This window comes from Tamandua tetradactyla, chromosome 15, assembly GCF_023851605.1.
Source record: "Tamandua tetradactyla isolate mTamTet1 chromosome 15, mTamTet1.pri, whole genome shotgun sequence".
NCBI classification, from domain to species: domain Eukaryota; kingdom Metazoa; phylum Chordata; class Mammalia; order Pilosa; family Myrmecophagidae; genus Tamandua; species Tamandua tetradactyla.
Window position 1 is genome coordinate 65,486,400 of NC_135341.1, and position 72,089 is coordinate 65,558,488.

Sequence of the window (72,089 nt, forward strand, 5' to 3'; positions counted from 1 at the left end):
GCAATTGGAAATAATGCTGCTATGAACATTGTTGTGTAAATATCTGTTTGAGTTGCTTTCAATTCTTTTGGGTATGTAGCTCGTAGTGGGATTGCTGGGTCATATGGTAGTTATATACTTAGCTTTCTGAGGAACCACCAAACTGTCTTCCACAGAAGCTGTACCATTTTACATTGCCATCAGCAATGAATGAGTGTTCCATTTTCTTCAGGTCCTCTCCAATACTTTTTTTCAATAGCAGCCATTCTGACAGGTATGAAATGGTATTTCATTGTAGTTTTGATTTGAATTTCCCTGATGGCTAATGATGTTGAGCATCTTTTCATGTACTTTTTTGGCCATTTGTATACCTTATTTGGAGAGATGTCTGTTCAAGTCTTTTGCCCATTTTTTAATTGGGTTGTTTGCTTTTTGTTAAGTTGAAGAATTTCTTCATATATTCTGGATATTAGACCTTCATCAGATATGTGGTTTCCAAATATTTTTTCCCATTATGTATGTTATTGTTTTACTTTCATGATGAAATCATTTAAGGTAGAAAAGTTTTTTATTTTGATGCAGTCCCATTTATCTATTTTTTCTTTTGTTGCTTGTGCTTGGGTATGAGGTCTGAGAAACCATTTTCTAACACAAGGTCTTGAAAGTGCTTCCCTATGTTTTCTTCTTGGAGTTTGATAGTTTCAGCTCTTTTTCTAAGGTCTTTGATCCATTTTGAGTTGATTCTTGTATATGGTGTGTGGCCTAGTCTGCTAAGCTGCTCAAAGCATATACCATAAAATGCGTTGGCATTAACTATAGAATTTATTAGCTTACAAGCTTACAGTTTTGAAGCTGTGAGAATGTCAAAAATCAAATCATCATCAGGACAATGCTTTCTTCCTGAAGACAGGTAATAGGAGATCCTTGACTTTTCTGTCACATGGCAAGGCGCATGGCAGCATTTGCTATTTTCTCCTTTCTCTTCCAGTTTTTTTGCTTTCAGCTTCTTGTTCCATGGCCTTCCTTCTATTCATCAGAATTTCATTTTCTTATAAAGGATTCCAGTAAGAGAGTTAAAACCCACCCTGAATGCAGTGGGTCACATCTTAACAAAAGATCCTACTCACAGAAGATCCTGCTTACAATGGGTACACATCCATAGGAATGAACTAACTTTAAGAACATGCTTTCTGGGATACATACAGCTTCAAACCATCACTATGTGATGTAAGGGTCCTCTTCCTCCTTTTCTCTATTTTTTTCAAGTAGAGATCCAGTTTTCCAAGGATGATTTGTTGAAGAGTCTGTGCTTTCCAGATTGCATAGTTTTCGCCACCTTGTCAAAAATCAATGGTCCATAATTGTGAAGGTTGATTTCTGAGCTCTCAGTTCTATTCCATTGGTCTATATGGTGTGTCCTTATGCCAGGTCCATGCTGTTTTACTTTCAGTGGCTTTGCAGTGAGTTTTAAGATTAGGAAGTATAAATTTTCCAAATATCATTCTTTTTCAAGATGGCTTTGGCAAGTTAGAGTCCCTTACCCTTCCATATAAATTTGATGATTGGCTTTTTTTGCAAAGAAGGTTGTTTGGATTTTGATTGGGATTACAGTGAATCTATAAATTGCTTTGGGTAGTATTGACATATTAATGATATTTAGTCTTCCAATCCATGAAGACAGAATATCCTTCCATTTATTTAGGTCTTCTTTTATTTCTTTCAGCAATGGTTTCTAACTTCCATGTATAAGTTCTTTACATACTTGGTTAGATTTATTCTGAGATATTTGATTCTTTTAGTTTATATTGTGAATGGAATTTTTCTTGATTTCTTCTTCTGATTGTTCATTGCTTGTAAATAGAAACACAATTGATTTTTGGGTATTAATTTTGTACCCTGGTGTTCTAGTTTGCTAGCTGCCGGAATGCATCACACCAGAAACGGATTGGCTTTTAATAAAAGGGGATTTATTTTGTTAGTTCTTCAGAGGAAAGGCAGCTAACTTTCCACTGAGGTTCTTTCTTATGTGGAAGGCACAAGATGGTCTCTGCTGGTCTTCTCTCCAGGCCCCTGGGTTCCAACAACTTTCCCCGGGGTGACTTCTTTCTGCATTTCCAAAGGCCTGGGCTGAGCTGCAAGTGCTGAGATGAGAAATGCCGAGCTGCTTGACTGTGTTACGTTGCGCTCTCTCATTTAAGCACCAGCCAATTAAGTCAACATCACTTATTGCAGCAGACACGCCTCCTAGCCAACTGCAGATGTAATTAGCAGCAGATGAGGTTCATGTACCATTGGCTTATGGCCACAGCAACAAAACTAGGTATGCTCACCTGGCCAAGTTGACAACTGAATCTAACTAACACACCTGGCATTTTGCTGGATTCATTTATTAGCTCTTTGAGCTTTGCTGTGAATTTTTCAGGATTTTCTATATAGAGGATTATATCATCCACAAATAGCTCAAGTTTTACTTCTTCCTTTCCAGTTTGGATGCATTTTCTTTTTTTGTGTCTAACTGCTCTGGCAAGAACTTCCTGCACAATATTGAATAACAGTGATAACAGTGGGCATCCTTGTCTTGTTGCTGATCTTAGAGGGAAAGTCTCAGTATTTCACCATTGAGTAAGATGTTAGCTGTGGCCTTTTCATATATGCCTTTTATGTTGTTGAGGCATTTCCGTCTATTCCTAATGTTCTACCTGCTTTTTTTTTTTCAGCAAGTCAAAAAAGTTACCTTTAATATGTCTACTACTGCTCATTTGGAAAGCCAAGAATTGTGCAGAAAACATAAGGCTCTATAATTAATTAAGTGACAAATCTTTATCACATACCAAATACTCAAGATTTTGAATGAGCTAGTCATGTAAATTGCCCCTTCTTTAAAATCCTGAAATAGTTGTTTGTTTCAGGCATCACAAAATGCTTCATAAAATAAAGTTGTAAACTAAAATTTAAAGTAATCCTTTCAAAATAACTCAGGCTTTCTTACCACCATTTTCACCTTACCAGCTCATTTTTTCTCTCCAAACCTTGGGAATACTAATTATGTTATGTTTAATTCACATCTTTAGCCAAAGATATTTTTTAATCCAGCTTAATATTGTCCTACTCAAGCAAACATTTTATGACTTTGCCCATAAAAGAAGAAATGGAGATAGCAATGTGGTATATTATACCATAAGGATCTGAGTCATAAAAATTACAAAGGAAATTGCCTTTATCTGTCTGCTCTACTTACAATGAAGGAGCTAAAATCTTAGCAAATACGGTATAGCATACTCTTGTTTAAAAAAAGTGTTGCACAGAAAATATGAGGCATAAGGTCCCAATAAGACATTGGTTATTCTGTCTATTCTGATTATTTAAAAAAATTACAGAAAAAAATGGTAACTTTAAATTTGTAATTGTTATGTAATTTACGAATAGGAAGGGATCATCACAATTCAGATGACAGCAAATGGGTGCATATAATTATTTTAAGCCCTCTGCAAGCTACAAATGCCTCAGGCTTTCAAGAAATTATGTCTAAGCTGAATCTGATTCTATTATGGCTGAAAACAACGGAGGAATTAAAGAGGATAGGGTTGTTCAGGTATGTTCCACAGAATATACAGCAGCACTGAGCTGTCAGAATTCAAACTGAAATTATGTTAATTACAAACTGTATACTGTCTCATTTAAGTAATGCACAAATAAAGGAATTTATAATGATTGATCAAAAAGAAGACAGAGGGACATTTTAAAAGGGAAACTGAAACTACAGAAGCATTTTCTGCTTACAATGTTATGGACTGAACAGTGAATTCTGTAGTTTTTTTCCAGCAACTGTTGCACTGCACTTGACTTAAACGCAGCAGATAGTGTCTTGTTTTTCCTAACAAAAGTGATCCTTATTAGGCCATCCCATTCCTGAAAATTGATAGGTGGTGGTGGATTCTTAGGTTCTATCCTTACAACACTGGACTCCACCTTTGGTGGTGGTCTGAAGTTATTCTTTCCAACTTTCATTAGAGGGTCCACACGTGCTAACAACTGTGTATTAATAGAAAGTCTACAATATAACTTATCTCCAGGTTTTGCAATTAGTCGGAGAGCAAATTCTCTTTGAAACATGAGTATAGCACATCTAAAAAAAGGTCGATGCAGCAACAACTTGAACACAAAAGGAGAAGAGATCTGATAAGGCAAATTTGCCACACAAGCATCAAAAAATGGCAAATCTGATTTCAACACATCTCCCACCATTACTTGAAGTTTGCTGGCCAGAGGCGTGCCCTGAACTCTTTTGTGAAGTTCTGCTACTAGCCTTGGGTCAAGCTCACAAGCAACTACCTTTTTTGCCTTTTCTAACAACTTTACAGTCATGTTGCCAGTTCCAGGTCCGACTTCCAGGACCACATCAGTTGGTCTTAAAGCAGCCTTATCGATAATGCTGTTAACAATGAGAGGATTTTTCAAAATGTGCTGCCCAATCCCTGTGTTGAACATGAGTCCTCCGGCGCTTTTCAGCTCACGGTGCTGTTCCTGCGGCGCGCCGCGACCGTGCGCGGGCCCCCGACTTGACTTTCGGCATCTCTTCAGAGAGCCGGGACCGCAGGTCGGGGTGGGGGGTCCGGGAGAACCAGAGCCCGCTACAGAATCACCGCAGCACGTGGGACTCGCGGCCCGGGGACCCGCCGCGCCACTCTCGGCCACCTACCTGCTTTTTTAATAAAGCGTGCTGTATTTTGTCAAATGCCTTTTCTGCATCGAGATGATCATGTATTTTTTTCCTTCATTCTGTTAATGTGGTGTATTATATTAATTGATTTTCTTATGTTGTGCCAACCTTGCATACCAGGATTAAATCCCCATTGATCATGATATATAATTCTTTTAATATACTATTGGATTTGGTTTGCTAGCATTTTTGTGGAGGAATTTTGCATCTGTATTAATTAGAGAAATTGATCTGTAATTTTCTTTTTTCTGTGGTAACGTTATTTAGCTTTAGTATGAGGGTCATGTTGGCCTTATAGAGTGAATTAGAGGGTATTCCCTCCCCTCTTCAATTAATTGGAAAGTTTGAGCAGAATTGGAGTTAAATCTTCTTGGAATGTTTGTAGAATTCCCATGTGAAGCCATCTAGCACTGGGCTTTTCTTTGTTGGGAGGTTTTTGATTTACTGATTCCATCTGTTTGTAAGTAATTGGTTTGTTGAGATATTCTGTTCCTTTATTAGTCAATGTAGATAGGGTGTGTGTTTCTAAGAATTTGACCATTTCATCTAGGTTATCTAATTTATTGACATACATTTGTTCTTAGTATCCTTTTTATTTCAGCAGAGTTGATAGTAATACTCCCTTTATTCATTTCTGATTTTTGTTTTTCGTACCCTGTCTTTTTTTCTTTTTAGTCTAGCTAGTTTGTCAATTTTATTGATCTTTTCAAAGAACTAGCTTTTGATTTTGTTGGTTCTCTCTATTGCTTTTTGTTTTCTATTTCACTGATCGCCACTCTAATCTTTATTTCCTTTCTTGTGCTTGCTTTGGATATAATTTTTTCTTCTTTTTCTAGGTTTAAGATTAGGTGTCTGATTTTAAGTTTTTCTTTCTTTTTAATGTAAGCACTTAGAGCTATAAATTTCCCTCTCAATACTGCCTTCTCTTTAACACGTGGTTGTTTAAGAGTATGTTGTTTAATTTCCACATATTTTGTTTTAAAAATTTTGCAACCTGTTCTTTGGTCTAACATATGATCTATCCTGGAAGATGATGTATGTGCACTTGAGGAGAATGTGCATTCTGTTTTTGTTTGGGACGGTGTTCTACATATGTCTGTTAGGTCTAATTGGTTTATCAAATCCTGTGATTCTGTATTGATCTTCTGACTAGATATTGTATCCATTATCGACAACGGTGTGTTAAAGACTCTTACTATTAATGTAGAACCATCAATTTTTCCCTTCAAAATATATTTTGGGGCTCTGTTGTTAGGTGCATATATAGTCATAATTGTTACATATTCCTATTGAATTGTCCCCTTTATGAGTATATAATGACTGTTTTTGTCCCTCATAACAGTTTTTGACTTAGTGTCTGTTTTATCCTGTATTACCATGGCCACTCCAGTTCTCTTTTTGGTTCCCACTGGCATGGTATATGTTTTTCTCCATCTTTTTACCCTCAACCTGATTGTGTCTTGCAGACAGCAATCATACTTATATACATATAGCAGTCATACATTTTATAATCCATTTTGCCACTCTCTGCCTTTTGAAAGTTTAATCCATTTACATTTAAAGTCATTACTGATAGTATAGGACTTTTCTCAGCCATTTTGCTATTTACACTTTGTAAAACTTATACGTTTTTTGTCCCTCACTTCTGTTAATGCCTACTTTTATATATATATATATATATATATATATATAAATTCCCTTCAAAATATATTTTGGGGCTCTGCTGTTAGGCGCATATATAGTCATAATTGTTACATATTCCTATTGAATTGTCCCCTTTATGAGTATATAATGACTGTTTTTGTCCCTCATAACAGTTTTTGACTTAGTGTCTGTTTTATCCTGTATTACCATGGCCACTCCAGTTCTCGTATATATATATATATATATATTTTGTGTATGTGTATTGTACCATATTTAGTACCTTTTCATTTCTATCTGCATGTATTTTCATCTGTTTTCCAGTGGTTACTGTGCTGGTTTGAATTTGTTATGTACCCCAGAAAAACCATGTTTTCTTTCCTAATCCAGTCTTGTGGGGCCAGACCCATTTTTGGAGTTCAAATCTTGATTGAATTGTTTCCATGGAGATGTGATACACCCAATTGTGGGTATGGTATTTTGATTGGATTACTTCTGTGGAAATGTGACATGTCCAGTTATGGGTGTGGTCTTTTGATGTATCTCCACTCATTCAAGGTGGGTCTTGATTAGTTTACCAGAGTCCTTTAAAAGGGGAAATGTTTTGGAGAAACTTCAGATGCAGGTGCTTGGAGAGCAGTTGCCTCAGAGCTGACAGAGACACAATGTTTGGAGATGCTTGGAGTGCTGACACAGAGAGCAGATGCCTAGAAATGGGGCAGAGCCCAGCAGATGTCACCATGTGTCTTCCCATCAGATGCTAAGCAAGCCAGAAGCCAGAGTTGTGTCCTGGAGGAAATAAGTAAAGGTCTACATATGCTTAGAGAGGAAACCACTGGCAGCAGAAGCTGGAAGCAAGGAACTGGGCACAAGGATTACCAGATGCCAGCCACATGCCTTCCCAGATAAGCATTCCTTGAGCTAATGTATCTTTCTCTGGATGCCCTAATTTGGACGTATTTATGGTCTTAGAACTATAAACTTGTAATTTATTAAGTTCTCTTTTTAAAAGTCATTCCATTTCTGGTATATTGCATTCTGGCAGCATTAGAAAACCAATACAATTACCATGGAATTAAAATTTAATATCCTAAACATATAACAATTATAGTTGGTTTGCTACCAACTTAATTTCAAAGTATATACATATAATTTTCCTATATACTGCTGTCTCTACCATTTTTTGTATTTTTAACCATTTATATCTTTGTACACTGTATGTCCAGAACCATAGATTTTTTCATTACCTTTTAGGCAATTTTATTTTAGCATTTACTTACTTTAGGAATTAAGAAGTGGATTATATACCAAAAGTACAATAAAATGTGACTGGTATTTATAATTACCCAAACAGTTACCTTTACTGCACTCTTTGTTTATGCTGCTTTGAACAACTGTCTAGTGTCCTTTCATTTCAGTCTGAAGAACTCCCTTTAGCGTTGCTTGTAGGGCAGATCTACCAGCAATGTATTCCCTCAGTCTTTGTTTAGCTGAGAAAGTCTTATTCTCTCCCTCATTTTTGGAAGAGTCTTGCCATATATAAAGTTTTTAGCTGGCAATTGTTTTCTTCAGCACTTTAAGTATTTCAGCCCACTGCCTTTTTGCATCCATGGTGTGTTAGTTAGATTCAGTTGTCAACTTGGCCAGGTGAGCATACCTAATCTTGTTGCTGCGGACATAAGCCAACGGTATGTGAACCTCATCTGTTGCTAATTACATCTGCAGTTGGCTAGGAGGCGTGTCTGCTGCAATGAGTGACGTTTAACTTAATTGGCTTGTGCTTAAATGAGAGAACGCAATGTAGCACAGCCTAGCAGCTCAGCATTCCTCATCTCAGCACTTGCAGCTCAGCCCAGGCCTTTGGAGAAGTCACCCCGGGGAAAGTTGTTGGAACCCAGGGGCCTGGAGAGAAGACCAGCAGAGACCATCCTGTGCCTTCCACGTAAGAAAAGAGCCTCAGTGGAAAGTTAGCTGCCTTTCCTCTGAAGAACCAACAAAATAAATCCCCCTTTATTAAAAGCCAATCCGTCTCTGGTGTGTTGCATTCCGGCAGCTAGCAAACTAGAACACATGGTTTCTGATGAAAAATCAGAACTAAATCTTACTGGAATTCCCTTGTAAGTAACACATCGCTTTCCCCTTGCAACTTTGAGAATTCTTGCCTTGCCCTTTGAATTCAATACTGGGATTAGTATTGGATGGGGCACATTTTTCTTCATGTTTATCCAGTTTAGTGTTCTTTAGGTGTTTTGGTTTGCTAAAGCTACTAGAATGCAATATACTAGAAATATACCAGAAATATACCAGACACATAATGGGGATTTATTAGCTTACAAATTTACAATTCTGAGGCTTTGAAAATATCCAATTAAGGCACCAAGAGGATGATACTTTCTCAGAAGAAAGGCTGCCAGCATCCAGGACACCTCTGTCACACTGGAAATCACGTGGCTGACATCTGCAGGTCCTTCTTTCGCATGTTTTGTTGCTTTCAGCTTCTGGCTTCAGTGGTTTCCTCTCTGAATTTCTGTGGGTCCTTTTTAGCTTCTTCCAGACTTTTCTCTGAGCTTTCTGGGCTTTTTCTTTATGTTCTTTATCCTCCTATAAAGGACTCCAGCAAGGAGATTAAGACCCATTGTGAACAGGGTGGTCCACATTTCAATTGGAATAACCTAATCAAAAGGTCCCATCTACAATAGGTCTGTACCCACAGGAATGGTCTTTTCTGAGACCTCCACACTGGGCTTCTTGGATGTGCATATTTATGTATTTTGCTAAGTTTGGGAAGTTCTCTGTCACATTTTCTTTGTTCCTTCTGCCCCTTTCTTTCTTCTCTTTCTAGGACTCCTATAGTGCAGATATTGGGGACACTTGTTGATGTTCCAAAGCTGTCTTAGGCTAATTTGTTCTTAATATTTTGTTTTTTCTTTCTGTTCCTCAGCCTGACTCATTTCAAGTATTTTGTCTTCAATTTTATTGATTCTTTGTTCTGCCAGCTTCAGTCTTTTAAAACCTTCTTGGGCATTTTTTCATTTCAGTTAATGTGGTCTTTAACTCTAGAACTCTATTTAGTTTCTTTTTAAAATTTCTGCCTTTTTAGTTAGACTCTCCTTTTGCTCATTCATTGTTCTTTTCTGTTATCCCTTAGTTCTTTCTGTGTGTATTAGTCAGGGTTCTCTAGAGAAACAGAACCAACAGGAGATACCTATAAATATGAGATTTATAAAAAATCTCATGCAACCATGAGGATGCAAGACTCCAAAATCTGTGGGGCAGGCCATGAGCTGTCATCTCCAGTGATGTTTCTTAATGGACTCCCCAAGAGAGGCTGGCTGGCTAAAGCAGAGAGAGTGATTCTCTCTTTTGAATTCTCCTTAAAAGCCTTCATGTGATTAGATGAAGTTTCACTCATTGCAGAAGGCACTGCCCTTAGTCTACTGTAGATGTAGTCAGCCAATATGCTCATGATTTAGGTCTGTGAACTGTGCTCACAGTAACAGATAGGCCAGTGCTTGCTTAACCAGACAATTGGGTACCATCATCTGGCCAAACTGAAACATAAACCTAATCATCACACTCCATATTTTCCTTTTACTCCTTGAGCATTATTAAGGTCATTTTTTAAAGGCTTTGTTTGGTATATCAACATTTTCATCTTCTTTACTGGTGATTTTATTTTCCTCCTTTGGATGGACCATCATTTCCTGTTTCTTTGTGTTGTACTCTTTTTTTGCACACTGTTCATTTTAGTATTTAAAAATGTTAACTCTGGGATTGTTTCCCTGAGATGTCTCTTTCTTGGTTTTGTAAAAATCTCATGATAAAACAGAGATTTTCTTGACCTTCAGCCCTCCTGTCAGAAATGTCTGCCCAAGGCGAGCGTAGTGTGCAACGTTTTCCCTGTCTTTCTGGGATTTTGCTTAATTGTTTTGGAGTTCCCCTGTTTACAGAAGATTGGTTATCCCCTATTTCCCAAGTGATGAACCTCCCTCTCCTGGGTGTTTGAATCTTGCAGGCTTTTGTCCTAGACTTCCCACTTTTCTGTTTGTTTGTTTTTTTTTTAACCCTCCTTTCATTGTTTCAATCTCTTCTTTCCTGGAGGACAGATTCTGGGAGGAGGGGCATCCCAGGGAGGGCTTTCTGAAGTCAGTTTTCCCTAGCCAAAACAGGGCCAGGGAACCATGATAGGTATGCTAACTGGCTCCAAAGTGCCCTGAGCAGCGGTTCAGAGAAACTAGTAGTTTCTCTGATGACTTCCCAGAGCTGACCTTCCCTGGCCTGGCCAACAAATGCACCCCTTCTGCTAACTATCCCTCACAGCCCTGTGAATGGGTGTGTCTTTAATTCTCCACTGCCTCTGCCTCTTTCTGGGGAGCTTTAAAACAATGCCTGCTACTGCCTTTGTCCAGATCAAGGCTGAAACAATAACTGCCACTGCCTTTGTCTGGGTGGGTTGAAATAATAGCCGCCCTCTCACCTGGGCCCCCAGCAGTCCGAATTCACTAATCAAAACCCATGATCATTGATCAGCTGCACCCTTCTTTGTTCTTGGGGAAGAAGACTTTTATGTCTTTTTGTCTCACCAGTGAGCTAGCCAGGGACTGAACCCCATGGTGGCCTGCCATGAGATTGGGGGATGAGTGTCAGTAGCCACCATGCAGAGAGAGCAATTTAGTGTTCTTTTGCTGTAATTTATTAGCCTCTTTTGCCTCTCTTCCTTGGATGGTGTACAGCATTTTTCTGGCCTCCAGAGTTTCAAAGTAGTTGCTTCAGAGAGTTCCTCCCTGTTTAATAGTTGTTTTGGTGGGAGGAATGAGTCCTGTAGCTCTCTACTCTGCAAAATTCTCTGTAAGATAGAAATCTTTTTTCCATTTTCCCTGGAAATCCCAACTTTTGTTGTTATGATTAAAATGCAAAAGCCTAATTCTGTTAAGAAAACAAAACAAACATTTAAAAATAAGTGAAGGGTGGTGCAATGGTGGCTCAGCGGCAGAATTCTGGCCTGCCATGCCAGAGACCTGGGCTTGATTCCCGGAGCTTGCCCATGCCCCCACCCCCCCAAAAAATTAAAAATAAATAAATAAAATAAAAACAAGTGAAAACCCAAAGAAGCAAAGGTAGTAATCTAGGCTGCAAAAGCTGGGTTAGTGTAAGGGAGGGTAAGGTCCTTGGAAAATGGGATTGGGGTACGAATTTGAAGATGTAGAGTTTTTTTAAAGCAGTTTTATTGAGATATACTCACATACCATACAAACCATCCAAAGTGTACAATCAGTGGCTTTTAGTATAATCACCTCAATTTTAGAACTTTCATTACTCCAAAAAGAAAAACTCCATACCTCTTAGCAGTCGCCTCTCAATTCCTTTATCCTTCCCCAGTCTTATATAACCACTAATCTAATTCTCTCTAGATTTATTTATATTTACATTTTATATAAGTATAATCATACAATATGTAGCACTTTGTGTCTGGTTTCTCTCACTTAGCATAATGTTCTTTTGATTTATTTATATATATTTATTTAGAAAAGTTTTAGGTTTACATGAAAGTCATGTAAAAAATACAGCATTCACATATACTCCCCCCCACAGTCGTTGACACTTTGCATTGGTATGATATGTTTGTTAAAATTGATAAAAGAATATTAAGTTATTACTGCTAACTATAGCCCATAATTTGCATTAGGTGTATATTTTTCCATATACCACCCTATTATTAATACCTTGTTATAATGACATACATTTGTTTTAGTTCATGAAATAACATTCTTATATATATACTATTAACCACAGTCATTGTCCATGACAGGGTTCGCTCTGTTACACAGTCCCATGTTTTATCCTTTAACTTTCAACTTTCCTTCAAGTAGCATACATGACCCAAAAGTTGCCCTTTGAACCACATTCACACTCATAATACAGTTGTTAATTACACTCACAATGTGTTACCATTATGACCTCCATTTCCAAATATTTACCATCAACCTAGTTAGAAATTCTGCTCAAATTAAGCATCAGTTCCCCATTCTCTACCTCCATTCTATTTCCTAGTAATTTATATTTAAGATTATAACTCTATGAGGTTGCTTATTACAATTAGTTCATATTAGTGAGATCATACAATATCTGTGCTTTTGTATCTGGCTTATTTCACTGAACATAATGTCCTCAAGGCACATCTATGTTGTAGCATGTATTAGGACTTCATTCTTTTTTACAGCTGTATAATATTACATTGTGTGTGTGTGTGTGTGTATAACATACTTTGTTTATTCATTCTTCAGTTGATGGATCACTTGGGTTGTTTGCATCTTTTGGCAATTGTGAATAAAGCCGCTATGAACATCAGTGTCCAAATGTTTGCTCACATCCCTGCTTTCAGTTCTGGGTGTTTATCTAGTAGTAGGATTGCCAAATCATATGAGAATTCTAAACTTAGCTTCCTGAGGAACCACCAAACTGTTTTCCATAGCAGCTGTACCATTTTACATTGCCACCAACAATGAATGAATGTTCCTATTTCATCACATCCTCTTCAGCAGTTGTAGTTTTCTTTTTTAAATAGTGGCCATTCTAGTAGGTGTGAAATGATATATGATTGTGGTTTTGATTTGCCTTTCTCTAATAGCTAGTGATGTTGAACATCTTTTCATATGCTTTTTAGCCCATTGTATTTCCTCTTTTGAAAAATGTCTATGTCTTATGCTCATTTTTAAATTGGGTTGTGTGTCTTTTATTCTATGATTTATTTATATATTCTGAATGTTAAACCCTTATTGGGTATTTAGTTTCCAAATATTTTTTCCTATTAACTAGACTACCTTTCATTTTCTTGAAAAAGTCCTTCGATGCACAAGTTTGTAGTTACAGGAGGTCACGTTTATCAATTTTTTCTTTCATTCTTGTGCTTTTTGTATAAAATCTAAGAAACTGTTGGTTACCACAAGAGCTTGAAGATGTTTCGCTATATTTTTTCCTCTAGTAGTTTTATGGTCCTGCCTCTTATGTTTAGGTCTTTGATCCATTTTGAGTTAATTTTTGTATAAGGTCTGAGATAGGGGTCTTCTCCATTCTTTTGAATGTGGATAGTCCATTCTCCTGGTACCATTTGATGAAGAGATTATTCTGCCCCAGCTGAGTGGACTTGGCAGCCTTGTCAAAATCAACTAACTTTAGGTGTTAGGGTCTATTTCTGAACTCTTAACTTTATGCAGTTGGTCAATATGTATCTATTTTTATGCCATTGCCATGCTGTTTAACCACTGTAGCTTTGTTAATATGCTCTAGAGTCAGGAAGTATGAACTCTACAACTTTGTTCTTCTTTTTCAAGATGCTTTTGACTATTCAGAGCACTTTACCCTTCCAAATACATTTGATGTATTTTGATGGCTTTTCCATTTCTGCAAATTAGGCTATTGGAATTTTGATCACATTGAAACTACATTAATTTGGGTGGTTGATCTTCTATCCTGCCACTTTTTTGAACTTGTTTATTAGGTCTAGCAGGTTTGTTGTAGATCTTCAGGTCTTACTATATATAGGATCATGTTGTCAGCAAATAGTGAAAGTTTTATTTCTTCTTTTCAAATGTGATTGCCTTTTATTTCTTTTTCTTTTTTCCTTTTTTAAAATTAATTTATTAATTTTTAAAAATATAACAACAAACAAACACAAACATTCTTAACATGTGATCATTTATTTCTTCTTCTTGCCTAACTTCTCTAGCTAGGATTTCTAGCACAATGTTGAATAAAAGTGGTAACCATGGGCATCCTTGTTTTATTTCAGGTCTTAAAAGGAAAGCTTTCGGTCTTTCAGTATTGAGTATGATGTTAGCTGTGAACTTTTTGTATTGTGGAAGTTTCCTTCTATTCTTACCTTTTGAAATGTGTTTATCAAGAAAGGATGGTGGATTTAGTCAAATACCTTTTCTGCATTAATGGAGATGATCATGTGGTTTTACCCTTTGATTTGTTAATGTGGTGGATTACATTAATTGATTTTTTTGTGTTGCTTCACCCTTGTATAGGATAAGACACATTTGATAATGATATATAATTCTTGGAATGATGGTAGAATTCCCCTGTGAAGCCATCTGGTACTGGACTTTTCATTGTTCAGAGGTTTTTGACAATTGATTCGATCTCTTTACTTGTTATTGGTCTGATAAGGTCTTGTATTTCTTCTTGAGTCAGTATGGGTTATTTATGTGAATGTAGGAAGTTTTCCATTTTATTGACATTGTTTAACTTGTTGGCATACTGTTGCTTATAGTCTCCTCTTATAATTCTTTTTATTTCTGTGGAGTCAGTAGTGATGACCCCCTCTCATTTCTGACTTCATTTATTTATATCCTCTCTCTCTTTTCCCTTCTCAGTCTAGGTAAGGGTTTATCATTTTTATTGATATTGTCAAAGAACCAACTTTTGGTTTTGTTAATTGTTCTTTAATGTCTTTTTTCATTTATTTCTGCTCTAATATTTATTATTTCTTTTCTTCTGCTTTCTTTGGGATTAGTTTGCTGTTCTTTTTGTAGTTCTGACAGGTGTGCAGTTAGGTATTTTGATTTTAGCTCTTTCTTTTTCTTTTTTTTTTTTTTTTTTTTGCAGGTACCAGAACCCAGGTGTCTGGCATGGCAAGTGAGAATTCTGCCACTGAGCCACTGTTGAACATACTATCTTTCTTGTTTTTTAATGTCAATATTTAGGGCTATAAATTTCTCTCTCAGCACTGGCTTCACTGCATCCCATAACTTTGTTTTTATTTTGCCTCAATAGGGTTTTTTTTTTTTTTTAATGCTCCTTTCATTGCCTCTAACTGCTTTTGCCTGGAGGACAAATTCTAGGAGGAGGGTCACCCCAGAGAGTACTTCCCAAGTCAGTATTTTCCAATCAAAACTAGGCCAAGGGGGCACATACTAGTTCCAATGAGCCATGGGGAGAGGGCCAGGAAAGATGCACCAAGCCTTTTTTGATGGCTCCCCAAAGCTGCACTTTCCTGGCCTATCCAGCAGATAGTACTTTTCATCAAATTGTTCCCTGCAGTCTGTGGGAGGTCCTGCATCTTTAAGTGTCCACCACTTTTGCCCCTACTGGGAGCAAGGGAGGAAGGAGTGATTGAAATAATGGCCATGACAGTGCCTGTCTGGGGTGTGCTGCAATAGCAGTTCAGAGGTGGGACCTAGAGATCTAAATTCACTTTCAAAAATAGTGATCAGTACTCATCCATGTAACCTAGCTGCCCCACCCCCACCCCTTTGCTTGGAGAGGAGGGATTCTGCATCCCTTTCTGTCCACAGCAGTCAGAGACTTGATCAGAGGTGACAATGGAGGATGGGCACCAGCAGCTGCCATGGAGTGAGTTTCTCACAATTTTTTTACTGCAGTTTCTCAGCCTCTTCATTCTGCTCCTTCCTGGATGCTGTTTAGTGCTCTGTTAGTGTCCAGAGTCCCAGAACAGTTGTTCCAGATATTTTCTGCCTGTCCACTAGCTGGTTTTGGAATAGCAAGTCCTGAAGCTCCCTACTTCACCCTCTTCCCTAGAAGTTCCAGCTCGAAGGTAAGATTCTGATAAGCATAAAGAAGGGGAAGATGTTCCTTATAGGGTGCAAGTGTTTGAGCAATGGAGGCAGGGTGAGCAAAGCCTTTAAAAGGAAGAATAGTCTTATGGTATACTTTTCAAAAAAATTAAGAACTTTTTAAAAAATTTTGTCTCCCTACATATATATATATATATATATATTTCTATATTTATACATTCACAGAGGCAGATATGTGATACGGATGTCAAAGGGAATTTTGTTACACCTTTTTTTGGGTTGAAGATGCATGGACTGGTAATCAAACCTGGGTCTCATGTATGACAGGCAAGAATTTCACCACTGAACTACCCATGTACCCCTGACTGACTCTCAGAAAATAAAATGAGACCATTGAAGTTTTTACTCATCTAATTGATTGATGAGAAAATCACTATGTGGTTGGTTCCAAGAGCATTTGAGGACTTAGATATGTTCAGTAATTTAATAAAGGAATATTAAGCTTGGCTTTCTAGGTTGTACACGAAACTAGACAATGTCCTATAATACAATAAACCGTAATGTTTGGGTTATCTTTTCTACTGAACAAATATCTTTATGTCAACATTAACTTCACTCCACTGTGACTTTATTTTAGTGAATGGCTCAGATTCATTTTTCCTAAAATTGCTTTCCATTCTCTTTCCTCCTCATGAAAATTCTTTGTTCCCTGGACTCCATATTACTGGTATCTTCTCAGTTTTCCTCTCATGCCATATTTCTCTGCCTTACTGGATGTCTTCCAGTGGCAACTAGTCTTTAAACTGGTGTGATATCTCAAGTTCTTTTGATTTCCTAGTGTTCCTATTTCTTTCTTTACCTTTAGGAAATAGCAGCTGTTCTTCTACTGCTAAAAGTTATTTTACACAGACTCAAAAAAACGTGGTGAATTTTCTTCCAGGAGATTGTAGGTCTGCTGGTCTCAGGGTCAAATCGTTTTCATATTTATGTATACATCCACATGTGCACACTTGCATGCTTGTATCTTCACATGCTTTTCTGTGCATTCTGTAGTTATGTTTGTATTGCAAATAGTCATAGGCCTGACAGTCTTCTTGATGGCACAGCCCAGTGGGATTCTGCATTATATTTATAGCACTGTCATCATAATTTCCAGGTTTGCACTGGAAGGTATGTGTAAGCCCATATACCTTCATTTTTGCACTCAACTTACAGATACTCATTATGTACTTTCTTTTAGGATGTGCCATGTCACTTGATTTCAACTCAGAATGTAGTATTCATAATCCGAAATTAATGTCCCATTATTGGAGCTCCCTGAGGACTATGATTCATCATTTTATTAAAATATCTGGCTGTCATTCAATGTATAGAAACTTTTTGGCTCTTCTGTTTTGCAGGTATAACAGAAATCTTTGGAATTTCCATGAAATGGGTGAGGTAGGCAAAGGAATTATACCCTTAATATTGTCCCAGTGGATGGTTGTGGCACTATATGGCTATTTAAAATGTACTAGTAATTGCATTAGGGAAATATATATACACCTGTAGAATATCAGATAACATCATGTTTTCATTGTCCTCTAGCTCTGAGGTTGAGCAGGGAATGGTCCACATTCTTCTCCATGAAAGTAGTTATTCTTGCATTATCCATTGACACTAATTCCTCATCATGCACTTCCTTCCACCCACAGTTTGGGTCACCATATTTTCTGGATCAAAATTGGGACACTTGATTTAATGGATGATTCAACACCTGTTGTGGGAATAGGAGAGAGTATTTAAAATGGAAATAACAAGAAAATTTGGGACATGTGGTTGCTAGACCCTGCTGGACACATCAAGTTACAAGAATCGCCCTGTGCTGTATTATTATTTGGAATATGTATTGAAACTACATCCTAATTCTGGTCATGAAAATACGAAAGCACAGTTCTTTAAAATATATGTTCTAATTCAGACTTTTTAATAATTCAGACTGGTCTCCTATCCATTAATGTTTAGTAATATGCTTTTTTTTCTTTATCTTTTCTTATTTTGCATGATGAACTGGCTTTGAATTAAACTAATTTCTGGAGTACTTTCTGAATACTTTCTGGTTTTCTCTAGGTTAATTCAAAGTATTAACTGGGTATTACTTGACATTCAAAGTCTATCATTGTGCCACATGTTTCTAAATTCCAGTTACTGAATCACATTGTTTAAAGACTTTTCAGCAAAACTTTTATTAAATAGGCCCATCACTTCCAAGATTATTCAATATGATAAGTAGAGAAATTATGGGATTTTTATCTGAATGACTCAAACTGATTTTCTGTTAAGTAAAATGATTTAAAAATGTTCCCTAAGTGTTAACTGGTTTCAGCTCAGACTGGGAGAACTGGGTTTCTTTGAGGATTTGTTTTCTCACAAAGCTCAGGTACCATTCAGCCTCCTGGTGATTCTCAGATCTAAATAGATTCTGTAATACCAGTACTATCGAGAATATCCATTGGAGGACACTAGAACACAACAAATAGTTGAGAATGTAGGAATGTGTAAGTGAATCGAAATAAAAAGACATTTTACTCTCCAAAATGAAATCTAATTGCTTTCCAACTCTAATAATATTATCAATATTTCTGTTTAAAAACAAATTCTGTCATGGGTGCTTCTAGTCTTCCAAAGTTGTGATTTTAGAAATATGATAGTTGGCTTTCCCAGCTGGTAAATGGGCAAGTTACTTTAGTAACCTGGACATTTCATTTAGGAATTTGCTTGAAAGTTCTGCTCAATAGCCATTGTTAACCAAACCTTTTGGACAGACAAGTGGTGACTTTGCAAGTTGTTGAACAGGGTTTGTCTGTCAATCCCTTTTAAAATGGAGAACTCAAAAAAAAAAATTGGAGAACTCTATAAGACTTATGGAAAAAAGGAAAACCCTTGGGATTTCTCTTTGTGGCAAAAAGGAATTATCTGGGGTAAATTAAAATTGGGTAAGAACCCTCAAGAGAGAAAGCCTTTGAAACACACAGTGATGTTTTGTAAACTTCATTATAATGTTTTCATGTGTTTGAACATTCAATTATAAACCTTTAATCTCAAACTGTAATTATTTATAATACCATCTAGATATTTGGAGTTCTTAATTTTCAGTTTATAATAAAATGAGACTAGTGCGTGGACTTGTCCCCGATCTAGAGTCCCCCAACTGCAACTCTAAACCGTGCGTATGCTTAGATAGAAAACAGTGATACCAACAGTTTAACAATGTGTTAAACATTTTAGTTTTTAAAAACTGCCACCCAGGTTGTATTTTTATCAGTAAAATAAGTACTCATACATAAACTTCTTGGTTGTAATGGTAGCAGTGGCGACTTACTTCTACTTTATACACAGGGGGGCACTCTGGGCTCTGTTTAGTAAGAGAGAAGATAAAAAATTCAGGCACTAAATTCCTTCTGGAATTCTCCCTTTGACCCAGAGTAGGTAATTGGAAGCAGGAATGAGAGGGCAGTCAAGTTTTTCAGTGCCAGATATTAATTTTAGGTTATAGGCAATGAAAAGTATCATTTAGCTTAGGGAGTGGTTAAATCAGGCATATTTAAGCTTGTAAATAGTAGTTCTACTAAAATAGAAATGCTGTTTAAACCATTTAGAATTCGTACAGTGAGTCTGAATCTCAAAGATATGGGCTCTCGCCTCTCATTGACCAATGCTCTACTAAATCATTGAATCATTTTAGGCCAGGGCTCACTTTCGTCAATTCTTCAAGGAGTTAGTAATACCTGTCTCAACAAGGAGTTAGTAATATCTGTCTTAAGCTGCTCATGTGTTTTGGGAGTGAGGGTGTAAGTGACTAAATGATTTAAAGGCTAGGTAAGAAAGAGCATTCTGCAAAATATAAACTTGTTTTAGAAGCATGGAATAATTAAAATTGCGGTGTTCATAGTAATTTAGTATATTTAACTGCATAATATTTACCAAGTGTATGTATATTTTTCCCACTAAAACAGACGTTAATTAATGGTGGACGGCAATTACCCATGAGGTCCTTAACATTTGTGCAGCTCTTCTCCCTCGTTTGGATAGTGTACTTTTCTTCCTCCCTTCCTCTCAGGACTTCTCTTCATCAGCCAAGCCCCACCGGCACTCCGTTGGGACCTTTGAACTGGGTGATTTTAGAATAGCCTAATAAAGGTGTAGGGAGGGTTTAGGGAAGCCAAACAGTGTAGTGTCCTGGACCTAGCAATTGTGGAGAGTCCTTTTCCATCTCTGAATGGGGGAAAGGCTACCAGGACCTGCAGCCGCAGGTAGAGAAGCCAGCACAAAGTGGGAGGGGGGAGCCAGGGGCAAACAAACCCGGCCTCTCTTTTCTCCCTCATTCCAGACTCCTGCTCCTGCTGTTTGCAAAACCAACCAGGGGTCAGAGGGAGGGGAGCCTCTTGGTGTACTGTGTGCAGAGCCCTGGAGAAGCGGGGTGGGGCTCAGAGGGACCAATAGAAGACCTCCTGCACACTCTCAGCTTCTACCCCAAAATAAAACGGGTGGAAAGTTGTTTTGCCCATGGGATTGTGGCTGATGAAACCACCCCTCTAAAATCCGGCAGTCATTTTGGCTTATTGCCAGACATATTGGTGGTAATATTAAATAAGATTTATGACATTCTTCTCATTCACATTTACTAAAGAATAGTGAGTTTCAAAAGACAGAAGATGGCAGTTAATTCATTTATTAAGTCTTGCTCTTTATTCTAATAAAGCAGCCTTAGTTATTCTCTCACAAGTCTTGACACTGATGAAACCTCATAAGCCTTTAGATGACAATTAATATTGCAATTTCAAAAAATATTAAAAAATTAGCAAGTGGAAAACTGTTTAGGGAAATTGTGAATTTTTTTTCATGCTAGAATTATAAGGAAACGTTAAAAAATAAGCAAATATACAGCTAAATACATTTTTCTTAATTTTTAATTTCCTTTCAAAATTTATCATAAGGCTTGAAGACTTGCGAGTTCTAAGTACAAGGTAAAGATTTTTTTTAAACATTTTTTATTGTATAATATAGCATATATACAAAGCAAAGAAAGAAAAAAAGCAGTTGTTTTCAAAGCACTCTTCAAGAAGTGTTACAGGACAGATCCCAGAGTTTGTCATGGGCGATCATACCATCATCTCAGATTTTTCATTCTAGCTGCTCCAGAACATTGGCGATTAGAAGGAATAAATATTTTTTTATCATCACAATCGACTTTTTTTTTTTTTTTTGGTGAAAACTAGCATATATACAACAAAGCAATACATTTCAAAGCATATCACAACAATTAGTTGTAGAACAGATTTTAGAGTTTGGTATAGGTTACAATTCCACAGCTTTAAGTTTTTACTTCTAGCTGCCCTAAGATACTGGAGACTAAAAGAAATAACAATATAATGATTCAGCAATCATACTCATTTTTTAAACCCTACCTTCTCTGTATAACTCCACTATCACCTTTGATCTTTCTGTCCCATTCTTTAGTGGTATTTGGGCTATGCCCATTCTAACGTTTTCATTTTGGAAGGGATTGTCAATAATGTAGGGTAAGGAGATGAATCTAGTTGATGTTCCGGAAAGGCTGGGCCTTCTAGGGTTCAGGACTTACCTTGTCCAGGGACCCATCTGAAGGTTGCAGGTGTCTGGAAAGTTACCCTAGTGCATGCAACCGTGGTAGAATCTTCTGTATTGCCCTAGATGTTTTTTTTAGGATTGATTGGAATGGTTTTGGTTGGGGTTTGGCAAGTTTTGATAGGTAGCAACGTTTAACTGAATTTTGTTTAAGAGTGACCTCCAGAGTTGCCACTCCACTCCGTTTGAACTCTCTCTGCCACTGATACCATATTTATTACATTTCTTTTCCCCCTTTTGGTCAGCATGGCATTGTTGATCCTACAGCACCAGGGCCAGACTCATCCCTTTGGTTCATCTCCCATGCTGCCAGGAAGACTTTCACCCTTGGATGTCATGTCCCACGTAGTGGGAAGGGCAATGATTTCACTTGCAGAGTTGGGCTTAGAGAGAGTGAGGCCACATCTGAGCAACAAAATAGGTACTCCAGAAGTTAACTCTCAGGCATACCTATAGGTAGGCTAAGTTTCTCTGCTACATACTTAAGCTTCACAAGATCAAACCTCAAGATCAAGGGCTTGGCCTATTGATATGGGTGTCCCTAATGTTAGACACAGTATCAGGTGTTTCCCTGGGGGTAAAATTTAATAGTTCCATGTTTTTTCTCCAATCCCTCAAGGGACTTTGCCAATACTTTTTGATTTTCTGCGTAATATATTCTAGGATGTATCCAGGCATTACATTAAGCTATATAGGATTAAAGGTCCTCATTCTTATTCTGGGCTCCCTCTGTTTCGATTGTTTAAATGATATTCAGACAGGTTGAGTTAGATTATGTGCTACAGAAAATCTAGGTTCCAGACAAAATAAACCTTTCTTCCTTTGGTCTCAAAGAGTAGGTGAGTGATGCAGGTGTTTTAAAAAATGATCATGGTGATGAATATACAACTATGTATGTTGTACTGTGTGGTGATATTGTGAACCATTGATTGTACACTACTTATGGAATGTTTGTATGTTAAGAATGTATGTGCTTGTACATTGTTTTATCAATAAAAATCTTTAAAAAATTAAAAAGAGAAAAAAAGAGTAGGTGAGATTCTAAAATATGGGCAATGTCTTTGTTACTCCTGTGTTCTGAATTACCTTAATCTCGACCTGTTCAGCTTCATTCTAAATTCCAGGTTATACATTTATAAAAGAGCCTTTCAAAATCCAGAAATAATTACTACCACTCTGGGCTAAATGTGACTACTGTATGAGCTTACAATCTAGTCCTCTGTTTTCTTATAAGCATTTTCTAAAGGAGACCAAACAATAATTGCTCTTTTGTTTCTGGCTTATTTTGCCTCATGTCCCGCAGGTTCATTCACAATGTTGCATGCCTCAAAACTTCGTTCCTTTTTGTAGGCAGTACAGTATTTGTTCATGTGTATATACCATGGTTCACCAAGCTACTTTTCAATCAGTACATCCTTCAGCCACCTGCATTCATTAAGCTTCTTTTATAATGTCCAAAGTCCACAATCCATTAACAGTCTCAACTTTATGTAATTTCGTTGTTTCCAAGAGAAAGATAACCAATAAACACACCCTCACTGAACAGAAAATCTAAACCTCTCCTTAACTCTTGTCTCTCCCCCCATTATTTACCCCTGGTGTTGCTGTGTGTAGTACTGCTGACGTTTTCTATTGAACATAGCCCATTGCATTCAATAGCAGTTTCCCCCTTATACCCTGAACTTAAAACTCTTGTACAAGAATCATACCTTTGTATAGTTTATGTAAGAACTTATTTATATTTGTACTGTTAATCAGTGGGACACATAGGTCTATACAATCCCTTTCAATTATGTTTATCTTCAATATGGTAATTTCATTTCAATTATGTTCACCTTCAATATGGTAATATTACTAATAGACCCACTAGAGAACTGCCTTCACGTCTATCTATTCCCTTGTATTCGAGTTCAACCTCGTTAGCTAACCGTTCATCCATTACTAGCTTCTCTGTATCTCTAAGTCTCCTATATTCTGTATTATAAGCCCCAAATTTTACCTTTACCATGGTCATGAAAGTGGAGTCATGCAGTGTTCTAGTTTGCTAGCTCCCAGAATGTGATATACCAGAACTGGAACGGCTTTTTAAAAGGGGAAATTTATTAAGTAGCAAGTCCACAGTTCTAAGGCCATGAAGATGTCCCAACTAAAGCAAGGCTATAAAAATGTCCAATCTAAGGCATCCAGGGAAAGATACCTTCATTCAAGAAGGCCAATGACTTTCAGGGTTTCTCTGTGTAAACCATGCTGTAATGAAATTCTGAACATAGCTTATTGGACACCTGTGCTAGAGTTTCTTCAGGTATACAATTATGAGGGCAATTGCTTGGCATAGTATCTGTGCATATTTAACATTTACAATGTGATGTCACTGTAATCCACAAATTATTTTAATCCTAATTTTACAGTTAGATACATTTAATGCATACTACCAGGCATTTTGATGTGGTTTTCCCAGTCATATTTCAGTTGGCTGCAATCTGTTGCTTAGATGTTTCTTCAAGATAGGCTCATGAGAAAAGTATTCCCTGGGTTTTTATATGTTTAACATTGCTTTTCTGTAACCTCTATCTGAAAAGATAGCTTGGTTGGCTCTAAAATCCCCTACTTGCACTTTTCCCCTTGCAGATATCATAGATATTGCTCTACTGTTTTTTCACATTGAATGATGCTGTGGAAAATTTTGAGGCTAGTTGTTCCCCTTATAAGTATCTTGACCCATTTTCCTGATGACCCAATGATTTTTTTTAAATCCTTAATATTAAATTACTTTATTAGGATTCATCTCAGTACTGACTGTTCTGGTTCAGTTTTCTCAGGTATATGGTATGCCACTTCAGTATTTAAATTCAAATGTTCTTTTATTCCAAGGAAATTTTCTTGAATTATAATTTCAAATATTTGTTCTGATCTATTAAGACAGCAGTTATGCTTATGGTGGATCTTATTTGCCTGTTGTTATAATATTTCAATTTCTCTCTCTTCTTTTTTAAACTCTTTTTTTAATCTGTCTCATTTTGATTGCTTTTATAATTCCTATAATGTATGTTAATCACTGTTTATTCCTATGATGTTTTTTCTCTCTTTTTCACTTTAATTTTGTCCACACTTATATACTGCTTTTTTTTCCTTCAATTTTTTTTTCCTGAGTTCTTCTAATACTTATTTTATCTCATTCCTTTTTCATCACTGTTTCCTTTTGTTTCCTTCTCTGAGTTTTAGGATTTATGCTTTGTGGTCTTTCTTTTTAGAGAATTTATTTTTAACTCATGGCAACATATTTGGTCACTATTTTCATCTGTTTTGCCTCAATCTTCCTTTTGTCAGATAAGTTTTGCTACACTTTCCTACCGTTTTCTTGTAGGTTTTAACAATAATTTTTTTATAACTCATTAGAGAATGAGTTGGGTTTTCCTGGCCTAGGTGTTTGCAGGAATTTCTTTCAGGGAGATGATTTGTCCTGATGTGTTTTAAGATCTCCTGGTTCTAGAATGTTTCACTATTATTTTAAAAGTCTTCCTCAAGTCTTGTTTGTACTTGTCTCTCCTAGGAATTCTTCCTCTCTCCATCTCTTCCCTATTTTTTCCCTCTCCTTTCACTTCTTATAGAGGATATATAGACCTTACTTCAGGGAAAATCCTTCAGAAAGCTTTTTTTTTTTTTTTTTTTTTTTTTACATTTTCTGAGATCCCCTGTCATCAGCCTGACTCTACTTACTACTTTTCTTCATGGCCATTACCACACTGTCTGGCATATCTTTAGAAGTTTCCTTTATTTGTCTTTTGCCTGAATTTTCTTCATTCACCTTGTTAAAGAGAATAGAAAGGTCTGTCACTCTTTCCTCTAATGGTTTAGCAATGTCTCTTTTAAAAATTATTTGTTCAAAAGTTTCTGCTTGTTATTGATGATATGTATATTCTTTATTTCGTTTGTCAGTTTGTCAAAACTTCTCAAGTTTCTTTCATATATGTGATATAAAATTTGGAATAATTTTCCACTGTCTTGCTTCTGGTTCTTTACATATCATACTTGTTTTTCCGTGAGGGCACGTGTGTATCTTATGCTGCATACTGTAGGTCATGTTCATATCATGATGCAACCCTCAGCCCTGCCACTTCGTGTCATGGTGTCAGGTGCTTCATAGAGTGGGTAGGAAAGTTGCCAGAAGCCATTCTTCCACTGGAAGACTAACTTCGCCATTTCAGAATTGACTATGAATCACAGAAATAGGTCCCCCTAGATCCAAATCAAATTCAACTCTCCCTTAGATTCCAGAATTGCCTGAGGCCACTCCCAGGCTACCGTGTAAAAGGGGAAATATAATAAAGGTGAAGTCAGAATAGAAACATACAGTAGTCTTAACTGATTGCAGTTAAAATACCTTGCCTTTGCAAATTTTAGAAACATATGACCTGGTAAACACCTTGTGAGGACCCTAAAAGTAGGCCTCTAAACTTGTATTTCTGCCTTTAGAGGTGAGTGATTGGAAGAATATTTTCTTCTTGCTGTGGTTGGTAGCACCAGGGAGGAAATCTTGAGGCATAAGCTAGATGGATCCAGAAGGAAATGACTCTACTGCTCAGAATAAGCAGGCATGGGGAAAGGGGTTACACATTTCTTGGCATATGACTGAAACCCAGTCCTAGTTTTTAATGCCAATATAAGTTTTACCTCTATTTGTACTACTTACTTCATGGGAATTCATTTGGTGGTGGTGGTGGAGGTGAATCTGGGAGGTAGAGGTGGGGTGGGAAATCATGGTTGTACCTGTAGTCATGTTGTACATAGTTCAGAACCTTATATTTTTAAGCTCCACTAGATTTTAAACTGGTCTTATATAGTTTTGTATTAATCATAGTACCTTGCAAATACAGTAAACCCTCAATAATGATTTCTTACTTTAGTATTGATTGTATTTATTTTTGAGTTTTTATCAAGAGAATAGATCACTGATTCATGGGTGTTCTCAAACGTACAATACATAATTTGATTATTATCATATCTCACCAGCAGAAAGTATTTATCATTTGTTGTTTAATATTTATTTGATAGAATTCCTTTTAAAATGCAGCGAGGTGAAATGAAATATTGAAGTGGCTTCTTTTTCCTTTCCCAATATATATGTATCATCTAATGAGAAACACATAAGCTACCTTATGATTATAAGCGACCTTGACTTAAATACATTAATTTGGAGTGGGGGAGGGTATTATAGTTTGTAAGCTCCTGGAATGCAATATGCCAGAAACAGAATGGCTTTTTTTCTTTTTATTAATTAACGGAAAAAAAAAAAAAGAAATTAACCCAACATTTAGAAATCATACCATTCTATATATGCAATCAGTAATTCTTAACATCATCACATAGATGCATGATCATCGTTTCTTAGTACATTTGCATTGGTTTAGAAGAACTAGCAACACAACAGAAAAAGATATAGAATGTTAATATAGAGAAAAGAAATAAAAGTAATAATAATACTAAAAAAACCAAAAACCAAAAAACAAACAAAAAACAAAAACAAACAAACAAACAAAAACAAACATACAAACAAACAAAACCTAAGCTCAGATGCAGCTTCATTCAGTGTTTTAACATGATTACTTTACAATTAGGTATTATTGTGCTGTCCATTTTTGAGTTTTTGTATCTAGTCCTGTTGCACAGTCTGTATCCCATCAACTCCAGTTACCCATTATCTTACCCTGCTTCTACCTCCTGCTGGATTCTGTTACCAATGACATATTCCAAGTTTATTCTCGAATGTCTGTTCACATCAGTGGGACCATACAGTATTTGTCCTTTAGTTTTTGGCTAGTCTCACTCAGCATAATGTTCTCTAGGTTCATCCATGTTATTACATGCTTCATAAGTTTATCCTGTCTTAAAGCTGCATAATATTACATCATATGTATATACCACAGTTTGTTTAGCCATTCTTCTGTTGATGGACATTTTGGCTGTTTCCATCTCTTTGCAATTGTAAATAACGCTGCTATAAACATTGGTGTGCAAATGTCCGTTTGTGTCTTTGCCCTTAAGTCCTTTGAGTAGATACCCAGCAATGGTATTTCTGGGTTGTATGGCAATTCTATATTCAGCTTTTTGAGGAACCGCCAAACTGCCTTCCACAGTGGTTGTACCATTTGACATTCCCACCAACAGTGGATAAGTGTGCCTCTTTCTCCGCATCCTCTCCAGCACTTGTCATTTTCTGTTTTGTTGATAATGGCCATTCTGGTGGGTGTGAGATGATATCTCATTGTGGTTTTAATTTGCATTTCTCTAATGGCCAGGGACATTGAGCATCTCTTCATGTGCCTTTTGGCCATTTGTATTTCCTCTTCTGGTAGGTGTCTGTTCAAGTCTTTTTCCCATTTTGTAATTGGGTTGGCTGTTTTTTTGTTGTTGAGTTGAACAATCTCTTTATAAATTCTGGATACTAGACCTTTATCTGATATGTCATTTCCAAATATTATCTCCCATTGTGTAGGCTGTCTTTCTACTTTCTTGATGAAGTTCTTTGATGCACAAAAGTGTTTAATTTTGAGGAGCTCCCATTTATTTATTTCTTTCTTCAATGCTCTTGCTTTAGGTTTAAGGTCCATAAAACCGCCTCCAATTGTAAGTTCCATAAGATATCTCCCAACATTTTCCTCTAACTGTTTTATGGTCTTAGACCTAATGTTTAGATCTTTGATCCATTTTGAATTAACTTTTGTATAGGGTGTGAAATATGGGTCTTCTTTCATTCTTTTGCATATGGATATCCAGTTCTCTAGGCACCATTTATTGAAGAGACTGTTCTGTCCCAGGTGAGTTGTCTTGACTGCCTTATCAAAGATCAAATGTCCGTAGATGAGAGGGTCTATATCTGAGCACTCTATTCGATTCCATTGGTCGATATATCTGTCTTTATGCCAATACCATGCTGTTTTGACCACTGTGGCTTCATAATATGCCTTAAAGTCCGGCAGCGCGAGACCTCCAGCTTCGTTTTTTTCCTCAAGATGTTTTTAGCAATTTGGGGCAACCTGCCCTTCCAGATAAATTTGCTTATTGGTTTTTCTATTTCTGAAAAATAAGTTGTTGGGATTTTGATTGGTGTTGCATTGAATCTGTAAATCAATTTAGGTAGGATTGACATCTTAACTATATTTAGTGTTCCAATCCATGAACACGGTATGCCCTTCCATCTAGTTAGGTCTTCTGTGATTTCTTTAAGCAGTTTTTTGTAGTTTTCTTTATATAGGTTTTTTGTCTCTTTAGTTAAATTTATTCCTAGGTATTTTATTCTTTGGTTGCAATTGTAAATGGGATTCGTTTCTTGATTTCCCCCTCCGCTTATTCATTACTAGTGTATAGAAATGCTACAGATTTTTGAATGTTGATCTTGTAACCTGCTACTTTGCTGTACTCATTTATTAGCTCTAGTAGTTTTGTTGTGAATTTTTCTTGGTTTTCGACATATAGTATCATATCGTCTGCAAACAGTGATAGTTTTCCTTCTTCCTTTCCAATTTTGATGCCTTGTATTTCTTTTTCTTGTCTAATTGCTCTGGCTAGAACCTCCAACACAGTGTTGAATAATAGTGGTGATAGTGGACATCCTTGTCTTGTTCCTGATCTTAGGGGGAAAGTTTTCAATTTTTCCCCATTGAGAATGATATTAGGTGTGGGTTTTTCATATATTCCCTCTATCATTTTAAGGAAGTTCCCTTGTATTCCTATCTTTTGAAGTGTTTTCAACAGGAAAGGATGTTGAATCTTGTCAAATACCTCCTCTGCATCAATTGAGATGATCATGTGATTTTTCTGCTTTGATTTGTTGATGTGATGTATTACATTAATTGATTTTCTTATGTTGAACCATCCTTGCATATCTGGGATGAATCCTACTTGGTCATGATGTATAATTCTTTTAATGTGTTGTTGGATATGATTTGCTAGAATTTTATTGAGGATTTTTGCATCTATATTCATTAGAGAGATTGGTCTGTAGTTTTCTTTTTTTGTAATATCTTTGCCTGGTTTTGGTATGAGGGTGATGTTGGCTTCATAGAATGAATTAGGTAGTTGTCCCTCCACTTTGATTTTTTTGAAGAGTTTGAGGAGAGTTGGTACTAATTGTTTCTGGAATGTTTGATAGAATTCACATGTGAAGCCGTCTGGTCCTGGACTTTTCCTTTTAGGAAGCTTTTGAATGACTAATTCAATTTCTTTACTTGTGATTGGTTTGTTGAGGTCATCTATTTCTTCTTGAGTCAAAGTTGGTTGTTCATGTCTTTCCAGGAACCCGTCCATTTCATCTAAATTGTTGTATTTATTAGTGTAAAGTTGTTCATAGTATCCTGTTATTACCTCCTTTATTTCTGTGAGGTCAGTAGTTACGTCTCCTCTTTCATTTCTGATCTTATTTATTTGCATCCTCTCTCTTCTTCTTTTTGTCAATCTTGCTAAGGGCCCATCAATCTTATTGATTTTCTCATAGAACCAACTTCTGGTCTTATTGATTTTTTCTATTGTTTTCATGTTTTCAATTTCATTTATTTCTGCTCTAATCTTTGTTATTTCTTTCCTTTTGCTTGCTTTGGGATTAGTTTGCTGTTCTTTCTCCAGTTCTTCCAGAATGGCTTTTAAAAGGGGGAATTTATTAAGTTGCAAGCTTACAATTCTAAGGCCATGAAAATGTCCAAACTAAGACATCCAGGGAATGATACCTTGATTCAAGAAGGCGAATGGGTTCGGAACACCTCTGTCAGCTGAAAAGGCACATGACAACATCTGCCAGCTTTCTCTTCTCATTTCATAGGGCTTCAACAGGAGTGTTTTCCTTCTGCATCTCCAGAGTTCTCTGGCTGTGTGGGCTCTGTTGGTTCTAGTGGCTCTGTAGCTTTACGCAAAATGGTTCCCTCTTAAAGGACTCCAGTAAGCAACCCCACCTTGAGTGGGGGGGGGAAGACACCTCTCCATGGAAACCAGCTAATCAAAAGTTACCATCCACAATTGGGTGGTCACATCTCCATGGAAACAAAAAGAGCCCACCCAGCAATAGTAAATGAGGATTCAAGGACGTGGCTTTTCTGGGGTTACATAATAACCTCAAACTGGCACAGGGTTATAAGCAGCATGTGGAATCTCAACACCCTTGGAGAGAGCTAATGCCTTCCAGGGTAAAACTAATCTCTGTATCAAAGAAGCATCCACATATATTTTTATAATAATATAATTTGTGCTAAAAACATCTGCCAGTCATTGGCATATACTTTCCCGGTAGTTATTTTTAAATTCCCAGGCATTGAATATTTGGTAAATATTTAATAACACAAGTCCAAATTAGTGGCATAAAAAGGCATCAAATATTTCTTGACCTTAAAAGTCAAGCATGGGGGATGCAAGGGTCATACAGTAGTAGAATTCTCACCTGCCATGCAGGAGATCTGGGTTCGATTCCCAGCCTGTGCACTTCTTTTCCCCCACCCCCCAACCCCAATTCAACAAATGGAGCTGTAGTAATGGGATGGACACATGGAAAAAGAATGGAATGTGACACCCACCAAAGAGCATAGAAAAAAAATTCAATCAAATGTTTATTTGGCAAATACATGTCCAGCATTGTGTTTGGTGGTATAGAAAGAGATATGTCCTTGATCTCAAGGAGTTTGTAATCCAGCCTAGTGTTTTTCAGTGGGGTCACTACCTATTGGGGATTTTGAAGTCAATTTAGTGGGTTGCCACCAGGTTAAAAAGAACAGAATAGAAAATATCAGAGTGCATTTTGGGTAGTAATGGCCAGTATTATTTTGTATATAGTGTACTTTGTGACTACATAAAATATTCTTATTACTGAGGCTTGCTGTCAGAAAAGTTTGAAAAACATTGACTGCAAGGTGGAAAACCAATACAGATACACCAGGAACAATTTAGACTTGCAATAATCATACTGGCCACCTTTTAAAAATACCTGCCCATGTCCCCCCCAAAATATAAATATAAATATATATATATATTTACTGGACTTTGAATTAAGCTCCCTGTTAGTCTTCATAATCATTCTGAGAAGCAAATTTATAATGCCTCTATTACAGAATAATAGAGATTCAGAGAAGTTCACTGTTCAGTTTGGCTCTTCAAAGAGTGTGTTCTTTTTACTCTGTTTACTGATTCCTTGGAGGCTAGAGCTGCAGGGATCTTAGAGGTGATCTGGGCCAAAAGATAAAAATGCTACTGTTTGTAAAACCTGATGTGTTTTCTACATTTGAGGGAAGCAGTGAAATTCATTTTGGGGATGATCATCTTTTTTACTTTAGGAAATTGGAATGGTCCACAAATGTTCTCTCCTTCCTTCTCGCTCTCCATACCTTTCTGTCCTGCCACCGCCCCCCGCCCCCCAACAAGGAGAGAAAACTTGGTGCACTTGGGTTATACACAGAGGAAGAAACTGACGCACAGATATTAAGTTTCTTGCCCATGGTTCCAGCTTATATTAGATGGCCTTTATAGGATATTATATGAACTACAAGGCAATAGTAATGAGAGAGAGAGAGAGACAGGGAGAATAAATAATCCAGACTGCCTGTTTGTAGGTTTCAGCCAAAAAACAGTTTAGCCCAATGAGCCAAGTATATATTTGTCTATTTTTCAAATAGACAAAATGAAATGTATTTTTATTGTTAAATTTTTAACAATAAATGTATTATATTTTCATTGTTAAATTTTTATTACTTTATAAGTCTCTTCACTTCTTGACTCATGTGAAGAGCAGAGAATTGGTAGTTCTTTGTATAAAGTATAACTGGAATTAGAGGAAATTTTACTAGTATATGACCAAATAAAAATTATTTTGATCATGAATGCTTATGTTTTCATTACTGATTTAAAAGGGTAATGAATTAAGATTTGTGATTTGATAGCAAACAAATGTGGTAGTAGAAGGGGGTTGGGTTTTAAAGTCAGACCCAGCTCTGCCATTTAATAGCAGTTTGAACTTGGCAATTACTTAATGTCCTGGAATTTTTGTTTTTTTGAGTCAAAAATTTGAGATTAGCATAACAACATCTACTTTGGAGAGATGTTTATTAGATTAAACAGGATACTGTATATAGAAGTGACAGGATACTGTATATAGAAGTGACTAACATGGTTAACCAGTACATAGCCAACTTTTACTTATGCATATATTTCTTTTTTTCCCTGTTCAATTTATTTTTTTTAACTTTTTTGATTGTATAATGTGACATATATACAAAGCAAAGAAAGAAAAAAGAAACAGTTTTCAAAGCACTCTTCAATAAGTAGTTACAGGACAGATCCCAGAGTTTGTCATGGTCTTGTCATAATCTCAGATTTTTCCTTCTAACTGCTCCAGAACCTAGGAGGCTAGAAGAAATAAATTTGTTTTTATCACCATAATAGACTTTGTTTTTCTTTTTTGTGAAAAATAACATATTCACAAAAAAGTAATAAATTTCAAAACACAGCACAACAATTAGTTGTAGAACAGATTTCAGAGTTTGGTATGGGTTACCATTCCATAATTTTAGGTTTTTACTTCTAGCTGCTCTAAGATACTGGAGACTAAAAGAAATATTTCTATAATGATTTAGCAATAATACTCATTTGTTAAACTCTACCTTCTCCATATAACTCCACCATCATCTTTGATCTTTCTGTCCCTCTCTTTAGGGGTATTTGAGCTATGGCCATTATAACTCTTTTATGTTGTAAGGGTCTGTCAGTAATATGGGGTAGGGAGATGGAACTTGCTGATGTTCTGGAGAGGCTGGGCCCTCTAGGTTTCAGGACTTGTCTGGTCCAGGGACCCATCTGGAGATTGTAGGTTTCTGGAAAGTTACCCTAGTGCATAGAACCTTTGTGGAATCTTATATATTGCCCTAGGTATTCTTTAGGATTGGCTGGCATGGTTTTGGTTGGAGTTTGGCAAATTATGATAGGTAGCAATATCTAACTGAAGCTTACATAAGAGCAACCTCTAGAGTAGCCTCTCTACCCTATTTGAACTCTCTCAGCTACCGATATTTGTTACACTTCTCTCCCCTCTTTTGGTCAAGATGGCATTGTTGATCCTTCACTGCCAGAGCTGGACTAATCCCTGGGAGTTATTTCCCATGCCACCAGGGAGACTTTCACTCCTGGATGTCAACTTATGCATGTATTTCTTTATCAAATTGGTGTTGCTTTAGACTTAATTCTCCAGTCTTCAGTGACTGCCACTCATTCATTCACTCAACAAATGTTTGTTGAGTATCTATTCTAGGCAGGCCACTAATTTTGGCACTAGATATTCAGTAGGGACAGAGGCAAGCAAGGTCTCTGTTCTCTTATAATGTACTTTCTGGTAGGCAAGATAAGCAATAGGCAAATGCATAAATAAAAAATAAAAACCTATCAGATTGTGATGAGAAATTCGCAGCAAATTAAAATAAGAGGATATGAAAAAAGTTTTTGGTATCTTCTTTGGTTTGGGTGTTCAGGGAAGGTATCTTTGAGGAAGAGACACTAAGGCAAAGATCTGAATGATGAGCAGAAGCTACTGATGCACAGGGCAGAGGTCTGAGCAATCTCATCAGAGGACAGAATTAATGCAAAGGTATGGAGATGGTAATGGTAATGGCGTGTTTGAAGAACAGAAAGAAAGGTGGTGGGGCTGGGGCATCACAGGATAGGATAGTGATATGGAAGCTTAGCCCAGAGTGGTGGTGGTGAAGATGGAAAGTAGCACATGGATTTAGGATTTTGGAGATTAGGTGTAGGAGTAAGAGAAAAAGGGAAATCAGGGATAATTCCTAGATTTTTGGTTTGAGCAACAGAGTGGAAGCTGTTGTTATTTACTGATATGGGAAAATCCAGGAGGAAGAGGAGCAGGTATTGAGAGTGAAAATCAAGCACCATGCAACATATGCTATTTGATATTCAAGTAGAACTTTTACGTAGGAATTCCATATTTCAAGGAGGAGGGCATGGATGTAGAGTTGTGAGTTGTCAACATATTAACTTTAAAGCTATTGTACTGAACTGAGAGTGCATAGATGGAAACCACAGAGGGGGATTTGGGGAGGTGAAGGGAAAACCAGGTCCAGAGAAAATGCCTGTGATTTTTACTTCCTAGGCATCTCTTCTCATATCTGTGGCCAGGTTGCCTCCTTTGAGCCCCTCCGCTGCCTTGTTACATTAGGATTCTTAGGCAGTAATGAGAGTAATTTACAGAGAAAGCAAATTCAGGGTGGTTCAGATTCTACCTCTTTTCCTAACAGAATTTCCTTTTTTTTTCTCCCTTGGATTCATTAAAACATTCAATTAATCACTTCCTAGGTGAACATAAATGCATAAGATATTCCTTATTTTTCATAACTGAATAATAAACAATGCATCCCTTCATTGACAATTATGGTTACTGCTCAGTATCAATAGTGACTTCATATACAACTAAATTTAATTATCTGGGCACATTTACATTTAATTTACATTCACCACTCCAAGTGATGCCAGGAGAAATGCTGTATGTCAATTTAAGACAAATTAGAGCTATAAAATCTAACCTGCTGTTACGGTTTTTATATTTATGATTTAGGCTCCATTTCACATGTTTTTATGTCTAGTTTTATAGCAACTCACTCATCATTAGTACATCTGGGCACAAGTACAAGGCACTACTTATAAAAACAATAGATTGGCGAAAGTCAGTCTTCAGATTTAACCTCCGTCACCCTTTCTCAGGCAGGAACTTAAGTCTGTAGATGAATCTCCTTCTGTGAGCCCTCAAGGCCTACGTACTTGGGCTCTTAATGAATCAAGTCAGAGGGGAAATGTTTGACTCAGGGACTTGGAAAGCCTCGACTTCTCTGGTTTCAAAATTAGGATCCACTGGACACTTGCCTAGTTTTAATGATCAGTTTAAGTTGTATAAAAGAGAAATAAGAGTCAGTTAGTTACTGTGTGGTTATAATAATACTTAATGTAATAATGAGTGAGAGGAAAATGGTACTTACATATACCAAGTGCTGTTCTAAGCACCGTATGTTGAGTTACTAATCCTCATGATATCACTGTAAAGTAGGTCATGTTATTATCCCTATTTTATATATGAGGAAACTGAGGCACAGAAAAGTTAAGTGACTTGTAAGATCTCAGAGTAGGTAATTAATTGCAGGTTGGGTGTTCTGGGAAGCAGACTCTGGCTTGGAGATTTGGATTCAGAAACTTATTAGGGAGTGTTCCCAGGACCAACACATGGGTTGTGAGGTAGAAGCAGGGTTGGGCAGGAAGAGAAGGTGAAGTGCAGTGCAGTCTTACCAAAGACTTTTGCCAACCCCATAGGAAATTCTGAACGAAGGATGGCTATGCATAGTTTTTTAGAATTGGGGCAAGGACAATAGGCTTCCGTATGATGCAAGTTGTTCTAGAAAGGGGCTGTGACATTGCATGAGGCACCTGTCTTCAGTAGAGGACTGTCCTGGAGAGGGTGGAGAGCTGAGAGCCATCTGGTGGCAACGTTGGCAACAGCTGACAGAATAATCTCTGCAGTTCTGAAGAGAGATCTCGACAGCGTGTCAAAGAGCATATTATATCAGAGGAGCTGAGATTCAAACCTGGGATATCTGGCTTCTGAGTGCAACTTCTTAACCACTATACTGGTAGTGTATAAATAATAATAAGTAGTGTTAATTCACTTGCTTGAGTGGTCGAAACTGTTTCTAGGAGGAGATTAAAAATAAGGGCAGACTAAATGATTATTACATAGATAACTGCTGAGACAGCAAGTGCGACTACTATTTAAGTATTAAAGTTCTTTAGGAAGTGTACAAAAGAAACCGACTCTGGCTAGGTTAAACAATGACAGAAAAGGAAATATATTGGTAAGATAATGGTATCCCTCATAGAGTCAAAAAAATAGCTGAGCAGCAAAGTCTTGGGAGGAGTGGAGATGCAGCTTGGGTTGCAGGTATAGTTGGAACCAGGAACGTGAATGCTTCTAGGAGCCTGCCTCTGCTTTTCACCGCTTTTCTCTGCACACAGGTTCATCTCATATAGTGGGGAACTTGAAATATCACAACAATCAGAGAGAGGGAGGGAAATATTTCTCAAGCTTGTTATTGTCCCGCATCCAAAAATCCTGAAGAAGAGACCTATTGGCTCGTACTTACTTTTCTAAGCAGCTACTTGTGGGGCCAGTGCTAGAGTTTACCTTCTATAAGAGGTGGCCTTGGATTTAACTATGCTGGTGGGTGGGAGAGGCAATTCCTAAAAGTAGGGACATGGCTAAGTGGATAACCCCAATTCCATGGGAATGTTCTGCACAATATGTACGAAATACTGCTTTAAGTAACAGCAAAGTAGCATAGAGTCGTGTACTACATCAGCTGTCCAACTGAGATCTTGAATAAGGCAAAAAGATCAAGCCTTTCTATATGTACTTTGTATTTATCTGTGATTTGTTGGCTGGATATCCTGCTGTCTGGTTATTTCTCTAAATTTTAGGGATATTATTATATAGAACAGTGTGACCACAATCTCTTTCTTCTGAGAGACAATAAGAAATGTTTCCTGTGGCCTTTATGATTTAATGGAGTCATTAGATAGCACTATAGATGAGTTATGTTAAATATTGTGATGGGTTATGAAGTTTTTGGAAACTCCATACCAGAGACTGGCATTCTCATTTATATTTAAAATGTTTAGTGAGATGGCAGAGTAAAAGATTGTTCTCCAGGGCAAATGACCCTTTAAAAATATGAAAAAGAAAATAGAACATTATCTGAATCCTTAGTATGTGCTAAAAGTTTTATATACATCTTAAATAATTTTCTTCAGATCTGAATGGTTTGATCTAGCCGAGATGAAAATGGTTAGGCATCGATCCCAAAGCTTAGTACCAACTCTGAATGCCAGTGATCTTTCCCGACTTTTCCATTTCTCTGGGATCTTTGGATCAAACTTTTATGAATAGTTGTGTGTGAGAGATCCTTTATGTGTCTTAAACGAAGTCTTCTGGGTCTCATTTAGTGTTCTGGTTTTTCTTGCTGCTGTGGTAACTCAGCCAGGTAAAATCTGAGTATCTGTCTAACTGATGTTTTTAAATGCTTGGAAAACCTTTCCCGCTCTCTGCTGTGTCCTGCCGCACAAATTCTGTGCCAGGTGCTGAGGTAAGGTGGATGGTATGGCTTGGCCTTTAGCAGAATCCACTCACAGAGAGTTAGTATCTTCAGCTACTTTTGCAGTTTTTTGTTTATTATTTTCATACCCCTGGTTTCAGCCCACTACCCAACCACAGCATGTGTCCTCCTCAGAGCTCCGCTGCCCATCCATACTTCTCATTTGGCTCACCACTTTTCTCCTCTCCTCCCGGTAAGTCTCTGCTCTTCTACAGAGTTCTGTGGGCCAATTCGACAGACTGGAGAACTTCCTGGAACTTTTACTATTCAGTGTTATCCTATTTTACAACAGAGGAGACTGATGTTTGAATGAAGTAAGTAAATTTACAGCTAATAAGTGGAAGAGCAAAGAGTTGATTCCACATATGTATGAGCCCAAAGAATTTTTTCGTTATAACATTAAATATATTCAAAAAATTTTGGAGAACACCTACAATGTTTTGTTTTAATCCTGCATTCTTTTAAATATTTACATTCATTTAAAAATTAATGAAAAAATCACCTATATGCCCTGACAATAGAGACAAAGATAGTTACCATCTTTATTTTCTTTCTCTCTCTTTTCTTGGCATGGATTTTTATTTCTTTCACAGAGTTGCATACTGGATTTTCCTTTTTTTTTTCCAGGTGAGGGAGGAATTAGCGGTGGATTGTTTCCTGATAGCTTTGTTTGGCCAGACTGGCATGCCAATGCTTGGCAGAACTCCTGAGAGTCTTCCTTATCTCCCCAAATCTGGAATTCTTGTGGGAGGTTTCTTGGAGCAACTGCAGAAACATGACGCTTGAGAGAACATTATGAGAACATTTTTGGGGAGCTTATTGCCAATGTGTATCTCAGTGGTTCTTAGATAGATGTTTTGTGCGTCACAATTACCTGGAAGTCTTTAAAAACACATATTCCTTGAATTCATCTAGAACCTCATGAGTCAGAGATCCTAGAGATCAGACTGGGACATTTATATTTCATAAAAGCTTTCTAGGTAGCTCTGAAAAGTATCTCTCGTCCTTGAGAAGAATTGGTATATTTTCTTTAACAACAGATTTTTTTCTCAAGGGGTACTTGGCAAGCCATTGGCAATTTGAGGTTGGTTAATTGTTGCTTTCTAAGCCTGTTGTTAGCAAGGAATGGATGAGAAAGACTCACAGGCATAGGTAGTCCTCTTGTCTTCTCCCTAGTTTCTGTTCTCTGTGGAAAAACTTTCATATTTTAAAAAGATGCCAGATGTTTCCTTTGGTAAAAGCTTCCCATTTGTGGAAGGATCTGTTCTGTAGAACTTGGGCATTGAAACTTGAGCGAAATGGCAAAAGAGAAAATTGCTACTATATGATTATAAACAAGTATTTTTCTGGTCTTCAGCATATGTGCAGAAGTTAACAGCTTGATCATGGTAATGTGGCACAGTTAATGGCATGTAAAGGCACAGAGGCAAAAGGAAACATACTGTGTTAAGGAGGGGGAAAAAAGTTGAGTATGACTGTACTATAGGTTGGGTGTGTGTGCATTTTCACATATGTATTTTTAAAATACATGTTTACACAGGAGATATTGATGCAATAAAAAATAATAACTGTATTTGTGAACGCCCAAGGCAGTCATTTGTATTTGCTGGAGAATAAGACAAAGTAAGGCAATACAAAGCCTTACTACTCATGTCTGAGTTTGGGTTTATCTTAAGAGCACTTTGGAGGGAGATACTGAGGGAATTTAAGGAATGAAATAACAAAAAAGATTATTTTTACTCCTCTGATCAGAGAATCATTGTAGAAATTAGATCTATAAGACTTACTGATTGGTTGGATGTGGGGTTGAAGAAGAGAAGAGAGGTTAGAGTTTGGAATGACTTGATGTTTCTGGCTCAGACAACAGGAATGTCCTTGTCTAAGTTAGTGAATCTAGGAGGCACAGCAAATTTGGGATGAGAGGAAGATGATCATTCAGTTTAATGTTGATTTTGAGAACTTGGTGAGAAATGTTGGCAGAGATGTTAAGTAGGCAGTGGCATGAAGTTCTGGAGAGAGGTCTGTTGCAAGACAGAGATTTGGAGATTATCAGTCTTAGCAACAGTTGACTTTTCCATTGGAGAGTGTGAGAAGGAGAAGAGCATCTATTGTAGAGCCCTGACAGCATTTAAATGGAAGGTAGAAGAAGAGAGTGTTCTAGGGAATGTTATCAAAGATAAAATCAGGGAATTGTTGTATTGAGTGAAGAGAAGAGAATTTTCCAGGCAGAATGGGCAACAGTGTCACTTGGGGAAAAGAGTTCCTGTGATGGGGATGGAACTCAGGTTGGGTTTTGGATTGAGGAGTGATTAGGAGATGGAGAGGAGAAGAAAAGCCAATGAATGAAGGAGACTTAGATGGGCCTTCTGGATCTCAGTTTATTCATCTCATCAAGGAACACAAGTGATGATTATCTAAGATTTCCAACTGTTCTAGCAGTTTGTGGTTAAATATTTTTAAGTCACACTTAAGCAGATGTGAAATTATAGAACTCTTTCAGGTCAGTGTACATATTTTGATTGAAAACAAATTTTTATCACCCCCAACCCAACATGCATAATCTTATGTGAATTGGATCCTGCAGATTTTTTTTTTTTTGGGTAAAGCTAAAGATTTTGCTATTTACATGCAGAATTTTCCATGTTGTTTCTCTGCATGCATCATGTTAGACTTCAATGTATTCTTTTACATTTCTCTCATGAAATCACAAAAAATTAGTTCATGGAAAAATCACATCAGATATGCCTTAAGTTGCCTTTGACTTTTCTGGAAATCAATACAGACTGGTGCTATAAAATCACTTTTGAGTGTGGTATTGATAGAAACCCATGATTTATAGCATTAAGCCATTTGACCTAACTTTTTAGGGGTAACTTTAGGTTTCAGCCTGGAGTTGCTTAACAAGTGAGCCAATGCTTTTCTGAAATGACATTTCCCTCCTCTCCTCCAAATGAATAATTATTTGTTTGCATAGTCATAAATCATCTCAATAAAAAATATTTTTGGAACATCTCATTTTAACATTGTACTTTTTTCTTCATAAGATGGTGGGATGAACACTTTCAGGCCTGTTTTTTTTGTGGCCTATGTACCTTAGTTTCTTAGTTAATCTGAGAAATGACTGGCATAAATTTGGATATATGCAGTGGTTTTGGGGGGAGCAAAGAAATGCTGAAATATCATTCTCTTCATTATTGACCTTGTCCAGTGAGAACAAAGAGGGCCACTGTATACAAATCAGGAATCCCTTGGTGGTCAAATAAACCTTAATTGAACAGTTAGTAAAGGGCAATCCTTGCTGGGTTTAGAAGACTTGTATATTGGACATCCAGCAATTATTTAACTGATGAAAGTTCTAAAACTTGTTAACATTAAAATCTGATATGCGCACCTTTACAAAACCCCAAATACCTATAGCTTTCCACTATTCTTTCATATAAGAAAAGGGGAACAAATGAGGAATTTTGTGGACACCATTGATGCCTAGAGGCTCTCTTGAGATCCTTTTTTGAATTTGAAAGGAAGGAGCAGGGGTGGTAGTTAGGAAGAATTACTTGGTAAGTGAACCTAGGTGGGATATTTAACTCAGCTTTTGGGACAGAACTGATAGCATCAGGGTCGGGCACCACTATCAGAGCCTGTACTCGTCAGCAGCCTTTCCCATGTATTCATAAACCTGTGTATTTGTTTTGCCAAGATAGAACTATTTTTTTTGGTTTATCATCTGCAAAAGCAGGGGCAAACAGAAGTGGAAAGATTTCAAATTTGGCAAATGTACCGGGAAAGACAGATTTCCAACTTGGCAGGAGACTTTCAAGTTGGGCCTGTTGTATAATGGCTGCTAGGATAGTGGGTACAGTGGTTGGGTGTACATACCAAATTGAAATATAAATTGAATTTGGTGAAGTCTGGAAGCAGGCTCTGAATTATGATTTTCTGAAAACAGTCCAGGGGTGATATTGATTTGTGTTCCTCAAATTGTGTGATCAGAATTTACCTGGAGTTTTGAACCATTTTTTCACAGAATACACTGTTTGTTTGCAGTCCACTTCTGCGAGAAAAAATGCTGGGGGTTCCCCATTCCCATCTTGGAGTCCTCTGGATCTGAGTTATAGTCAGCTTGTACAGTTTAGGTCATGGTGGGGGCCATTGGCATGATTCACAGACTTAGGAGGTGGTGAGGGACTGTATCAGGAGGATGGAAATGTGGGTTCTTGGATTCAGCTACTGGAGCTATGTTTATGGTTAACAGGAGTCGAGATTCTCTGGAATAAATCAGGAGAGATCCCATATGATCTCTATCTACTCTCATGTTTCCCAAGTTCCTTGGAATGAAGTATCAAAATAAAACAGTTTGAATTAAAGATAAGAAATTGCTTGCTTGTCCTTCCATTCTTCTATCTTTCTATCCTTTGTCCTTTCATCCCTCACACCCTTCAATTGTCTCTCTGCTACTGTATGGTAGAGATTAAGTTCAGATGTCTTTTCCTTTGGATAGCTTTCCTTGAAATCTCCCACCATTGTTTCTTCCTCCCCACCAGTTCACCCACCATAATCTGGGTTATGTCACCTTGCAATTTAAAAACTTATACACGGTATTATGATTGTCAGTTTATGTGGCCATCTAGCCACTGTAATTTGATTTCCTGAGGATAAGTATAACAACTGTTCTCTGTGTAGCCCCAGCACCTACAAAGTGCCCGGTTATCCCATGGGCAGTCCATGTTGGAAGGAAATGAATGAATGAAGGGGGATCTGGGCAAGCTGCATTTTATCCATATTTAATATGTGAGGGTTGCTCCTTTTCCACTCCAAAATTAATGAAGGTGGCCTTTTACTGCCATTTTAAAAATACAGTGAGTTGATTTATGTCAGCTCCTATCCTTCTCACTTTAGTGATGACTTGAAAAATAGCTCGTCCTTGAGTCAATATGTTTTTATGATTCCTAATAAACATTTCAGGTTTTAAAGGCCCCTATGAACATTCAAATGCTCTAGGAGGTAAATCCCTTTGAACTTTTATTAATAAATAAACACCTATGGCTCCTCTGGGATTAAGATGAGGGCAGGGTCTAGATTAAGACCGAAGGGGGAACTCAGTTCTGAGAAAAAATTCCCGAGATTTACGGTGAGATAGATTGGCTTGAAGGTGGGAGAGTGTTAATGGACCTGGAATGAAGTCAGAAAGCAAAAGAGAGACAGAAATAAGAAATGAAATTTTCTTCTTTTATAGTTTTCACTGGCACTGACCCTGACGAATTCATTCAATGGGTAAAAGGCAAACCACCCTAAAGAGGTGATTTAAAGACTGCTAGATAAGCAGCTTGTGAAGTGGGTTTGCCAGAGTGAATGCTGCTTTCTTTTATTTGTACTCTATCAGTAATCACTACACGGCTTATGAAAATCTTGTTAAGTAGATTTCAGTGAAGTCAGATGGAGGAAATGTGTTTCATTTTGTCCTGGAGAGGAAATCGATATGCACACTATTAGTTACTCCAGTATACATTTTATGATTGTGGCTAAGAAGCAACATATATTATAAACTAGTAAATCTTTAAAAAGTATTATTGTCCACTGTCAGTGTATTTATAATAAAGAATAGTCTATCATTGTCAAAGATGAAAAATTCCTATTCACTTGCTGTTTAGCGAAGTGATTATAATCAGTGCCAATGAAGATTCTTTAAAAAATTAATTTTCAAATAGATTGAGCAAAATTGAACCTCAACTGGAAAGTCTTTCAATGAAGATGTGTGACCACTTGGAGGAGTTGTTGAAGGCTGGTTCGCCTTCAATATGCAAGTTCCTGGAGATAATTGCCCTTGGTCTTAGAATTAACAACACAGAGCTAAGTAAGTCATGACTACAGCTGACACTGAATATAAAAGATAGGATTGACAGTTTTATGCATAAAAAGAGACTACAAATTTATTTGTGAAATTCTAAAAACAGTACTTAATATTACTGTTTTTTCGGTCTATGCAGGCATTTGCTATTCATTTTATTCCTAGTTTCAACCATTTACTTTTTTCTTCCTTCCTTGACTCAGTTCCTTCTCCCTTTCTGTATTCTCTCATTATTTATTTATCTGCATCTTCTGCTGGGAATTTAGTGCAAATAAATATTTGAGGTCAGCAATCTAATCTAGTAAGACAATTTATTTGTAAAAGATCAGCATTGTAAATGGAACAAAATTAAGTTTATGTTTAGCTGCAGGCCAAGAAATTGGAGGATAAAGGACAGGCATTTGTTTGAATAAATAGCTTGTTTTACATTAAAGAAATGGAAAATTTAATAGTACAATGCAATTTGTTTTTGTAAATTCTCTATATATGTTTGTCTTCAGATCTGCTGTAATGGAAAAGAGAAACATTTTTGGCATCATTGAGATCTGGCTTTGACACCCAATTCCTGGCTTTGACACTACACTTACTAGCTGTGTGACCTTGATTAAATTAATTAACCCATTTGAGCATCCAATACCCGTCTCCAGCACTACCTAGCTTGCCTTGTAGGTGGTTTTGAGATTCAGTGAGCAAACACATGTAAGGAGCTTTGTTTGTAGTTGGGACATACATGAAGTTTCTTCTTATTCTTATACTTATGCTAGGCAAAGGGACTTTTATAAAAACAGTTATAGAAATTTAGGCTCGAAACAAATTTTGGTAGGTAATATAATGATGTGGATATAAGCAGTACCCTTTGGAGGAAGACCAACTTGGGCTTGAGTCCTCACCCTGTCACTTGCTAGCAGTGTATCCTTGCATAAGTAACACTCTTTGACCTTAGTCATGACATCTGGAGTTAAATTTTCAACACCTTCTTTGCTGGAGGAGGATGTGTGTGAGGGTATCAGTGAGGGTGTGGAATGGTTAAGTGGGAGGAGACTGGGAGTCTCAAAATGGTTCCAGTTCATGTCACTTTGTTTGGACTGTGCTGACTCAGGACCAAAGGGGCATCATTTCTACTGGATGATGAATAAGGCACCAATAGGCCGCTGTGAAGGGAAGGCACACACTAAACAGCTATTGGTACAGAGAACTCTTGGGACTCCCTTACATGGTGATGTACTGCCTGGGTCTATTGTGGATCATCACAATAGATGATGTCAATTGAGGTCTCATCAGTGCTAAAAAAGAAGAGTCTATGCAGGCAGAGACTGGCATTCTGTTGAAGCAGATTCAATTTTTCTTCCCCCAAATCCTCTTGGCCTCACTAGTCTCTTTTCCATGGGAGCTGTCCCTCTGTTTCTGTTCCCCTTTGCAGCTCAAGGAGGCTTCATCTACTTTCATCTCGATCTTTTTCTTTTCTCATTCCATTCACTTGTCCATGGCATAAACTCTAGGCCCTGCACACTTCAGATCTTAATACTTTGAATTCTCAAATTGTTTTTCCTCTCAGAAAGCCTGAGAGGAAATAGATTTGGTCTCTGTTATGGATTTAAAAATTGGTTTAGAAACTAAAAACCTGATCATTCTTTCTCCCTTTCTTTCTGCACTTCTATTAAAAAATCCTAATCCTTCTGAAGACAGATGAGGGGCATGAGGGCTGGGGATAGATCATGAGGACATTAAGGAAGATGTCACATTTTATTTTGCTGTGTCCACTTTAATCTAGAACATATTTTATTTTATTTTATTTTTTGCATGGGCGGGCACCAGGAAATGAACCCTGGTCTCCAGCATGGCGGGTGAGAACTCTGACACTGAGCCACCGTGGTCCGCCTCATATTTTACTTTTATGCATTAGTTTAGAGAAAGCTTAAAAATAACTTTTACTTAGTTTTTCTTTTTTTCAGGCCTGAGTGCTAAGAATAGTTTTATGGTTTTAAAGAGTTTAAAAAATAAAAAACAAAAACCAAAGTGAAACAAAGAAGTTGCCTTTAGAGCCTAAAATATTTACTATCTGGCCTTTTACTGAAAAAGCTTGCTAATGCTGGTATAGAACAAAATAAAACAAGAAACCATCTAGTGTCCTACCTATTATTATATGAGTTGTTCAAACAATAACACATATTTTACTCCATAAATCAAGTTAGTAAACTTATTTTTCATCTACAAATTGAAGATGATACCACCAAATGAAATGATATATCTTACAGCATTTGTTGAACAGTAGGTATTGAATTAAAAGATGCTTTTTACTTTCGCCTTTCCATCTGTGCAGGTTTGAAAGAATTTATGTACACTAGAAGCATCATATTTTATCCTAATCCAACCTTATGTGTTTCTTTTGAACCCTATTCAACACTGTAGTTTGGAAACCTGACTAGATTATCTCCATGGAAATGTGGTTCTGCCCATTCCAGGTGGGTCTTGATTAGTTTACTGGAATCCTTTAAAAGAGGAAGCATTTTGGATAGAGACAGAGCCTACAGAAGCAGAGAACCATGAGAGCCCATGTAGCCAGAGACCTTTGGAGATGAAGAAGGAAAATGCCCCTTGGGGAGCTTCATAAAACAAGAAACCTGGAGAGAAAGTTAGTAGATGTTGCCATATTCGCCATCTGTCTTTCCAGTTGAGAGTGAACTTCACCGGTCTTTCTTGAGTGAAGGTAGCCTCTTGTTGGTACCTTAATTTGGACATTTCCACAGCCTTAGAATTGTAAACTAACAACTTATTAAATTCCCCTTTTAAAAAGCCATTCTGTTTCTGGTATATTGCATTCTGGTAGCTAGCACACTAGAACACCATCCAAGCAACTTTGCAGTGTGCCTGGCACCTAGTAAATGTTAAAGAAAATATAACAAAATGAGTTTTTTGGGGGGGGATGGGAATAGAAGACGATTATAAATAAGAAAATAAAAGTCTTAATTTTATCACCATGTATCAAAATGCCTTGAAATTGGAAGGTTTTTAACTGTTGTCCAAGTAAACTGATGGGCATAAGGCATCTATTTGGAGCTTAGACATCAAATGGGTTTCTTTCAAAGTAGAGGGAAAGCGATCTATAGCTCAGCAGGCCTATAATGGTTGTTCATTAATGGAATGAAACTTTAGGAATGTATTAAGGAGACAGTATTTTTATTCATTATTTAAAAATTTTATATATTAATTTGTATTATTGAAGTTTATATGGTGGAGAATATTTAATATATGTAAAGGTAGAGAGAATAGTATAATGAATCAGCTTCGATAATTAACAACATGGCCCAATCTTGTTTCATTTATAACTCCTCCCATTCCTTATGGCACCATCACAATGCCATAGATTATTTTGAAGCAAATACTGGAGATTATTTGATATGTATTTTTAAGCATGTATAGCTAACTATTTCAGTGTGTTTCTCTAAAGGATTTTTCAACAGATTCAACCCAAACACTATTATAGCACTGAAGAAATTGACATAAGTTCTTACTCTCAACAAAGGATGAATAAGAGTATAAATTTATGTTTTTGTGTGTGTGTTGAAATAAGGATCCAAACATGATCTACACAAAGCTGCTAGTTGATATGTCTCTTAAATTGTTTTTAATCTCTACATTTCTCTTGCTTTATTTTTATCCCTTAAAGTTTATGTAATACCGTATTTGATTTAATAATACTATGGTGAAGATTTATGAATCTGTGTTCATGAAGGACCTTGGTCTATAGTTTTTTCCTGTTTTAATGTTTTTGTCTGTTATTGGTATCAGGGTAACATTTGCCTCATGAACTGATTTGGTAGGGCACCCTCCTATTGTATTTTTTGGAAAGAGTTCAAATAAATTGGTATCTTTCTTTATATGTTTGGTAGAGTTCCTCAGTGAAGTCATCCAGGCCTGGGGTTTTCTTTGTTGGGAGATTTTTAACTACAAATTCCATTTAGTTTTAACTATTAATTCAATTTCTTTAATAGGTATAGGACTACTCAGGTTTTCTGTTTCATTTTATGTGAGCTTTCATATCTAGTTTTCATTTGGGTAATTTGTCTATTTTATTTATAGTCAAATTTATTGGCATAAAATATTCCTTTATAATCTTTTTAATGCCTCTAGGCTCTATAGTGATGTACCCTCTTTCACTTCTGGTATTGGTAACTTGTGTTTTCTTTCTTTTTTTGCTTGGATATTCTTACTGAAGATTTATTATTTTATTGAACTTTTCAAAGAACTAGCTTTTGTTTTCATAGATCATCTCTATTGTTTTACTGTTTTCAGCATTATTGACTTATGCTCATTATTGTTTCCTATCTCCTGCTTGCTTTTGGGTTCGATTTGCCCTTCTTTTTTTCTAAGGTGGGAGTTTACATCATAGTTTTGAGATTGTTCTTTTTTTTTCTGATATAAGCATTTATGCTATAGGTTTTCCTTTAAACATTGTTTTACTTGTACCCCACAAATTTTGATATGCTGTGTTTTCATTCAATTAAAAGTATGTTCCCATTCTCTTGTGACTTCCTTTGACCCATGAGTTATATAGAAGTGTGCTGTCTAATAACCAGCTGTCTGAAGAAGACCTGATATTTTGGTCATTGATTTCTAATGACTTTCTTATAGTCAGAGAGTACACTTCATATGACTTCAGTTCCCTTACACTTTTGTTAAGGATTGTTTTATGGCCTAGTATATGGTTATTTGGCAAATGTTCTATGTGCACTTGAAAAAAATGTGCTTTTGTTGAAGTGTTCTAAAAATGTCATTCAGATCAAATTATTTGGTGTCATCCAGGTCTTCTGTATCCATACGGATTTTCTGTGTGATAATTCTATCAATTACTGAGTAAAGGATGTTGAATTACTTTTTTTCTTTTTCCTTTATTAAAGAAGTTGAAAGTTTACAGAGCAATCATGCATAAAATACAGGATTCCCATTGTTCTAGTTTGCTAGCTGCCAGAATGCACTATACCAGAAATAGAATGACTTTTAAAAAGGGGAATTTAATAAGTTGCTAGTTTACAGTTCTAAGGCTGAGAAAATTTCCCAATTAAAACACATCTATAGAAATGTCCAATCAAAAGCATCCAGGGGAAGATACCTTAGTTCAAGAGGGCCAATGAAGTTCAGGCTTTCTCTCTCAAGTGAGAAGGCACATGGTGAACACAGCCATGGTTTCTCTCTTGGCTAGAAGGGCACATGATGAGCACAGCATCATCTGCTAGCTTTCTTTCCTGGCTTCCTGTTTCGTGAAGCTCCCTGGAAGGTGTTTTCCTTCTTCATCTCCAAAGCACTGGCTGGTGGATTCTCTGCTTCGTGGTGCAGCAGCATTCTCTGCTCTGTCTGAGTCTCCTTCATTTTCCAAAATGTTTCCTCTTTTATATGACTCCAGAAACTTATCAAGACCCACCCAAGTGGGTGGAGACATGTCATCACCTAACCCAGCTTAACAACCACTCTTGATTAAATCACATTTCCAGCTAGATGATCTGATTACAGTTTCAAGCATACAGTATTGAATAGGGATTATTCTACCTTTATGAAATGGGATTTTGAGTAAAACATAGCTTTTCTAGGTTACATACATCTTTTCAAACCAGCACACCCATATATACATCAGTATCACCACTGCCACCACCGCCACCACCACCGCCACCCATTGCTGTGGAACATTTGTCCCATTGATGATAGCACATTTTTTAATTGCACTCTTAACTAAAGCCCATGGTTTAACTTAGGGTTCACTGTGTAGTGTAATTCCATGGATTTTTTTAAAAAAATTATTGTTACCATATATGTGTCTAACATTTCTCCTTTTGATCATATTCAGATATATGTTTCAGTTAAATGCATTCACAGTGTTGTGCTACCATCACCACCATCCATTACCAAAACATTTCCATCATTCCAAAATAGGAACTTTATGCATTTTAAGACATCACTTCCCATTTCCTGTCCCCCCCATTCCTCCCCCTGTCTCTGGTAGTTTATATACTATATTTTGACTCTGTAGTTGTTTATTTGAATTGTTTCAAATTATTGAGATTATACAATATTTGTCATTTTGGGTCTGACTTATTTCACTCAACATGATGTCTTCAAGGTTCAACCATGTTGCCACATGTATCACAATTTCATTTCTTTTTATGGATGATTAATATTCCATTCTATGTATATACCATATTTTATTTATTTATCAGTTGAAGGACACTTGGGTTGCTTCCATCTTTTGGCAGCTGGGAATAATACTGCTATGAACATTGGTGTGCAAATATCTGTTCATGTCCCTGCTTTCAGTTCTTGTGGTATTTCTGGGTCATATGGTAGTTCTGTGATTTTGGATTGAATTTCCTAACAGCTATTGATATGGAGCATCTTTTCCTGTACTTTCTACCCATTTGTACATCTTCTTTGGAGACATTTCTGTTCAATTCTTTTGCCCATTTAAAAACATTTTTTTTTTGTTAAGTTGAAGGATTTCTTTATGTATATTGGATACTAATCCTATTTTGGATATGTGATTTCCAAATATTTTCTCCCATTTTGTAGGTTGTCTTTTTATTTTCATGATAACGTTACTTGAGGAACAAAGGTTTTTTTAGTTTGATGAGGTCCCATTTATCTATTTTTTCTTTTGTTGCTTGTGCTTTGGGTGTAAATTCTAAGAAACCATTGCCTAACACAAGGTCCCAAAGCTGCTTCCCTACATTTTTTTCTAGGAGCTTAATAATTCTAGCTCTTATATTTAGGTTTTTGATGTATTTTGAGTTGATTTTTGCATATAGTTTGAAGTAGCAGTCCGCCTCCTGTTTTTTTTTTCCCACAGTTTTCCCAACACCATTAGTTCAAGAAACTCTTCTTTCCAAACTGTGTGGTCTTTGTCACCTTGTCAGAAATCAGTGGGCTAGATGTGAGGGTTGATTTTTGAACTCTCAATTGTATTCCACTGGTCTGTATGTCTGTTGTGCCAGTACCATGTTGCTTTGATTACTGTGGCTTTGTAATATGTTTTACAAACATATGAGTTCTTCAACTTCATTCTTCTTTTTCGAGATAGCTTTAGCTATTCAGGGCTGCTTACCTTTCCATATAAATTTGATGATTGGCTTTTCCATTTTACAGAGAAAGTTGTTAGAATTTTGATTGGGATTGCATTGAATCCATGAATTGCTTTGGGTAGTGTTGAAGTCTTTATGATATTTAGTCGTCTAATTCATGAATAAAGAATACCTTTCCATTTATTAGGTCTTCTTTTTTTGCTTTTAGCAATGTTTTACAGTTCTCTGTGAACAAGTTCTATACATATTTGTTAGATTAAATTACTAGATTAGATTTTCTGAGTTGCTGCTGTGAGTGGAATTTTTTTCTTGATTTCTTCTTCCAATTGTTCATTGTTTCTAAATAGAAACACTACTGATTTTGGCGTGTTAATCTTATACCCTAGCACTTTGCTGGATTCATTTATTAGCTGTAGGTACTTTGTTGTGGATTTTTCAGGATTTTCTGTATACAGGATCAATCCTATCATCTGCAATAGGGAAAGTTATATTTCTTACTTTCCATTTGGATGCTTTTTGTTTCTTTTTTCTTTGCATGATTGCTCTGGTAAGAATTTCCAGTACAAGATTGAATAACAGTGGTGACAGTGGGCATCCTTGTCTTGTTTTTGTTTCTAGAGGGAAAGTTTTCAGCCTTTCACCGTTAAGTAGAATGCTAGCTGTGGGCTTTTCATATATGCCCTTTATTGTGTTCAAGAAGTTTCCTTTTATTCCTCGCGTTCTAAGTGTTTTTATCAAGAAAAAGTGCTGCAATTTGTCAGATGCCTTTTCTGCATCAATTGAGATGATCATGTGTGTTCTTTTCTTCATTCTGTTAATCTGGTGTATTCCATTAATTGATTTTATTGTTTTAACAACCTTGAATACCAGAGATAAATCCCACTTGATCATGGTGTATAATTTTTTTTAATATGCTCTTGGATTCAGTTTGCTAGTATTTTGTGGAGGATTTCTGTATCTTTATTCATAAGAGATATTTGTATGTAGCATTCTTTTCTTGTGGTATCTTTATCCACTTTTGGTATGAAGGTGATATTGGCCTTGTAGAATAAGTTAGGAAATGTCTCTTCTTCTTCAGCTTTTTGAAGGGTTTGATCAGAATTGGAGTTAAGTGTTCTTGGAATGTTTGGGAGAATTCCCCTGTGAAGTCTTCTGGCCCAGGGCTTTACTTTGTTGGGAGGATTTTAATTACTGATTCATTCTGTTTACTAGTAATTGATTTGTTGAGATCTCCTATTTCTTCTTGAGTCATTGTAGGTAGTTTGTCTGTTTCTAAGAATTTGTCCATTTCATTAGATTATCTAATGTATTCGCATACAGTTGTACATAGTATCCACTTATAGTCGTTTTTACTTCAACACTGTCAGTAGTAATATCCCTTTTTTATTTCTGATTTTTGTTACTTATACCCTGTCTCTTTTTTTCTTTGTTAGTCTATCTAAAGGTTTGTTGATTTTATTGATCTTTTCAAAGAACCAACTTTTGGTTTTGTTGATTCTCTCTATTGTTCTTTAATTTTCTATGTTATTTAGCTCCACTCTGATCTTTGTTATTTCCTTTCCTCGGATTGCTTTAGATTTCATTTGTTCTTCTTTTTCTAGATCTTCCAGTTTTGAAGTTAGGTGTCCGATTTGAAGTCTTTCTTCTTTTTTAATGTAAGCATTTAGAGCTATAAATTTCCCTCTCAGTATTGCCTTCACTTCCTCCCATAAATTTTGCTGTGTTGTATTTTTTTCATTAGCCTCAAGGTATTTCCTAATTTCACTTCTGATTTCCTCTTTCACCCATTGGTTGTTTAAAAGCATGCTTATTAATTTATACCTATTTGTGAATTTTCTCTTTCTTTCTCTCTTGTTGATTTCTAGCTTCATTCCATTGTAGTCAGAGAACCTATGTGCTGGTTTGAAGCTGTTATATACCCCAGAAAAGACCATGTTCTTTTAATCCATTCCTGTGGAGGCACACCTATTGTGGTTGGGACTTTTGGATTAAATTGTCTCAGTTGGGATGTGACCCACTCAAGTCAAGGTGGGTCTTAATCCTTTACTGGAGTCCTTTATGAGGATAAAAGAGAGACGATATAAACACCTGCAGAAGCTGAAAGTGCCATTAAAGTCAGAACCTGAAAGCAGTGAAACTCAGAGATAAGAACAGACACCGGTCATGTGCCTTTCCATGTGACAGAGGTGTCCCAGATGTTAGCAGCCTTTCTTCAGAGAAGGTATCCTCTTGCTGATGCCTTAATTTGGACACTTTCATGGCCTTAGAATTTTAACTTGTAACCTTATAAATCCTCATTGTTAAAGCCAGCCCATTTCTGGTATGTTTCATTGTGGCAGCTTCAGCAAGCTGAAATAATATATATTGTATGATTTCAATGTTTTTTTTTTTTTTAACTTTTTGAGATTTGTTTTATGACCCAACATATGGTCAGTCCTGGAGAATGATCCATGTGCACTTGAGAAGAATGTGTATTCTGTTTTTTCATGGGGTGTAGTGTTCTATATATGTCTGTTAGGTTTAGTGTATCTAGTCCTATATTTCCTTATTTATCTTCTGACAGGATAAATCCATTATTGAGAGTGATATGTTGCAGTTTATTATTAATGAATAGCTGTCAATTCTTCCCTTAAAATCTGTCAATATTTGCTTCATAGATTTTGGGGCTCAGCTGTTAGGTGCATATATAGTTACAAGTGTTGCATCTTCTTGTTGAATTGGTCCCTTTATTAGTATGTAATGACCATCTTTGTCCTTTGTAAATGTTTTTGACTTAAAGTCTATTTTATTGATATTAGTATAGCTACACCAGTTCTCTTTGGTTCCTACTCACATAGCATATTTTTTCCCAGTCTTTCATTGTCAATCTCTTTGTATTTTTGACTTTAAGATGAGACTCATACAGACAGCATATAGGTTGGTGTTCTAATTTGAAAGCTGCCAGAATGAAGTAGAACAGAAATGGAATGGCTTTTATAAGGGGAATTTAATAAGTTATAAGTTTACAGCTCTAAGGAAGTGAAAGTATCTGAAGATATTAAGGCACCAAGAAGAGATTATTGTCACTCAAGAAAGGCTGATAGGTCTGGAACAGCTCTGTCAGCTGGGAAGTCATGTGACTGGTATCTGCTGGTGCCCTGTTCCTGGGCTCTGTTGCTTTCAGCCTCTGTTCCTGTGGGGGTTCCTCATATTCCCTGCCCAGTCTTTTATCTCTTAACTTCCCTTGACTCTCTCTCCAGGTTCTGGCTTGCTTAACATCTCATGGTAATATCTTCTGGGCTCCAAACATCTCCAAACATCCAAGTCTTTGTTCTCAAGGTGTCTGCATCTGTGTCAGCTCTGCTGTGAAATTTTCTGTCACCTCTGAGGCTTCTATTGTTTCTGTAGCCTCTGTCATTTCTGACTCTCTCCAAAGTATTTCCCCTTTGAAAGGATTCCAGGAACTTAATCAAGACCCACCTGGAATGGATGGAGCCACATCTCCATCTAATCAAAAGTCACACCCACAATTGTGTGTGTCACATATCCATGGAGATAATCTAATTGAAAGTTTCTAACCTACAGTATTGAATCAGAATTAAAAGAAGTAGCTACCTCCACAAGATTGACTCAGGATTAAAACATGGCTTTTCTAGGGTACATAATATTTTCAAACTGGTGCAGTTGGTTCATGCTTTTTTATCCATTCTGTGAATTCTGCCATTTGACTAGATTGATTAATCCATTTACATTTAACTTCATTGCCAGTAATACAGGTCTTTCTTTTTCCATTTTGTTATTTAAACTTTGTAAATCTTATACTGGCTTTGTCCCTCACTTCTGTTATAGCTTACTTTTACATATATTTGCTTTCTTGTGTTTTACCATACTGAGTGACTTTTCACTTCTATTTGGATATATTTTTTATCTGTTTTCCTTATGGTTATCAAAGAGTTAAAATTTAACATCCTAAAAATGTAACAGTTTGGTTTGGTACCAATTAAACCTCAATAGCATGAACATTTACTTTCCCTATACCACTCTATACCCCTCATCTTTTTTTTTTACTTGTTACCACTTATATCTCTGTACACTATATATAAAAACAAAATCTAGATTTATCATTACTTTTAATGTATTTTCATTTTAGCATCTGTGAGAAGTAAGAAGTGCAGTTGCATACTATACAGTACTATATAATAATTCTGGCATTTATAATTATCCAAGTAGTTACATTTACTACAGGATTCTATTTATGTTGCTTTGAACCACTGTCTAGTGTCCTTTCATTTCTGTCTGGAGAGCTCCCCTTGACCTTACTTGTAGGGCAGGTCTAGTGGTGATATACACCTTCAGATTTTTTTTTAATATGAGAATATTGCAATCTGTAATACTGCCTTCTTGCCTCCATGGTTTCTGATGAGAAATGAGAACTGTATCTTATTGGAATTCTGTTGTATATAATACATTGCTTTCCTCTTGGAGCTTTCAGAGAGAGCTCCATGTTTGTCCTGTTTTATTTTATTTGGGCTTATTGGATGTGCATATTCATATCTTTGAGAAGTTTGGAAAGTTCTCTGTCATTATTTCTTTGACTATTTCTTCTGCCCTTTCTCTCTCTCTCCTCCTTCTGGGACTCCCATAACATGTATATTGGTGTGTTTGATGGTATCCCATGGCTGTCTTAGGTAACTTTTACTTTTAATATTTCTTTTTTTCTTTCTGCATGATTAATTTCAAGTGTCTTGTCTTCAGGTTCACTGATTTTTTCTTATGCCTGTTAACAATTTTCTCTTGTAACCCTATTAGAATTTTTCATTTCAGTTATTGTAGTCTTCAACTCTAGTAGCTCTGTTTGGTTCCTTTGTAATATTTCTTTCTCTTTATTTGGAATCTCATATTGTTCATTTATTGCTTTCCTGATGTTCTTTAGTTCTTTTTCCATACTTTCCTTCATCTCCTTAACCATTTTTAAGATTTTTTTAAAAAGCTTCTAAAAAGTAGACCACATTCTGGTCTTTGTTGGTATTTTCTGCATTTTTTTCCTTCCTTTGAATCGATCATCATTACCTGTTTTTTTTTGTTTGGGTTGTACTCTTGTTGCACACTGTTCATCTTTGTATTTTAAAATGTTACCTCTGGATAACTCCCTGATAGTCTGTTTCCTGGTTTTGTAACCAGCTGGTGATGACTGAGATATTTTGGGGCTTCAGCTCTCCTAGCTAAAAAGTCTACCCAAGGTAGATGCACTCTGCAGGTTTTCTCTGTCTTAACTCGGCTTCTGTCTTGTCCTGGGCTTTTGTTTGTTAGTTGTTTTGGAATCCTACTTTTTACGGGGGGGGAGGGGGGCAGTTGTCTTCTGTTTCCTAGGGGACAGACTTCCCACTCCCAAGTATCTGAACCCAGCATGCCTATGTCCCTGATCATTTGCCCTCTCTAGTTTTTATACTCCTTTTGTTGTCTCATACAGCTTTTACCTGAAGGGCAGATCCTGTGAGAAGGGTCAGTCATCCCAGGAAGGACTCTCCCAGTTAGGTCTTTCCTGACCTAAACAGGGCCAGGGACCCACGAGAGGATGCAGACAGGCTCCAAAGTATCCTGGGGAGTCCCGGAAGGGCACCAAAAACTTCTCCGATGACTTTCCAATGCTGAGCTTCCCTGGCTTTCCCAGCAAATGCAGTCCTTCAGTTAACTTTCTCCTGCAGCTCTGAGGATGTCTTGCATCTTTATTTTTTTTTTTATTAATTAAAGAAAAAAAAGGAAATTGACCCAGCATTTAGAAATCATTCCATTCTACATATGCAATCAGTAATTCTTAATATCATCACATAGATGCATGATCATCATTTCTTAGTACATTTGCATCGATTTAGAAGAAGAACTAGCAAAACAACAGAAAAAGATATAGAATGTTAATATAGAGAAAAAATAAAAATAATAATAATAGTACAAAAAAAAAGACAAACAAACGAACAGACAGACAAAAAAAAACCTGTAGCTCAGATGCAGCTTCATTCAGTGTTTTAACATGATTACTTTACAATTAGGTATTATTGTGCTGTCCATTTTTGAGTTTTTGTATCTAGTCCTGTTGCACAGTCTGTATCCCTTCAGCTCTAATCACCCATTATCTTACCCTGTTTCTAACTCCTGCTGGACTCTGTTACCAATGACATATTCCAAGTTTATTCTCGAATGTCAGTTCACATCAGTGGGACCATACAGTATTTGTCCTTTAGTTTTTGGCTAGACTCAGCATAATGTTCTCTAGGTCCATCCATGTTATTACATGCTTCATAAGTTTATTCTGTCTTAAAGCTGCATAATATTCCATCATATGTATATACCACAGTTTGTTTAGCCACTCATCGGTTGATGGACATTTTGGCTGTTTCCATCTCTTTGCAATTGTAAATAACGCTGCTATAAACATTGGTGTGCAAATGTCCGTTTGTGTCTTTGCCTTTAAGTCCTTTGAGTAGATGCCCAGCAATGGTATTGCTGGGTCGTATGGCAATTCTATATTCAGCTTTTTTTTTTTTTTTATTAATTAACGGAAAAAAGAAATTAACCCAATATTTAGAAATCATACCATTCTACATATGCAATCAGTAATTCTTAACATCATCACATAGATGCATGATCATCATTTCTTAGTACATTTGCATCGGTTTAGAAGAACTAGCAACACAACAGAAAAAGATATAGAATGTTAATATAGAGAAAAGAAATAAAAGTAATAATAATAGTAAAAAAAAAAACTATAGCTCAGATGCAGCTTCATTCAGTGTTTTAACATGATTACTTTACAATTAGGTATTATTGTGCTGTCCATTTTTGAGTTTTTTTATCTAGTCCTGATGCACAGTCTGTATCCCTTCATCTCCAATTACCCATTATCTTACCCTGTTTCTAACTCCTGCTGGACTCTGTTACCAATGACATATTCCAAGTTTTTCTCGAATGTCCGTTCACATCAGTGGGACCATACAGTATTTGTCCTTTAATTTTTGGCTAGACTCACTCAGCATCATGCTCTCTAGGCCCATTCATGTTATTACATGCTTCATAAGTTTATCCTGTCTTAAAGCTGCATAATATTCCATTGTATGTATATACCACAGTTTGTTTAGCCATTCTTCTGTTGATGGACATTTTGGCTGTTTCCATCTCTTTGCAATTATAAATAACGCTGCTATAAACATTGGTGTGCAAATGTCCTTTTTTGTCTTTGCCCTTAAGTCCTTTGAGTAGATACCCAGCAATGGTATTTCTGGGTCATATGGCAATTCTATATTCAGCTTTTTGAGGAACCGCCAAACTGCCTTCCACAGTGGTTGCACCATTTGACATTCCCACCAACAATGGATAAGTGTGCCTCTTTCTCTGCATCCTCTCCAGCACTTGTCATTTTCTGTTTTGTTGATAATGGCCATTTTGGTGGGTGTGAGATGATATCTCATTGTGGTTTTGATTTGCATATCTCTAATGGCCAGGGACATTGAGCATCTCTTCATGTGCCTTTTGGTCATTTGTATTTCCTCTTCTGAGAGGTGTCTGTTCAAGTCTTTTTCCCATTTTGTAATTGGGTTGGCTGTCTTTTTGTTGTTGAGTTGGACAATCTCTTTATAAATTCTGGATACTAGACCTTTATCTGATATGTCATTTCCAAATATTGTCTTCCATTGTGTAGGCTGTCTTTCTACTTTCTTGATGAAGTTCTTTGATGCACAAAAGTGTTTAATTTTGAGGAGCTCACATTTATTTATGTCTTTCTTCAGTGCTCTTGCTTTAGGTTTAAGGTCCATAAAACCGCCTCCAATTGTAAGTTTCATAAGATATCTCCCTACATTTTCCTCTGTTTTATGGTCTTAGACCTAATGTTTAGATCTTTGATCCATTTTGAGTTAACCTTTGTATAGGGTGTGAGATATGGGTCTTCTTTCATTCTTTTGCATATGGATATCCAGTTCTCTAGGCACCATTTATTGAAGAGACTGTTTTGTCCCAGGTGAGTTGGCTTGACTGCCTTATCAAAGATCAAATGTCCATAGATGAGAGGGTCTATATCTGAGCACTCTACTCGTTTCCATTGGTCGATATATCTATCTTTATGCCAATACCATGCTGTTTTGACCACTGTTGCTTCATAATATGCCTTAAAGTCAGGCAGCACGAGACCTCCAGCTTCATTTTTTTTCCTCAAGATGTTTTTAGCAATTCGGGACACCCTGCCCTTCCCGATAAATTTGCTTATTGGTTTTTCTATTTCTGAAAAATAAGTTGTTGGGATTTTGATTGGTATTGCATTGAATCTGTAGATCAATTTAGGTAGGATTGACATCTTAACTATATTTAGTCTTCCAATCCATGAACACGGTATGCCCTTCCATCTATTTAGGTCTTCTGTGATTTCTTTTAGCAGTTTTTTGTAGTTTTCTTTATATAGGTTTTTTGTCTCTTTAGTTAAATTTATTCTTAGGTATTTTATTCTTTTAGTTGCAATTGTAAATGGGATTCGTTTCTTGATTTCCCCCTCAGCTTGTTCATTACTAGTGTATAGAAATGCTACAGATTTTTGAATGTTGATCTTGTAACCTGCTACTTTGCTGTACTCATTTATTAGCTCTAGTAGTTTTGTTGTGGATTTTTCCGGGTTTTCGACGTATAGTATCATATCGTCTGCAAACAGTGATAGTTTTACTTCTTCCTTTCCAATTTTGATGCCTTGTATTTCTTTTTCTTGTCTAATTGCTCTGGCTAGAACCTCCAACACAATGTTGAATAATAGTGGTGATAATGGACATCCTTGTCTTGTTCCTGATCTTAGGGGGAAAGTTTTCAATTTTTCCCCATTGAGGATGATATTAGCTGTGGGTTTTTCATATATTCCCTCTATCATTTTAAGGAAGTTCCCTTGTATTCCTATCTTTTGAAGTGTTTTCAACAGGAAAGGATGTTGAATCTTGTCGAATGCCTCCTCTGTATCAATTGAGATGATCATGTGATTTTTCTGCTTTGATTTGTTGATATGGTGTATTACATTAATTGATTTTCTTATGTTGAACCATCCTTGCATACCTGGGATGAATCCTACTTGGTCATGATGTATAATTCTTTTAATGTGTTGTTGGATACGATTTGCTAGAATTTTATTGAGGATTTTTGCATCTATGTTCATTAGAGAGATTGGCCTGTAGTTTTCTTTTTTTTGTAATATCTTTGCCTGGTTTTGGTATGAGGGTGATGTTGGCTTCATAGAATGAATTAGGTAATTTTCCCTCCACTTCGAGTTTTTTGAAGATTTTGAGGAGAGTTGGTACTAATTCTTTCTGGAATGTTTGATAGAATTCACATGTGAAGCCGTCTGGTCCTGGACTTTTCTTTTTAGGAAGCTTTTGAATGACTGATTCAATTTCTTTACTTGTGATTGGTTTGTTGAGGTCATCTGTTTCTTCTTGAGTCAAAGTTGGTTGTTCATGTCTTTCCAGGAACCCGTCCATTTCATCTAAATTGTTGTATTTATTAGCATAAAGTTGTTCATAGTATCCTGTTACTACCTCCTTTATTTCTGTGAGGTCAGTAGTTATGTCTCCTCTTCCATTTCTGATCTTATTTATTTGCATTCTCTCTCTTCTTCTTTTTGTCAGTCTTGCTAAGGGCCCATCAATCTTATTGATTTTCTCATAGAACCAACTTCTGGTCTTTTTGATTTTCTCTATCATTTTCATGTTTTCAATTTTATTTATTTCTGCTCTAATCTTTTTTATTTCTCTCCTTTTGTTTGCTTTGGGATTCGTTTGCTGTTCTTTCTCCAGTTCTTCCAAGTGGACAGTTAATTCCTGTATTTTTGCCTTTTCTTCTTTTCTCATATAGGCATTTAGGGCAATAAATTTCCCTCTTAGCACTGCCTTTGCTGCATCCCATAAGTTTTGATATGTTGTGTTTTCGTTTTCATTCGCCTCGAGGTATTTACTAATTTCTCTTGCGATTTCTTCTTTGACCCACTCGTTGTTTAAGAGTGTGTTCTTGAGCCTCCACGTATTTGTAAATTTTCTGGCACTCTGCCTATTATTCATTTCCAACTTCATTCCTTTATGATCCGAGAAAGTTTTGTGTACGATTTCAATCTTTTTAAATTTGTTAAGACTTGCTTTGTGACCCAGTATATGGTCTATCTTTGAGAATGATCCATGAGCACTTGAGAAAAAGGTGTATCCTGCTGTTGTGGGATGTAATGTCCTATAAATGTCTGTTAAGTCTAGCTCATTTATAGTAATATTCAGATTCTCTATTTCTTTATTGATCCTCTGTCTAGATGTTCTGTCCATTGATCAGAGTGGTGAATTGAAGTCTCCAACTATTATGGTATATGAGTCTATTTCCCTTTTCAGTGTTTGCAGTGTATTCCTCACGTATTTTGGGGCATTCTGGTTCGGTGCATAAATATTTATGATTGTTATGTCATCTTGTTTAATTGTTCCTTTTATTAGTAGATAGTGTCATTCTTTGTCTCTTTTAACTGTTTTACATTTGAGGTCTAATTTGTTGGATATTAGTATAGCCACTCCTGCTCTTTTCTGGTTGTTATTTGCATGAAATATCTTTTCCCAACCTTTCACTTTCAATCTATGTTTATCCTTGGGTCTAAGATGTGTCTCCCGTAGACAGCATATAGAAGGATCCTGTTTTTTAATCCATTCTGCCAGTCTATGTCTTTTGATTGGGGAATTCAGTCCATTAGCATTTAGTGTTAATACGCTTTGGGTAATACTTTCCTCTACCATTTTGCCTTTTGTATTATATATATCATATCTGACTTTCCTTCTTTCTACACTCTTCTCCATACCTCTCTCTTCTGTCTTTTTGTATGTCACTCTAGTGCTCCCTTTAGTATTTCTTGCAGAGCTGGTCTCTTGGTCACAAATTCTCTCAGTGACTTTTTGTCTGAGCATGTTTTAATTTCCCCCTCATTTTTGAAGGACAATTTTGCTGGATATAGAAGTCTTGGTTGGCAGTTTTTCTCTTTTAGTAACTTAAATATATCATCCCACTGTCTTCTAGCCTCCATGGTTTCTGCTGAGTTATCTACACATAGTCTTATTGGGTTTCCCTTGTATGTGATGGATTGTTTTTCTCTTGCTGCTTTCAAGATCCTCTCTTTCTCTTTGACCTCTGACATTCTAACTAGTAAGTGTCTAGGAGAACACCTATTTGGATCTACTCTCTTTGGGATGCGCTGTACTTCTTGGATCTGTAATTTTAGGTCTTTCATAAGAGTTGGGAAATTTTCAGTGATAATTTCTTCCATTAGTTTTTCTCCTCCTTTTCCCTTCTCTTCTCCTTCTGGGACACCCACAACACGTATATTTGTGTGCTTCATATTGTCCTTGAGTTCCCTGATACCCTGTTCAAATTTTTCCATTATTTTCCCGATAGTTTCTGTTTCTTTTTGGAATTCAGATGTTCCATCCTCCAAATCACTAATTCTATCTTCTGTCTCTTTAAATCTATCATTGTATGTATCCATTGTTTTTTCCATCTTTTCTACTTTATCCTTCACTTCCATAAGTTCTGTGATTTGTTTTTTCAGTTTTTCTATTTCTTCTTTTTGTTCAGCCCATGTCTTCTTCATGTCCTCCCTCAATTTATCGATTTCGTTTTTGAATAGGTTTTCCATTTCTGTTCGTATATTCAGCATTAGTTGTCTCAGCTCCTGTATCTCATTTGAACTATTGGTTTGTTCTTTTGACTGGGCCATATTTTCAATTTTCTGAGTGTGATCCGTTATCTTCTGCTAGCATCTGGGCATTTAGTCAGATTTCCCTGGGTGTTGGACCCAACAGGTTGAAAGTTTTTTCTGTGAAATCTCTGGGTTCTGTTTTTCTTATCCTGCCCAGTAGGTGGCGCTCGTGGCACACGTTTGTCTGCGGGTCCCACCAGTAAAAGGTGCTGTGGGTCCTTTAACTTTGGAAAACTCTCGCCCTGGGGGAGGTTCGCCAGCTGAAGCGGCTTGGAAGAGTGCCACCTGGCCCAGGGATCTGAACGCGGGGAGGGTCGCCGGCCGCCGCAGCCCGGGAGAGCGCCCGTCCGAATCTCCTAGTCGGCCCGGGGCGCCAAGCGTGGCGGGAGGGCGCCAGCCACTGCGGCACAGGAGAGTGCACCGTTCCCAGCCGGACCGGGAAGTCACGTGTTTGGAAGGGACCCCGGTTACCGTTCTCCGCGGCCTGGGGATCTCCGATCCAATTCTCTCAGTTGGTCCGGAGGGCCATGCGTTGGGGGGGGGGGGGCGCCAGCCGCTGTGGCTTGAGGGGACCACCTGTCCAATTGTCCCAGCTGGCCCAGGAAGGAGGAAGGGAGGGACTCCGGTCGCTTGCTGCCCCAGCCCAGGGACGCCCGCGCCCCTCGGCAATCTCACCGGAGCGGGTTCTCTCAGCCAGTCAGCTGTTCCAGGATGGGGTACGCTGTCTTTTTGATCTCTGTCGTGGCTACGGGAGCTGTTCTGTATCGTTTCTACTCCCCTAGTAGCTGTTCTGGAGGAGGAACTAAGATCCACGCGTCTTACTAAGCCGCCATCTTTTCCGGAAGTCTGTCCTGCATCTTTAAATCTCTACCTCCTCTGCCCCATATGGAGAGGTTTGAAACAAAGGCTGCTGCCACTTTTGTCTGGGAAGTGGTTGAAACGTTGGCCTGTACTACCTTTGTCCAGGGTAGGTTGAAATAGTGGCTACCCTTAGATCTAGGACCCAGTGGTTTGAATTCACTAAACAAAAGCTGTGATCATTGAGAGGTTGTGCACACCTCTGTCCTTGGGGAAGAAGAGTTTTATGTCCCTTTCTGTTAGCAGCAGCTCACCAAGGACTGGGCCCTGTGGTAGCCTGTTGTGAGAGGTGGGGAAGGTCACTGGTAGCTGCCATGCAGAGACAGCAATTTATAGTCCTTTGCTGTAATTTATCAGTTTCTCCCTCTGACTTTTTCCTGGGTGTTGTACAGTGTACTTCTGGCCTCTGGAGTTTCAAAATAGTTGTTCAGGGAGTTCTACCTCTTTTATATATTTTTTGGTGGCAGGACTGAGTCCTGGAGCTCCTGACTCCACCATGTTCCCTGGAAGGCCACCAGGATGTTGAGTTTTTGACTCTTAATTGTCAGTTTGTCTATTTCTCCTTTAAGTTCTATCAATTTTTTTGCTTCATTTTTTTTTTGAAGCTCTTTTGTTAGATGCAGATGTATCTAAGATTTTTATGTCTCCTTACTGATATGATCCCTTTATCATTAATAAAGCAGTTAATGACACTATTGATAACTGACAGCATTCTTTTTTTATGACATATACTTTGTCTCATATTAATGTAGTCACTGTAATTTTCTTTTGATTTGTGTTTGCATGGTATATCATTTTCCATCATTTTGCTTTTAATCAGTTATCTGTGGATTGCTTGTAGCAGCAAAAACAAGATCTTGTTTTTGTAACCCATCAGCTTTTAATTTGTTTTTTTAGGTATAAAAATATAAAATATACATTTTACATTATATATTATTACTGATATGGTTATGTTTAAATATTAATATTAATATATTAATTTAAATATTAATATTAATAACTATGCAAATGTACTAAGAAATGATGATCATGCTTCTATGTGATGATGTTAAGAATTACTGAGTGCATATGTAGAATGGTATGATTTCTAAATGTTGTGTTAATTTCTTTTTTTTTCTTCTTTCCGTTAATAAAAAAAATAAAAATAATAAATATTCCATCTTGTTGGGTCTTTTCCATTTATTGCATCTATTTTATTGTTTCTTTCTCCTGCTTTTCTCTGGCTACTTTTGGATTAGCTAAAAATTTTTATTATTTTATCTCTGTTTTTCTAATTAATTATGCTTCTCTTCTAATGTTTTTGCAATTTGTCACAGTCTACCTTCAAATAATGCTATTCTATTTCATGCATATGTAATAGTCATACAAAAAGTATAGTTCCATCCTCCATCCCATTCTTTGTGCTGTTTTACAGTTTATTTGTCAAAAAAACTTTTTCATTTGTGCTGTAGAGTTTTTTTTGTTCTGGATTTTGTTTTATACCTACCTGTGATGTTTAACATTTCCTCCATCCTGTGTTTTCTACTAATTGATTGTTAGAACTTGGAATTTGGTCAGTTTCAAGTATGATTTTCTATGACATATACTTCCATCAATATGCACATAAAGTCCAATTATCTCTGTTTTATTGTGTTACTGGTCATTAATTATTATTGTCTGTTCATTATTTTATTAGGGGTTGTTCTAGTTTGCTAGCTGCCAGAATACAGTATACCAGAAATGCAACAGCTTTTTAAAAAGGGGAACTTAATAAGTTACAAATTTACAGTTCTAAAATCATGAAAATGTCCCAGCTAAAGCAAGTCTATAGAAATGTCCAATCTAAGGCATCCAGGGAAAGATACCTTGATTCAAGAAAGCTGATGAAGTTCAGGGTTTTTTTCTCAAGTGGAAAGGCACGTGGCAAACACAGGCTTTCTTTCTCATCTAGAAAGGCACATGGTGAACATGGGGTTGTCTGCTAGCTTCCTCTCCAGGCCTCCTGCTCCATGAAGCTCCCCAGGGGCATTCTCCTTCATTTCTAAAGGTCACTTGCTGGTGGACTCTGCTTCATGGTTCTTGTCATTCTGTCATCCTTCTCTGCTCTCTTAGAATCTCCAAAGGTCACTGGCTGGTAGACTCTGTGGTTCTCTTGGCCTCGTGGCTCTTCTGGTAGACTCTGTGGTTCTCTTGGCCTCGTGGCTCTTCTTGGCTCTTCTGTGGCTTTCTCTTCATTCCCAAAAGGCATTCTCTCCAAAGATGTCTCCCCTTTTATAGGATCCCAGTAAGCTAATCAAGACTCCCATAGAATGGGTGGAGACACACCTCCATCTAATCAAGGTTAATATCCACAATTGATTGAGTCACATTTCTGTGAAGATAGCCTATGCAAGTTTCCAGCCTCTAGTACTGAATAGGGATTAGAAGAAACTGTTGCTCCCACAAGACTGATTAGGCTTAAAACATGGCTTTTCTAGGGTACATAAATCCTTTCAAAACAGCACAGGGGTATTTTACATGATGGTGTTCTTTACTCTATTGTCTTCATTTGTTAGCTAGTATATTTCTATAAAGACAAACTTTCCCAAATGGACTCTTTAGTTATGCTACAGACTAGTTTATGCAGGAAGGCAGCTTAAATGTATGATTTTTCCTTTCATTTACCAATTTTAAATTTGAGCTAATTCCTTTACCTTCTCCAAAAGTGAGTGATAAGCTTTCATTTTTATTTTTGAATATCATTAAGAATTCAGAGATTTTTAAAGCATCTTTGATCTTTGGTTCATATTTATTGATGCCCAGTCTGTTCATTTGTATATCCTATTTTCAGAATATCTTTTTAAAAACTTTGCTTATTTTTAATTGGCTATTTTTCTTTTTATTAACATATTGCAAGTGTTCTTTTTATAATCTGGGTACAGGTCCCTTATCAGATATCTGATTTGCAAATATATCTCCCATTCTGTGTATTAATTTTCCACTCTCTTAATAGTTTACTATGAAGTGCAAAAAGTTTTTTTTTATGAAATACAATTTATATATTTTTCTTTTGTTGCTTATGATTTTGAGCTCATATCAAATAAACCATTACCAAATTTGAGGTCATAAAGATTTGTCTCTATGTTTTATAGTTTTAGCTCATACAGTTAGGCCTTTGATCCATTTTGGGTTAATTTTTGTATATGGTATGAGGTAAGGATCTAAATTTACTCTTCTGCATGTGGCTATCCAGTTTTCCTTTATTTCTTTTTATTGCCTATTCCCATAGCTAAAAGCTCTAGCATAATGTTGAATAGAAATGGTGAGTGTTAACACAGAGTGTTACCACTGTGGGAAACCTAGTCATTTCAAAAGGGAGTGTCCAAGTCTAAAAAAGGAAGGTCAGATAACACCCCTGATGAATTTTGAGGACTAGAGATGTCAAAAACTCCTTATCTCAGGAGCCCACCAGGAGCCTTTAGTAAACCTAAAAGTGAGCCCATATTGGGAAGAACTTATGTTTTTGGTAACACCAGGCAGCTCAATCTTCTGTAAACCACATCCCAAAAGGGATTGGATTTTCTGGTAGTTCCTTCACAGTTTCAGGGGTGAAAGAGAGGTATTTAAAGTTCCCATTTTCAAACCTACTAACATCTGTTGGGAGGATCACTAAATTATAAGACCCCAGCTGTACATCCCAGGAGCTGGGAGTAACTTATTGGGAAAGGACCTAATAGTACCCATGGGACTGGATCTGGAGGTAAGGGGTGGCCAAATAGTATTTGTCTTAACCTTGTTTACTGAAGAAGATGAAAAAGATATCCAAGAAAAAGTATGGGTGAGGGAGGGAAATGGGGAAAGGATTGCAAGTTTCCCCTATCAAAAGCAAAATAAAAAAAGGAAGGGGAAATAGTTTGTTAATAACAGTATGCTATCCCATTGAAGAGAAAACAAGGACTTCAGCCCATCATTGAAGATCTCCTTTGAGATGGGCTCTTGGAAACCTACGTGTGTCCTTTTAATACTCCCATCCTTTCCATCCAAAAAGTAGATGGCAGTTGGAGGGTGGTACAGAACATAAGGGCCATTAACCAAACTGTTAAACACCCCGTGGTCTCTAACCCTTTATACTCTTCTTAGAAGGATCCCCTACCATCATAGTGTAGCAAACAGGTTTTGCAGCAGGCAGGCCTTTTCCCACCTTCTTTTTCTTGTTTGGCTGCCTCCTCTGTGGAGAATCTCCAACCCCCTTCTCCTGACCTTCAGGAATGGGTGAAACTGCAGGCAGGTGAGATAAGACACATTCCTGGGATGGGGACCTCCCCTAACAGCTCATCTGCTTCTGTAACCCACTTTGCACTTTAAACTAACCAATTGTTTTTCCTTTAATATTAGGGTTGCCATATTAAGCTTACCTTATCTCTAGCATGCAATACAGTCTATGAAAGCTAAGGTTGCCTTTTGTTCGAGGCTCAGACTTTCAAGGTGACTTGGCTGAGCCCCATGTGCACAAGCTAATAAACCACTTGCTTCCCGAAACCACGGTCCCTTGGTCTCGGCCTGTTCTAATTTTGCGGAACGTTCCTGGAGGCCTCCGGCCTCGTCCCTGGTTTTTGTGCTACATTTCTGGGGGCTCATCTGGGATCTAAGTGGCAGAGACATTCTCCCCTTCCTAGCCCATGGTGGTGACGTTGCCCAGACTGGAGACTCAGTGGAATCCAATGCCGGCACTGAGGTCTTCCCGTCTTTTGGACTCCTGACCTCTGCGTCTGGGGCGCTTGTCACTGCTGGAGCAGCGATGAATCTGGGATGGTTTGGGAACCAAGTGTCAGGAGTGCCGCCTGTCTGCCTGGTAAGCACTCGAGTGCATCAGGTTATCAGCCCACTCGTAGATGGCCAGGGGCCTGAGTGGAAAGGGGACTTTGATCAACCCCCAAAACTGTCCGAGTACCAGTCTCCATCTGGAGGACCAGGGGAAACAGAAGTCTTCAGATTTGGTTTTGGGAAGGGCGGTGTGGGAGGAATGTCGATTAAATGTGCGTGACTGAGTGAGTGAATAGAAGTCCTGGGCCATAGGAGCTGAGCACCAGGCCACAAGAGAGTTCGGATTCTGAGTCTGTGGCAATCTTCATACGGTTAAGGGTGGGCAACCCTGAAAGGGGACCCGGCCGGGGGTTTATACCGGACCACCAAAGCCAAGAGGCACCCAGCGTCCCTGCTAGGGGAGCGGCCAGGCCGAACGAAATACTAGATTGTCTAAAATCCCTTTGTTGTTTGTCTGTAAACCCTTCCCCTGACTGTTGGCTCTGCTGATATGGGGTTGGGGTGGGGGGATCTAGTAAGACACCATTGCAGTGCATGATGTCCAACTTTAAGAAGGCTTTTACTGATAATTGGGAAGTCAAGCTGATCTCCGGTCAACTCAGAAAATTCTGCATGCTAGAATGACCCACCTTTGGAGTAGATTGGCCGTCGGAGGGAACTTTTGAGTTAGAGAAAGTAGAGGCCACTTGTAGTATAGTGTCAGGGATGCTTGGACACCCAGGTCAGTTTCCCTACATTGCCTCTGTTGGAGGTCGCAGAGAAGCCAGGGTGGATAAAAACTTGCCTTGATGGACAGTGCCAGGTGTTTCTCACCCAAGTGGTGGAGAAGTCTCACAAGAAGCCAGGCGGCAAGCCCAAGGTCCCAGTTTTATCCAGTGCACCAGAAGAAGACGAAAACCCCCTGCCCTTACTTTGCACCACCAGCACCCATGGCCCTGCTGAGCTTCTGCACAGCAACCGCCGACCCCCCCCAACAGCCCAGAGGTATCTCCTGAGGCTCCGCTGAGCCCAGCCATCCCTGGACCCCCTGAGCTGTGGCAGCTGCGGCCCCAGCTGGGTGCAACTTCACTCACAGCCATGCCCTTAATGCCTCTGAGAGGGACCCGAGGACCTCCCTACGTCGATGCCCAGGGGGACTTTCAGGAAAGGAGAAGAAACTTTGTGTATGTTCTCTTCACTTCTAATGACCTGCTAAACTGGAAGAATCATATACTGTCCTACAATGAGAGGCCCCAGGCAATGATTGACCTGTTCCAGTCCATTGTCCACACCCACCAGCCCACCTGGCCTGACTGCAACCAGCTACTAGTAACTCTCTTTAGCACTGAGGAAGGAACGTCGGTATGTGGAAGCACCTGGAGGAAAGTGCCCCTGATGGCACCTTAGACCCAACACAATACGCTGCCTGCAGTTCTCCGGGAGAGGACCCAGAGTGGGACAAAACACTGATGCAGGGTTGCAGTCCCTCCAATGGTTCTGTGAAGCCCTACTCCAAGGCCTCTGGAAAGACAGCTGAATGGCCACCAACATGACCAAGGTCAAAGAGGTCTTGCAGAAGTCAGATGAGCCCTGAGCGAATTTCTTGAGTGATTGATGGAGTCCTTCCCCCATTATACACTATTTGATCCTGAGGCCCCAGAAAGCCAGATGCTAATAAATGCCACTTTTGTAGGACAGGCAGCCCCTGACATTTGGCATAAGCTCCAGAAACTAGATGGGTTTGCAGGCATGAACACAAGTCAACTGACAGAGGTGGCCGTGAAGGTATTTGTCAGTTGGGACCAAGTAGAAGCTAAAGAAAGGAAGTGAGAGTTCACAGAGAAAACTCAGATAACTGCTGCTGCTTTCAAGAAGCAGGACCAAGGGCCCTGATTGAGAACAATGTGGTGAGCCTGAGTGTCCCTAGGTCAGGATCAGCATGCTTATTGCAAAGAAGAGGGGCCCTGGAAGAATGAGTGTCTCAATAAAACCGCCTCACTAGCTGGTAGAAGGAGGCAGGACACTAGCCCTAGACCTCGTCTGGAGTCCCATACCATTGCCGTGGTTGCTGATGAACTCTTCAACTAGGACAGACAGGGTTCCATATTTTCAGGCCCCCTAGGAACCCATGGTTGAAGTGAAATTAGGGGACCAAACAATAAACATGGTGGATACTGGTGCTGAACACTCTATAGTCACTCAGCCCCTAGGGAATACTTGCCCATCTTCTGGTTGAATGATAGACATTGTGGGTGCCATGGGTATCGTACCGAAGAGGCCATTCCTGAAAGCCAGAGTGTGCAGTATTGGGGGCCACTCTGTGTCACACCAGTTTCTGTATATGCCTGAATGCCTGCTGCCTTTATAGGGGTGAGACCTGCTCAGAAAGCTGCATGCCCAGAATACCTTTGGCCCCAGAGGAAAAACCTTACTAAAAATGAACAGCCCACAGAAAATCCTGTCTTTAACTACACCTACAAGAGAAGAGTGACGACTAAATGAGAAACCCAAAACAGGAGGGGAAATTTCCCCTAACCTGCCATTTCCAGACATACCAAGTGTCTGGGCAGAGCATAACCCACCAGGCTTAGCTAAAAACTGCCCTCTGGTAATAACTCCTATGAAACCCATGACGTGCCCTGTGGCAGTATGACAGTACCTGATCCCTCAAAAGGCCCTTGAAGGGATTCAAAGCCATTTGGTGTGGTTAGAATACCACTGAATCATCTGGCCATGCAACTCTCTGTGAAACATTCCACCGCTGCTTGTGAAAAAGGCTCAAACTGGGAAATTCCGCCTTGTCCAGGACCTGTGAGTGTTTAACTGTGAGCAGTTAATGCAGCCGCGGAAACCATGCATCCTGTGGTTCCATATCCATTCACCCTCCTCAGCCCGGTCCTGGGAAAAGCCAAATTTGGCTTTAGATTTAAAGGATGCCTTCTTCTGCATACAAATAGCCCCAGTTAGCCAGGAGATATCCGCCTTTGAATGGGAAAGACCCTCTGGGGAAAACAAAAGACAGTACACCTGACCCCCGCTGCCTCAAGGGTTTAAAAATTCTCCCACTGTTTTTGGGCAAGCACTGGGGAAAGACTTACAATCATTCCAAGCCAAAAATTACAGTTGTGCTGTCCTGCAATATGTAGATGGCCTCCTGCTCACCCCAGAGTCTCTCAGTGACTGTAAGCAAGGGACGGAGTGTCTTCTCTGCCACCTAGATCAAGCAGGTTACTGTGTGTCTTGTGAAAGGCCCAACTCTGCCAATGGCAGGTTAAATACCTAGGTTTTTACCTGCAACAGGGAACCCGGAGCCTGGGGCCAGAGCGCAAGCGGGTAGTTTGTTCAATCCCCACACCGACCTCTGGAAAGCAAATCAGAGAATTTTTAGGAGCCACCGGGTTCTGCAGAGTCTGGATTCTGAACTATGCACTCTTAGTAAAGCTCCCCTATGAAGCCACAAAGGGGGGCGATCGGGACCCATTCCAATGGGGAACTCAGCAGGAGCATGCTTTCCAGTGTCTAAAAACTTTGCTCATGCAAGCCCCAAGTTTAGGCCTCCCGGACTTAGAAAAACCTTTCATCCTGTTTGTCCATGAGTGGGGAGGAACGGCCATTGGGGTTTCCATGAACCCTTGGATCATGGAAAAGGCCTGTCACCTATCTCTCCAGACAGCTAGACAGTGCAGTACTGGGATGGCCCTCTTGCCTAAGAGCCATTGCAGCCACTGCCCTCCTGGTCCATGAAGCTGGGAAGCTCACATTTGGGCAGAAGCTAACTGTGCTAGTCCCCCGCTCGGTCACCAGCCTCATGGAGCAAAAAGGGCATCTCTGGCTATCAAATGTGAGGCTCACCAAGTCCAAACTTACACCTTAGGGTCTGTCAGACCCTCAACCCTGCCGCCCTGCTGCCCACGGGGCCAGGAGCCCCAGAACACGACTGCGTGGAAACCGTAGACGAAGTCTACTCCAGCTGACCTGACCATAAGGACCAACCACTAAAATATCCTGACATCGAACTGTTCACCAATGGAAGCAGTATGATAAAAGATGGAGTGCGTTGTGCTGGATATGCCATCGTTACTTTAGCAGACATTTTAGAGGCAGAAGCCCTGCCTTCAGGAACATCAGCTCAGAAAGCT

At 37.8% G+C, this 72,089-nt stretch overlaps 1 pseudogene; it reads right to left on the reverse strand.

The window, feature by feature from the left end:
• Positions 1–3,524: 3,524 nt before the first annotated feature.
• Positions 3,525–4,664, reverse strand: LOC143656846 (dimethyladenosine transferase-like; annotated as a pseudogene).
• Between the last annotated feature and the right edge of the window lie 67,425 nt (positions 4,665–72,089).